The 72,089-nt window shown below is 34.2% G+C and overlaps 1 protein-coding gene and 1 long non-coding RNA gene across 2 annotated transcripts; both read right to left on the reverse strand.

Moving 5' to 3' along the window:
- Positions 1–17,199: 17,199 nt before the first annotated feature.
- On the reverse strand, positions 17,200–26,658 carry LOC120146284. The gene is made up of 3 exons (XR_005518203.1): positions 26,647–26,658; positions 26,223–26,226; positions 17,200–17,308 (listed from the first exon to the last, which is right to left on the reverse strand). It is a non-coding gene; the product is annotated as an uncharacterized LOC120146284 (long non-coding RNA).
- Positions 26,659–38,942: 12,284 nt separating this feature from the next.
- On the reverse strand, positions 38,943–40,344 carry LOC120146277. The gene is made up of 4 exons (XM_039159887.1): positions 40,208–40,344; positions 39,896–40,093; positions 39,441–39,656; positions 38,943–39,183 (listed from the first exon to the last, which is right to left on the reverse strand). Exons 1-4 carry the CDS (start codon positions 40,208–40,210, stop codon positions 38,956–38,958), a joined length of 645 nt encoding a protein of 214 aa, XP_039015818.1. The 5' UTR covers positions 40,211–40,344; the 3' UTR covers positions 38,943–38,955.
- Positions 40,345–72,089: the final 31,745 nt, after the last annotated feature.

The following is a 72,089-nucleotide window of genomic DNA, read 5'->3' on the forward strand; positions in this document are numbered from 1 at the left end:
TAAAAACCACTAAAGTTATGAGTCTTTAACGGTGTTTGTATACAAACGCCACTAAAGTACGATTCTATAGCGGCGTTTGTTCAAAAAAAACGCCACTAAAGTACTAGTCTATAGCGGCGTTTGTATAAAAAAACGCCACTAAAGTACTAGTCTATAGCGGCATTTTTATAAACACGCCACTAAAGTACAGTCTTTGGCTGCGTTTGTATAAAACTGCCACTAACGTACTAGTCTATAGCAGCGTTTAATATAAAAACGCCACTAAAGTACAAGTCTATAGCGGCGTTTGTATAAAAATGCCACAAAAGTACTAGTCTTTAGCGGCGTTTTTTCTAAAAACATCACTTAAGTACATTCTTTAGCGGATTTTGTATAAAAACACCACTAAAGTATAGTCTTTAGCGGCGTTTGTCCAAAAACGCCACTAAAGTTCAAGTGTTTTGCGGCGTTTGTTCTAAAAACGCCGCTAAAAATGTCGATATAAACCCATTTTGTTGTAGTGTAATGCAGCAACTCTTGCTCCACCACTCGTAGGTCTACGTCTCCTTTAGCCATATTCCTTCTCTTTTATAGTCCCTGTATAGAAGTACAAATATGAGAACCACAACCGATATCTAATACCCAAGAAATAGATGTTGACAAATTAACATCAATAACATAAATACCTGAAACAAATGTTTCGTTTGCTTTTGCCTTCTTGACCTCTTCAAGGTAAACAGGGTAGTTTCTCTTCCAGTGTCTGGTCTTATCGCAATGGAAACGTTTATTTCCTTGCTAACTCCCCCTTTGGGTTTCAATGCATTTTTTCCTTTCAGTTTGTTATCATTGCCCTTATACTTTGTCGCTACCTTTTTCTTTCCTTTCCTTTATCCTTGTGGACCATCAGAATGGGCTTAGGTCTAACCTTTTTCATGTTACTTTCAGTAGTTCATAACATGGCAAGTAACTGTGGAAGTCTTGTTAATTTCATTCATGTTGAAAATAAGGACACATTGGCTAAAGCTATCTGAAAATGGTTGCAGGATAACATCGGTAGTCAATTCATTTTTGAGAGGAAATCCTAACTTTTCCAACGTTTGGATGTAGCCCATCATCTTGATGACATAAGCTCTTATAGGAGATCCATCTACCATTTTGTATTGAAATAGAGCTTTAGAGGTCTCATACCTCTCTTGACGTGCTTGCCCTTCATATATCTCCTTGAGATTTTGAATCATCTCATATGCAACCATTCTTATGTTTCTTCTGAAGCTCAGGAGTATGGTGGCAAGCATTAGACATCAAACGTCTAACATATCATCCAAATATTTATTGAATTTATCTTTGTCAGCTCTTGAAGCATTAGCTTCCGATTCATCAGGAACATGTTCTTCAATGACATATTCCTTCCTTTCCTGTTTGATAACAATTCTCAAATTATGAAACCAGTCAAGGAAGTTTATGCCATTAGGCTTCTCCTTCTCAAGGAGTGATTGCAGTGATAAAGTGTTGTTTGCCATTAAATCTAAAACAATGGAAATGTTAATGTAAGTAAATTTACCAAATTAAAAAGTTATAAATAGGTCATTATTTAAAAATTACTCCCACTATTTTATTCAAAATTAAAAACCCTCTGTTTTAATTTCAGAAAAATTCAACGAAAATTTTTCTAGTGGGTAGGATCCATATTCATCAATTTCCTAAATCAACTTTGGCTTTTCTTTTAGGATAGTGATTATTTAGGTAAGTAACACTTTACTAGTTACATCTCATGTAACTCCTCCTTTTGGTGAACAACTCTTGTTCAAATCATCTCATGACTTATCCAAATACTTAACTTTTATGTTTCTAATCCTATTAGAATAACCTAGCTAAGTTATTACCAATATCTCAACCGGTGAATATCACTTGCTTATTCTTCACGTTTATCCAAGATAGATTTATGTGCCAATGCTTTGGAAAATCCAACACAATATCGATCAATGTCTTAACGAGGGAAAATATTGGACGGTTAAGTTAACTTAGATTATAAAGAGGGATTTGAATTAATATCTCATCATTGTTCGTTTTAATATTGGGCCCTTATTGATCTCATCAATATTCATTCTTATTTTAGCATTTGTTGCATTACACACATAATATATAAAAGCAATAAATAATATGCAGTGGTTATAGCCCAAAAACAATAACTAAGGTGGCTCATTCCGAGCTAATGGGAGAACCAAAACCCTAAAACCTAAGAATGCTTTCTAGGTATATTCTCGCCTTTAGCTCAGTTCGTTCTTCTGCTCATTTTTTGAATCTTCATAGGATTACAATTTAAAAGAAAATCATTTTACATATGAGGTAATAAGATGAGAAGAGAAATACAATTGAAATATAGAAAGGCACGACACGTAGGCCGTATTTTAAAATTCAACCATTGTAAATTGAAAAAGGGCTATAACCATGCATGTCAAACATGACACAAAACAAACATATCATATGTATACACGTTGTTAAGCCTTTGTTAAAAATACTAATATGAGCCTACTTTCTATATAGCATTTATCGTGGTACGGTCGGTGGGATTTTAAAAAAAAACAGCACTTCCGTTTCTATAGAAAAACCTCATGATTTGATAACACTTATCAACATAATCGTGTTTTTGGGATTTTCAATCCCGAAGGTTTTTTTCTGCATCGGAACAACCATTGATCCACTGCTAAACATGATCTGTTATCGTATACCCACCAATCATCATGTCAATGATTGACATATGGATTTCGTAAATCCTTACAGCAACACACAGATTGTAAAAACATATTAACATATTAATTGAAACATTAATCAACCAGTGATTTTGCACAAAATCACATAATCGTCGAAAATAGTAAAACCAAAACATGCATCTCAAACATATCACATCAACCTAGAATTTAACCTAAATTCGGATCGTATAAGTGGCTCTGACACCACAGTTGGGACCATCAACACACCCCATGGCGTAGCGGAAACAAAAACTCGACGGTCTCACCAGCGATCTAAGTACGCAAAACTGAAATAGAGAGGAAAGGATGTGAATACTTACAATAGGTTTCTTGAAAAACAGCAAAGACAACAACGCTAATGGTGATCATGAACTGTTCGAATCTTAAGCCTCCACGAAAACACGTCTCGGCGTCTACTCAATTCACCTAATTGAGAGAAAATTTACTTTTCCCAAAAACAATTTTGAGAAAAAACGGTTGAAAAAGAAACGGCTGCTAAACCTTACCTCACTTTAAATATCCTAGTTACCCTAACATGTTAGGGATTTTAAGTTATTTCAAATTAATTAAAATATTATTTAATTAATTCAAATTAAATATCCATTAAAGACTTATAATCTAAATTACAATCTTTAACAGTTTATTTAAATTCTTATTTAATTATTTCGAATTAAATATCTATTTAAAGAGTTGTAATCAAAATTACATTCTTTTAATGTTTACTTTCTATATTCGGGATAATTAAAATCATATGTATATCAAATATACATATATTAACTCTAGATATATTTTAGTAACGTACAACAAATTGTACATCTTTGTTCATTTCAATCCTACGGCATGACCCTGTAGGTTCTTGTAACATTAGTAGTAATTATTAGAACAATTCTAATATTACATAAATGAGTGACATCATCATTGTCACCTAAGTTACAAGAAATTATGATTCGAGATATCATCTTCGTGATTAACTCTTTTATATATTACATCCTTTTGTCTTTTTATATCTAGAATAGGCACAAGTCTTGTAATAGTCACACTTGTATAGCCCATCTATTGTTTCTTGATATACAGAGTAGATTATATTAATGAATAATTTGTGATATCTCATATCAACTTATTCAAGCATGTCCATGCATTTCTAGTCTCACTCAATCAAGTAGCATGTGATATATTTCCTATTATATAGGAAGGACAAATCCTATATTAATCAGTCACACCCACTACATATATCGAGATATATTCAATAACATTCTTTATAGTGTAACCAATTACGGAGCATGTTTAACTGTATTAAAACATACAACAATATATGTTGGTATAGCATTGATCTCAAGTCTGAGGATCATACATATAGTCATCACCATGAGCAATATTATAATCGTCACATAATAATTCAAGACATATGCTCATGGTGGGTCAATCCAATACATTGTTCTCTAACAATATAATCATGTATCAATTTGACATCTCTATGTCAATGACAACTCGTTGTCATCAATCAATAACATGTTAGTCTTAAGCATATTATTATTGTCCATGCTCATAATAATACTTGACTATGGATCTTTTAATAATAATGTTATTATATGGACTTTATTATCTTTTAGTTTATGTTAAACACAAACATATAACTGAAAATAATAGTGGCAATGCCTTTATTCAATAAAATCGGTAAATAAATGTATTATAGCAATCGTCATAGGATTGGTCTTTGGGCAAACTCTAACAGGTAATGCTTCAGTTGAGTGGGAATTGTACCGATTCTGTTGGCTATGTGAGACTAGATACTAGTAGTTTTATATTCAAATAATGCATAGAAGAGTCAGTGTCACATTTGAATAATGCAATGTAGTTACAGTCAGTGTGGGTAGAGACCCAATAGAGGTGTACTAATAGTAGACCATTAGCAGAGCATTAAAAGAAGCACGAAACTCATACTTTAGCGATAGAATAGTAAAACATAAGTAGATAGCACTTGATTAAGATCATACATATACCTACTACTTAGTACCACGTCTTTAGCCTACTTGTGTTTATGAGACTCATAATGTTGCTCTAGATTAGTGATTATACTACTAGGCTTTGTAAGCTCAGTGTTCGGATATTTCTGTTCAGATGTTTTTAGCTTAGGTTGTTTGTGATGCACTGTCACAGCAAGACTTCCAGCATCTCTGTTAGAGTAATGTACTATATCTTTAGTGGGCATATGTATTCATAGTGTAACACCCTAAACCCAATTAGGTCTAAAGTGCCACATTGGTCTACCATGGTAACCCCTAATTTCAAAAACATTCGTTTTCATTTTAAAACATATTATGTGGTACCAAAATAAATATATACTACTTTTATGAAATACTTTTATAAAACTGGAGCTCCATGACACATAATTTAAATCAAATAATACAACTCAAAGTTTACAAATCCCAATACACAAGTAATGGTCCTATGAATACACATTTCCACTACAAGTAACCAACCAGTACTCTATGAGAATTACTGGAAATCTGTAGAGACAGTGCTCCTCAAACAACTCAATATACTAACATGTGAATAAAACATCGTAACGCTAATCTTATAAAGCCCTGTAGTATAATCACTAATCTAGATCAGTATAAGAATCTATATCATTAGCATGCTAGAATATAAGGTATTAAGAAATAGGTACATGCATGATCATAATCAAATGCTACCTACTTAGGTTTAATAGTTCTACATCTCTAATGTAAGTCTCACGCTTCCCTTAATCTCTACTAAGGGTCTCCCATGAGTAAATGTTACTAGGTCTCTACCCTCAGTATCATCCTATAATGCATCATCATGTAGCACAAAATCATATTACTCGATATCACAAAGACGTATGGTGCCATCACACAAACAAACGTATGTATCATGGTGTAGTCAAAGGGTCACTTAGTATCTTAGGACTCTCACCCGTTTATCCTACCAAAGGTACACCAGATAAGAACCAAGTCAGTTAGCATCGAAATCTTTATCTAGAAAGGCCCTCATAGCCCGGTACTTAGGACACCTCTGGGTTATATAGAATTGGAGCCTATGTCCTACCAGTCTACTCCTCAGAGTACTTGGGATGCCTCTGATCACACAGCATCAGAGTTTATGTCAATTAGTGATTAAAGTTCTCTCACATTGAGCTGGATATATCCAGATATTTCTCAAAAAATTGGACGATCTTCACTTACGCAGACAAATAACTCGGGTGTCCTTATCGTTTCCCGAGCGATAAACAAAGGCACAATTCTTATGGAACCTTAACTCGTAAGGTTCTTATTATTAGCACACAATTATATATTATTTTATTATTTTAAGGCTCTTCTCTAGAGCTAACATCTCAACACACACCGACGAATGCTACTAAGGCAATCGAAGTAGCTTGACTACTCGCTACCGAACTTATTAAAGCCAGGTGAGTTCACCTCCTTCATCCGACACTATATCCCACGTCCTCTTATCTAGAATGTTTTGAAAGTTTTATTAGTCTATTATTTTGATAATTTATTAAACGACTATATTCTATTCATTAGCACTTAAAGGTTATTTTAGTCATTTTTGTCTCCATAAATATCTTTAAGCATTTTATGGATTCCTGACGATTATTGTATTTGATATTCACTGGCTATATCAATAGTTAGCCCAATACCTGATTCGGGTTCATTACTAGGTAGCGACTCTTTAATCTCTCTTATCGCACTTTCCTTCCACACCCTTTGAATGGAAGGTACGACTTACATGTCATCGGTTCACAGACATTCTCGAATACCACATTTTTCATCATTACTGAATCTGACCTACTTATTGTATTGCTTGTCGTTACATCCCCTGCAATTATCCTCATTCATAACGCTTCGAATACTTGATCAACTGAAGGTACTTCAACATATTACGCTTAGTATGGTTACATCAGTTGTAACCCACTTCTACGAGTGTTTCTAGTTATGTTTAGTCATTTATGTCCCTCACAGACTAAGTTCTACCATTATATCATCCTTAGCTCTTATGGGTCTTAAACCAGTTAATTCTAACCATCCAAAGTGAGTAGCATCGATACTCTACTTATAGTATCGATGCCCTAAGGTCAAGTATTGATACCCCTATGAGTATCGGTTCCAAAAATGTATCATGTTGTTGAAAAATAAACCCAATATTGATGTTGTTACCCTAAATATTGATATTGTATGGGAAATATTGATACTATCCCCAATAATATCGATGCTCCCAGCCATTTTCGTTATCCTGATTTAGCCAGTATCGATACTCGAACCTAGAAAAATCTTATTTAGGCTTAGGAAAAACCCAAAAATCACCCCAAAGTTCTTAACTTGGTTCCAATTCATGTGCTAAAGTTTTAGGGAGTTATTTAGGGTCTTAAAGTGGTATAAAAACACCTTCTTTATATTAATTTCAGCATCTATTCATGAAATAAACTCTATAATGCTTAAAACTCAAACATCAACAAAACTTCATGATTATAAAAGCCTTAACACTACAAAGGATTAGAAATACACTACCTTGATGTGGGAATCATGAAATGAAGTTCTTTTAAGTACCAAAAACTTTCCTCTAGGGTTTGGATGATGAAACCCTTACTTTATCTTGAAAAATAAGAAACTCAAGCTTTAAATCTTAAAATAATGTATTAAAGAGGGATTAAGGACGAATTTGAAACATGAAAGAGGCTAAAGAACTTACCTTGAGCAATGGAGCTTGGAGAGAAAGAATGAGAAAATAATAATGAAGAGAAATGAATGGAAGAAGAAGATGAAATGAGATAAAAGACCTCATCTTGCAACATGAGAAAATTATGCTTTTGGTCATTCCTCATCTTTCCACTATTCAAAACCCTTATTTTTATGGCTAATTGGGCCCAAGCCCAACCCAATAAAGCCCAAATCGACCCAATGATTTAACTTATAAACCCGAGATCCACATGCCTCTCAGATAAACCCGAAACCACTAGCCCAGAATTTGGGATGTTACACATATAACCTTACTCATGTATTTGGTTTATTAACTCTGAGTTTGTATTTTGGATTTTAAACAATGTGTTATAGAGATCTAATTTTATAAAATTATTTTTATAACGGTTGTATATATCTATTTTGGTACCATGTGGTACGTTTTTAAATGAGAATGAATAGGTTTTGAAAATTAAAGGTTACCATGGTACCCCAATATGGCAACTAGGCCAATCGGGTTTAGGGTATTACAGGTTCTTTCTATGATCAAATTATTATTGTTTTGCGGGTTAAACTTCTAATATAGATGAGTTTTGAGTGGGGATTGAAGTCATAAATGAGTGTTTACTTTTGAGGATTCATCATGCCTGATATATAAAGATCAGAAGTAGTTTATATTCACTACACCAATTGTTGACGAAAACAAATTTATCTCGTCGGTAGGTATTTTCTGGAGGGAGAGAAGGTAACTTCGAGGAAAGATAGAGAGTGTACCATTAATATAGAGAGAAGAGGTCCCATTCTTCAATCTTTTTTTGGGTATACATACATTGATTATATGAGGGTTGGAATCATACCTATAATGACGATATATATCAAATTTATCTTTATTGAATTATTATGCAAATTTGTCAAAGATTCAATCATAGGACTATTGTCATCTAGGGAGTAAGAGATTCTGAATGGATGATAAAATGAAGTGTGGTTTTCAAGATGATCTTTGGGAGACGTCTTTGAAAGTATAAGAATATCCTTAGGACGTGTAGGATCTATAAATTTATAATATTTTAAGATTAAATAAAACATATTTTAATTTAAAATAGTTATTTTAATAGTGATATTTAGGGGTGAGCAAAACTCGACTCGAAAAATTAATTTTTTCGATGGATTAACTTGAATTAACTTCGAGTTGTAATTTCATACACTCGACACGAAAAAAATTCAAGTTCAAATTGAGTTGTAAAATACAACTCGAATAACTCAAAAATATTTAGAAATTAGTGTAACGCCCCAAATTTTGGGCTAATAGTTTCAGGTTTACCAGATATGCATGAGGATCCCGTGAATTTCATAAGTTAAGTTGTTGGGCCGAGTTGGACTTAATTAGGTTAGACTTGGGCCCAATTAGCCATAAAAAAGGGTTTTTAAATAAAGAAAGATGAGAAATGACCAAAGGCATAATTTTTCCATTTTGCAAAGATGAGGGCTTTTATCTCATTTCATCTTCTTCTTCCCTTCATTTCTCTTCATTCTTATTTTCTCATTCTTCCTCTCCAACCTCCATAGCTCGAAAGAAAGTTGATATTTTATCAACCAAGCCCTAGAAGAAAGTGTTTGATGTTTAAATGAGCTTTATTTGGGATTCCCACATCAAGGTACTGTAGTTCTAATCCTTTGGAATGTTAAGACTTTCATATGTATAAATAATTGCTAAGATTTGGTGGTTTCAGCATTGTAGGATTTTACACTTGAGTTTATAATTAAATGACATTTTAGAAGTAAAGAATGTGTTTTTATGCCACTTTATTACCCTAAGTAACTTCCTAAAGCTTTAACACATGATTAGGAACCAAACTAAGACCTTTAGGATGAATTTTAGGTGTTTTCAAGCCTAAACAAGTCATTTTTGGGTTTGAGTATCGATATTGGATGAATAATATTGATATTGGATGAACTGGGATGAAATCTGGGCATTTCTAGCTAAGCGTATTTATACTTTCCCAAAGAGTATCGATACTTTACCAAGAGTATCGATAGTTTACCAATAGTATCAATACTTTCCCAAATAGTATCGATACTTTCCCCAAGAGTATGGATACTTTCCAAGAGTATCAATAATTTACCTAGAGTATCGATACTGAGAGTACTTGTTATTGATACTAGGTACCTTTTAGCAAACAAAAGCCATTTTTGGTACCAATTGTAATGCCACATATTCCAGGTTAGGCCCAATAGTTTGTAAAAAGGGTAATTTCAATTTGCAATTAAAACCAGAATGACTAAAGAGGTATTTGACCTTGGTTCAAAATTAAAGTTGATTTCCATTAAAATTGGGTGATATCACGTCTGAGCAAGCTCCCTCTTTTCCTTCTCATACTTTATATTCTTCCAAGTTTTCATCTTTTTTTATTTCTTCTTCTTTTTCAAGTTGCTTAGTTAAAGGAGATAACTCGATAGCCTACAACCCTAGTTCAACAACATAAAGGTAAGAAATAATTTCAGCACCTCTAGAGCTTTCATTTGAGCCCTCAACTTCATCATTTCACCACGGGAGCCAAGAACGAATTTTTGTGGGGGTTAAGAGTTTTAAAGATTTCAACCCATTTTCAGTAATCTATAAGCTTAGGAAGTGTTCTTATTACCTTTTTAATCATTTTATTTAGCTTGTAATACATCCTTTGATGTTTGTTAGTGCGAGAGGTTGGAGAGAGCTTCAAAGCTAGGGAAAGGAGAACTCGTCCTTGGTTGAGTTCGTGAAAGATTCTAACAATTTAAAACATCATGTAATTCATTTTTAACTCACATATACCATGTGTAACTTGTTTAGATGAAAATTTATAGGTTGCATAAGCTTGAAGCATTTCCATGGTATATTCATATTTTTGTTGTCTCAGCATGTGTTAGACTTGTTTATGACCCCTAATGTCAATAAAATACTTAAACATCAGTTGAGACCTCAATGGGGTATTTGGGTATGGAAAGATAGGATTTTTAATGCCAAAGCATAGTACCTATTAGCAACAGTATCGATAATGTATGAATAGTATCGATATTGTTCTTTATATAGCCATAAATTGGGTTGTTTTATAAGGTTAGTATCGATACTCATTCATTGAGTATCAATACCAGGGCAGGATTATTATACTCCCCATAGGGGTATCGATACCGGGTTATTTTTTTTAAACCATCAAACCAAAATTTGGTATCGATACTCAATCAAGTATCGATACCTCAACATCATAGTATTGATACTCATACTAGAGTATCAATATTACCTTAATTCAAAAGCCACAACAGTTAGGAGGTATAGATACCAGCCGGTGGATATCGAACCCAAAGTTAAGTATCGATACTAAAGGGTCAGTATCGGTGCCCATGGACATTTTTGGATAAATAATCCAATGATTAAGCGCTCAGACTCAAGGTATCCACATGCTCATAACAACACTAAATAAAACTTTAAGCGAGAATAGTAATAGATACCATAACAGTAGAAACAGTAATATATAGGGTTATATAAAACTAGCCTTGTGTGACGCTCGAGAAACAACCAGGACACCGAGTTACTCTTAGAATAAATATGATAGTCAATGGATCCAAATCAGTGCTATGGTACTTCAGTAGACAAATTAGGGCCTAATGCCTCAAGATTCGATAGAGTGATTGGCGGGTGTAAGTTTTCGATGACAGAATTTTGGATTCCCACCCGGTAGGTTAGAGGGGTGTATGCTCTGAGATGATATAATCCCTCTGGCGCACTATGAGGTCTACCACAATTTAGCATATTAGGTTTCAATAATTTATGCCTTCGCATGTTTCAAACTTGTGCCGCTAGTCAGCTCTTTAAATGAATGCATATAGTATAATATAGTTATTACTGATGCATTAAGCTCGTAAGCTCAACGTTCATAATGTGTTTTGTGCAGAGGTTCTTAAGGGAAGATCGTGGGGAGTTATCGTCAGCAAATATTCCAGCGGAGCAGACCAGATCAGCAGTGACTATCAAAGTACATCTTGAGTCTTCTTTAGAGGGCATGTACTATTTATGGACCCTTGTGTGTATTCAATCATATTTATGAATTGTATCTGGTATTGTATTGTTTTTATATATATTTTGGGAGCTCCCTATTGTTTGTAAACCTAAATCTCCACTTTATATTTTAATTGTTATCAATGGATTATTTTCAGTGAATTTAAAAATCATCTTTTTAAAACATATTATGGGCCACTATTTCGGTAGTCCCGTATGACATTGTAATCCATGAATCTTCAGGTAAAATTGGATTAGGATGTTACATTTAGTGGTATCAGAGCATCTAGGTTTAGTATTCCTAGGACCTACAGGTTAGAGTCAGTCAGCGTCCGTATAAGTACATGCCTCTAGGGAGTTTAGAGTACTTTAACAATTGGAATGATGATAATGACCCCTTTTTCTTTCCAATTTCATATATAACTTATGGCAGATGATTCAGCTCATAGCCAGGATGGCAGAAATGACAGTCATGCCTCATCGCCCCAAATATCATTAAGGGATTCGTTCTGGATACCTATGACCGCCAGGCCCCAATAGATGCAGAAGTTGAGGAGGCTACCTTCTTCAGAGACCTCACCTCCATACTTAGGCATATAGCTAGGTCTCTCTCTAGTTCTTCAGCTGCACCACCTCCCCCACCAATACCTCCAGTTCTACCAGTGGTTATTCCTCATGAGTCTCATTTGAGTGACGCTGCAGATATAAGATCATTGGTTCTTCGATTTAGAGGATGACGATTATATAGTAGTGTACTAGTGGCTCAGAGAGATACTCTGTACCCTCTGATAGTTGCATCTCACCCCAGCGGGTAACCTAGAGTGTGTCACCTCCTTGCTTAGGGTGACTTAATAGATTGGTGGGAGACCCTTAAGATGACTCCATGTGAGGCCTTGTATGGGCGTGAGTGTAGGACTCCGCTATGTTGGATAGAGCTTAGTAAGGGTAAAATAGTAGGCACAGACTTAATCATACAAATAAAGGAGAAAGTTCAATTAATTCAGAACCGATTAAAGGAAGCTTCAAACATGCAGAAGTCTTACACAAACTTGAAGCGTAAAGACATTGAATTCATAGTTGGAGATAAGGTGTTCCTCAAGGTTTCCCATGGAAGAAAGTATTCCACTTCGAGCGCAAAAGAAAGTTTACTCCTTGCTTCATATTTCCTTATGAAGTGCTTGAAAGAATCAGACCAGTGGCTTACAGGCTGGCCTTACCACCAGAGTTGGGGTGCATCCACAATGTGTTCAACGTATCTATGCTTAGAAGATACCGCTCAGATATTTCGCACGTCATACCTTTAGAGCAAATTGAGGTCAGCCTAAATATGACCTATTTAGAAGAATCTTTCAAAATTTTAGCAAGGAAAGAGAAGAAGTTAAGGAGCAAGAGGATTCCTTTAGTGAAGGTTTTGTGAAGGAACCATGGTGTTGAGGAGGAAACTTAGGAAATCAAAGTGGAATGCAGCTTCATATCCTCACCTCTTCTACCCATGTAAGTTTTGAGGAAAAAATTTTATTTAGGAAGGGAGAGATGTAACGCCCCGGATTCCAGGTTAAGAGTTTCGGGCTAAATCGAGTTGACCTTGATTTAATTCCTAAGTTCATAAGAAGTTTTGACCCAAGTTGTTTCAGTTTTGGGCTTGGGTTAAACCCAATAATGAGTAAAAATGGTAATTTAGTTTGCAATTAAAACCAAAAGTACCAAGGAGGTAATTTGACCTTGGTTCAAAATTAAAGCTAATTTTCATTAAAATTGGGTGATATCACGTCTGAGTAAGCTTCCTCTTTCTGTCCTCCTCCTTTGTCTTCTTCCAAGTTTTCATATTTTCTCTTCTTCTTCTTGCTTCAAGTTGCTTAGTTAAAGGAGATAACTTGGTAGCCTTACAACCGTAGTTCAACAATATCAAGGTAAGAAACACTTTCAGCACCTCTAGAGCTTTCATTTGAGTTCTCAACTTCATCACTTCACCATGGGAACCAAGAACGGGTCTTTGTGGGGTTTAAGAGTTTTCAAGATTTTATCCCATTTTCATTAATCTATAGACTTAAAAAGTGTTTTTATTACCTTCTTAATCATTTCATTCGGCTAGTAATCCATCCTTTGATGTTTGTTAGAGAGAAGTTGGAGAGAGATCCAAAGCTAGGGAAAAGAGAAGATCACTCTTGGTTGAGTTCTTGAGAGATTCCAACAGTTTAAAACATCAGGTAAATCATTTCTAACTCACATATATCATGTGTAACCACTACTAGAAAAAAACCCCTTTAATGACGCGTATTGTGCGTCATTATGGGTATGACACACAAATGCCTGTCGTTGAAGCCACTTACATGAATTTTTGATGACGCGCAATTGTGTGTCATAAATATATGACACGCATTTATGACGCTCATTGCGCGTCATTGAATCCCCCGTCATAAATGAAGATGACACACATTTGTGTGTCATAAATTTATGACACGCATGTATGACTTACATTGCGTGTCATTGAAGCACACGTCATTAAAAAATATGACACACATTCTTGTGTCGTGATTGTATTTTGTAAATTATATATATATATATATATATACATATTGTAGATTGACAAATAATCAAACTAAATCACATTTAATGCCTCATAATAATATATATATATATATCATATTATATATAAGCAATCCATTTGCATACAATATATTCACATTAAGTTATCAAAAATATTGTAATCATATGTTGATACAAAATATCACGACATAATAAAGTTCTACTAATATGCCCTCGCCATCCGGGCGTGTACACAAGAAATCATCATGAAGTTCTACTAAAGGGGAGTCTTGTGAAAAATCAAAAGTAGCATGGTATTTCAACATATCATCAGTTTCACCATTTGCTCCATACTTGTACATCTTAGTGGTGTGAAGCTGATAACAGACAAATTCACACCTTGTCTACCTAGCAAAAAGAACACAACTTGGAAGATTCATTGCATACTATTAAGTCTGTTAACTAGTTAAGATTCTGCAAACTTTGATAAGTTAGAGAACTACTAAGTGCAATACAATTCTCACAAGTTTCAATTCATACCTTCTACATATCTGATCCAATGGAGTGTGGTAATGATCAAACAGTAGCCAGATACCATATCCAAGCTTCCAGTGCTTCTGCAACTTGTATTTCAGAACCATATTGTGTCATTAAAGCACTAGTGCTTTTTGAACTATATTGTTTAATTGAAGCAGTATTATTCTCACCATTAACTTGATCATTCTCATCCTTGGGAGCAGGAACTCGCTCTCTATAAAGACGATATTCAGGCAAATTGAAATATGACATATGAACTAGACTAAGTTTGGGGGAGAAATTATGAAACTAACATGATTCCTAAAATTTTATGAAGCATACCTAGGCAAAGAAGCATGATGTCTTATAAGTGGAATCGCTCCTCCATAATGCTCCTCCAAATGTGCAAATTGTCATTTGAATCGCTCAACGCCACTATTTGATTGAAAAAGAAAAAGAATACTGTTATTTGCAATGCTAGAAGCAAATGTTATCAACTGGAATTTAGAATTTCCAGACCCCCACCCCCTATATTTCGCTTAAGCACTACATAACTTGAAATGAGGATTCGATCTACAAAACCACTCAAAAAGTATTACTTTACTAACCTGTATCTAAACTGTATAAGGACAATCTTGGACATCATATTAAGAAACAAGAGGATTTTTTAAAGGATATTAAACAACAAAAGTTAAGAGTTTCAAAGGTACATGAAGTTGGTCTGATCCCGACCGCGGAGGTACTCCTGCCATATTTTCTGCAGCCTCTGTCATGAGGTCATTAATGTTTCTACCTTGAAACATGTCTGAATTTGAGGGCTGGAAAAGAGTCATGAGGAATGAAATGAAAAAATGCCCTGAGGAAAATGATGGATGAAGGATGATCCATGACATTGCGGATTAGAGTGACTCTTCTTGAAATAAAGAAGAGGAAGCTCGTCACATGCATGAAACAGAACTCTGAGGAGCTCCTCCATTATATCCCAAGAAAATCCTGTGCTAAAGAAAATGTTGAGTATGAGGGCTTTTTTTTTAAATAGTTTTCCTTAAACATCCTGGAGCCCCAGTAAAACTCAACGAAGGATGATTGATGATGCTGAGTCGTGTACTATGAGATCATACTGATGTGCAGCGATCATGATAGGGACCAACACCTTAATGCTCTGGAAGTAGGATACTTTTATTTCATTACAACAGGAACTTTATCTCACCGTGAAATGTGCATACATATTGCTCTATATTCTAATTTTTACAAGCATTTACAATTAATGCATGTTATCCTTCTGTTAAGCATTCAAATTAAGCTAGTTTTTTAATAGAGTACCAAGATTATACTTGCAATATTCAAGTTCAGCACAAAAAAATAGCTTGGTTTCGTTTACACATTGAAACTAAAAACCATGTGAAATAGATTTTAACTGTGATATAATTAATAAGAAAACAACCTTTTAAGGTCAAAATACTTTCGAGTTCTGACACCTTTATAACCAACGCATCCAGCTAAATAGCACCAATAGCATGAGAAAAATAGTTTAGAAAAAGGAGCAGGAAATGATGCTCATGATTCTCACATGGAACCAATTTCCAATAACGAGAAACAATACTCATTGGACTTCATATCTACTCTTTCAACTCTCCCAAATTTTCTGAATAGACGTTCCAAATCAGACTGGCGTGTATCATACTCAAAGTTTCACAGAAAATGGGTCTCATGTTGCCTGAGCAGAAGAGATGACAATATCCCATCAGTATTTCACACACAAAACACATACATGTGTACAAGCACAAACAAACTTATGAAAGAACAAGTTAAAACTAAAGCGTTAACTATCAAGTAGTAATGCACCAGTGCAACTCCAGAAGAAGAGACTTTCTCTAAATGAATTACATCTCTCATTATTTATATTTTGATCCATCACATAATAAAAAGAAAATTATCAACCACATCTAGTGCACGATGTTTTTGAGGTCTTCGAAAAGAAGGGGAGCTAAAATCAAAATTACAGCTGCTGGATCTACATCAAGAAAAAATAAAACCAAACAGCAACCAAATCACAATAAAAATATACAAATCATAGATTTGTGCTAAAACCTCTTCTTAGATGCTAAGATAACAAATACATGAGATAAATGATGGAACTAAATAATTAAATTACATAAATCATAAATACTAATTTTCCCATCATTTTCATGGAAAATAAATCAGATGACTCTGGAAATTAAAATTAAATAGAATTTGAACACAAAAACAATGGTTAGAGTACGAAATTACCTTCTGGAGCAATGATTCCAGAAAGAAAGAAAAAATCAAGGAAAGTCAGGAACCCTAGTGAAGGAACCTTGCGATTTTTCACGAAATGAGCTCATGAGTCAATAAGTATAAAAATATATATGGATGAAAAGTATAAAAATATGGATTGATTAAATCCATTGCTTGAAACTAGATAAGCAAAAGTACTAGCTTGTAAGCATCGGGAAGCGAAAGCCACTGCTCGAAAAGCTTTTGCGTGAATTCGAGATTGGATTTGAGAACAAAAGGAGACATCTTCAGGAGTTGCAATAGCTCCAGATCCAAACACGCTACGTCTCCAACAACAACTGACTCCATCTTCTTTTCTTCGCTAACCAAACGCATCTTAAACAAAGTCTCCACTCAGATCAAATGTAATGAGCTTTAAAAGAATACAACCAACATATATGAGCTCAGAAACTTACTTATTGTAAGTAATTGAAAATGTGAACAAGGTAATTCGATTTTTAGCTGGGAAACAATTGGAAACCCTAGATCTTCATGGAAGCAGGGAAACCGAGCTTGGCGATTTTTCTTTCTTTTTTCTTTTTCCCCGTTAGCAAGCGAGTGATTTGGGACGAAATAAAGTGGTTTACAATTGAATGGTGGAATAGAGAATGAGGAATACCTGTGGAAACCCTTAAATTTTAACTCCCTTGTCTCTGCATTGTGGTGAAGGCCAAACCAGTGGGAGGTTGAAAAGAGAAAAATGAAGAAGTATGCGGCGTGAACTATCGAGGGAGAAGAAGCGGGAAAGATGAAAATAATGGGGGGGAAATTAAAATATGACTTTTATAGATGACACACAATTAAAATTGTACTACATGTTTTTGTAAATTTTTTGGATTATGACTATTAAATATGACACATTATTGTAAGTCATAAATCGTTCAGATTTTAAAAAACATGACATTTTTTTACACACATTTTTTGCAAGTCATAAATAAGCGTGTGTCATCGTTCGTGTGTCATTAAAGGTATATTTTCTTGTAGTGAACTCGTTTAGATGAGAATTGATAGGTTGCATAAGCTTGAAGTATTTCTCATGGTAATTCATATTTTTGATGTTTCAACATGTGATAAGACCTATTTATGACCCCTAATGTCAATAAAATACTTAAACATCAGTTGGGGACCTCAATGGGGCATTTGGGTACGAAAAGATAGGATTTTTCATACCAAAGCATATCACCCAGTAGTGGCAGTATCGATACTGTTCATATTATTCTTTAGACATGCATAAATCGGTCTGTTTTATAAGGGTAGTATCGATACTCATTCATTGAGTATCGATACCAGGACAGGAGTATCGATACTCCCCATAGGGGAATCGATATTGGGCTATTTTTTCAAAATATCAAACCAAAATTTGTATTGATACTCAATCAAGTATGATACCTCAGTACCATAAAATTTATAATCATACTAGAGTATCGATACTGACTTAATTCAAAAGCACAATGGTCAGGAGATATCGATACTAGTCGGTGTTATCGATGCCCAAAGTTATGTACTGATACTAAAGGGTCAGTACTGGTACCCACAAACATTTTTGAAAAAATAATCTAAAGATTAAGGGTTCAAAATCGAGGTACCCCACATACTTAGAACAACACCAAATAAGACTTCAAGAAGAACAATAATAAATATCATAATAGTAGAAATAATAATAATTAGGGTCACATAAAACTAGCCTTGTGTGACGCTCGATACATAGTTAGGACACCCGAGTTATGGATCCAAGTCAGTGCTATGGTACTTCAGTTCCCAGGGCGTCAAATGCCTCAAGACTCAATGGAGTTGTTGGCGGGTGTAAGTGTAACACCCTCAACCCGTACCCGACCCAGATACGAGTGAGGTGTCACATTGACTTTCAAACTTTGACTCTTGACGAAAAAAGTCAAGGAAATTTAAAACTTTCATTAAAATAACATTGTTACTTTACAAAAGTTAACCAAAACAAGACAAAACTGATCAGAGCATTTGTAACAGACATTTTTCTTACATACCAACACAATACATAACAAAAGACATACTTTATCGTTACTTCTGATCTGATCTTCTAGCAGTGCTGCTGTTCTTGCCACTCTATTTCAGCTCTTCCTGATTCTTGGTACCTACATGTAAGTCACTTACACGCTAAGTCATAGACTTAGTGAGACATATAAATATAATAATAATGCATTCCGTATGAATATGAACACGCAATCTATCCATTCAATCATGTCATATACAATTCAATGTAAACAATAATAATATGGTAATATATAACTATAACAATGCAATTACCTTTGATAACCTTTTATAGTCCCATGTACATTTTTGAGAACTCAAGGTATTCGAGTACATTGAGATTGTGCATTATGCTGTCACCATAACTCGTATGGGTCCCACTAGGGCTATGAATTTTTCCCGAAGGACCTATGTACTGTATTTGTCCCGAAGGACCACTCCTTAAGAACCATATACATATTCCAATGGATCAAATCTGTCTCAAAAGACACTGTAAATGTTCCAAAGGATACATATATGTCCCGAAGGACCACGTAGAACCCTCGACTTTGGCATGACAACTATACCTATAGCTCTCATATCGTATACCATGGGCATTATTCTTATATTTCATATGTTCATGTATTCATGTCATTTCTCTTGTGATCATATAACTCATATATCTTACCATTTCACATGCGCATTTAAATCTATTCACATATATCATTTATCAAATCATATGAACATATATACTTTATGCATGTATCATAATAATTATCATGTATGCATGTTCATAACTATTGTGATATGAAAATCATCATAGAAATTAGACTTATCACAAGTCTTATTCCATTGTACCATACTTCTAATATGTACTCACTTAGCCTTGCTTTGACTCGATTCTAATCCTTCAATTATTCCGGAACGAGATTACGTTCTAAATCTACATATTAATACATTGATACATATCAGTATACTAATTGATATATTCTAAACTATCACTCCTTAGGCTAATAAGAAAGCTATTTTTATCTTTTAATGAAGGTATACATCGATGCACTACACCATGTATCAATGCATCCCTTGACGGGTGCATCGATGCACTGTCTATGCATCGGTGCATAAATCCTATTCGATGTTTATATTTTAAGCGGGTGCATCGATGCACTCCTTATGCATCGATGCACTAATGGCATTTGATGTTTCCATTTTTAATAGGTGCATCGATGCACTTCATGTGCATCGATACACACTGAACAATTTCTAGAAATACCTTTGATGCATCGGTACACATTGAATGTGTATCGATGCACATAGAGTAGAAATGTCATTTTAAGCTCGAAACCCATCAACTCTTCACTCAATTATTCTATTTTAAGCCCCTATCATGACATTAAACTCAACTACCATTACTTAAACCAACTTATATCCATATAAATCATCTTTATCTTCGATATCTCATCATGATTATTAAATTTTAAGAATCTTACCAAACTTTCAACTTTGTTATTAATCCTTTCCAACTTCACAAATCTCTTATTCTTATTGATGGCAAGTCAAATTTAACTTTCAATTCTTATTATAAACTCTATTTCAAGATTTCACTCAAGAACTCCAACCCTTTAATCTTCCCTAACTCCTTTATCTTTTGATTTTAAGATAACTTTAAGCTTAGTTATACTCTAATAATCATAACCCAACCTTAATTTAACCAGAAATTATCTAAATAGAAAACTCACTTTTGCTTGGCTTCACACGTGAAGAAGAAGAAAAAGGAAGAGAACTCTGGAAACCTCTAAACTTTTTTTCCTTCCTTCCACGTGTATCTATATATACCATTATTAAATATTTTTTCTTTGCAATTGACCATACTACCTTTCATTCCTCATTCTTTTCAATTTAATTCTCCACCACATTTCTCATATAAGTCTTTAAACCATTCAATTATTCTAATTAAATCTCTAGATTTTGAAATCTTACAATTTAGTCACTAACCCGATATTTAGGATGTTACAAATCTCCCCTCCATTTAAGAAAATTTGTCCTCGAATTTTCATTACACATAACGATAAGAACATATCTTTTAATGTTCTCTTGCTCCTTTCTCTACTTTATCTCCTTACAATTTATAATTAATGATTTGCTTTCACTTCCCCAAAGACCCAATCCATTTCTAATTACCTTATAACCATAACCAATCTCTCAATCCATCATTCTTTAACTCAGAACACAACCTTAAATCTCTTCAAATGTTATTAAACGTATACTTTACGAAATCAAACAATCTTTTCATAACACTATCTACCATTTCCCTATCTATTTACTCCTTTATAAATCACTATCTCCTTGTCTCATAGATCATATTTTTCTTTATTCCAGTCACAAATTACTTATCCCTTTTTATTACCTTTAAATTTTCAGTTAATTCTTACTTCCGCCAAACATACAAATCATTTATCTTTATTACACTCACTATCATACTACTTTATTATTCAACTCATTTCTTCCAATAAAACATACCCCACCATCAAACCATTCATATACTATACATTCTTACCAATCAAAAATAGTTCGTCCTTCATTTCTTTAACTTATCAAACCTTCATTCTCACTTATCCATAATACAATTTCCTTGGTTTGGATTCAAACATTCCATTTACCTTTGTCTTATAAACTGATTATTGATGTAAATATTTTCCAATTCCCCCAAAATAATAGTATCCATCACTTGTTCTTTTAATATTCCCCTAATAACACCTATTCCTTCTACCTTATCTTGTCACTGAAGTAAAGAAACTACTTTATTTAAGAACGATAAAGATCCTCTAATTCTATAGTTTCCAATCTTACTTCAAATCATTTGAATAGCAATTCCATCAATTTAACAGGAAATTCAATTCTCTAAATTCTAATGGAACATTCTCAACATATCTTATTTATCCCAACACTGTACCCTAATAAATTTGTCACTTCACATCGCTATAAATAACTTCTAATTGAATTATCAATTCTCACATCAATTTACTACTAATATATAAATATGCAAGTCCAGATCAATCAATATCATAACATATCTATTACATAATAAAAGGTACCTATTATCATCTCTGGATCATCAAAATCTTCATTAGTATTCATATTATATACTCAAGCAGTGGAACATATTTCCTGTTGAGTAGAGGATTCATGTTGACTTCTACCTCTTCCTCTACTTCTTCCTCTTTGAGAAATCGAAGCAGATCGCTCCGACTGTACTGGTTCTCCTGTCCCCAATGGACAATCTCTAATGAAATGTCCCACTTTACCACATAGAAAACATGCTCCCGTAACTACCCTACACGTTCTGCTATGGCTTCTTCCACAAATTTCACATTGTCTAATTTGACTCTGTTGTGCTCGTCCATCACCAGACCCTACAGATTGAGTTTGTCTAGCTCTCATCTAATTTGATTCTCTCGCAACGGATGCCATCGACTCTGATTGTGCTGGAGATCGGAAACCAAAATCTATACTTCTCTTAGGTGGTGCAAAACTTGATGAAGCCTAGTTCTTTTAGATGATCGGGTTCTTTGATTCCCAAACCTTTCATTTTGAGCTCTCTCTAAGGCTTTAGCACAATTTACTACCTCTTGAAATGAGGATAAGTTCAACACTATCAGCATCTCTTTTAAACTTGTGCGTAAACCCTCAACAAACCACACGCATTTTTCTCTATAGGCACTAACTTTGCTGCAAAGTGACTTAATTTATTAAATTCGTACTCATACTCATATATAGTGCGGTCCAATTGCTTCAGGTTCAAGAATTCTTGCTTCTTTTTCCTGATAAACTGGTCTCTTATATATTTGTGTTTGAACTCATTTAAGAACAAGGACCAGGTCACTTCATCACTTGTCATTCTCAGAGTGACGTTTGTCCACCAGATTCTCTCTTGCCCACGAAGCAAGGAGACCACTCCATCTAACTTCTCTACATTAGAACAGTGGAGACCATCTAACATAATTTTTACATCACTAAGCCAAAGGTCCACAACAACAGACCTTCTTCGGCTTCACCTTTAAACTCCGGAGCTCCTAAACCCTTCAACTCGTTTACAACATTCATTCTCGGAGTTGAAGTAGCAGGAGGTTGGAAACACGTCAATCCCGCATCTAATGTTCTGAAGAACATATTTTGATCAGTTACAGGCACTTTAGAAGGTGCATGTTCTTCACCTTGCCTGGCCAGGGCAGGTGAATTACTACTTTCAGCGGGCCTATCATCTCCCGCTTCACTTCTAGAGCTACCATGTTGGACATCTATAAGAACATAAATATATCGTTCTATTAGCAAAACAACATACTTACTATTATATCAGATCATAATTTTCATTATTTTGTTGGCATGAATACTTTATAGGACACTCTAGACTACGGTTTATGCCGAGAATTGACTAAACGTAGCTCTGATACCATTAAATGTAACACCCTCAACCCGTACCCGACCCAGATACGAGTCCCAGGTGTCACATTGACTTTCAAACTTTGACTCTTGACGAAAAAAATCAAGGAAATTTAAAACTTTCATTAAAATAACATTGTTACTTTACAAAAGTTAACCAAAACAAGACAAAACTGATCAGAGCATTTGTAACAGACATTTTTCTTACATGCCAACACTATACACAACAAAAGACATACTTTATCTGTTACTTCTGATCTGATCTTCTAGTAGTGCTGCTGTTCTTGCCACTCTATTTCAGCTCTTCCTGATTCTTGGTACCTACGTGTAAGTCACTTACACGCTAAGTCATAGACTTAGTGAGACATATAAATATAATAATAATGCATTCCGTATGAATATGAACATGTAATCTATCCATTCAATCATGTCATATACAATTCAATGTCAATAATAATGATATGGTAATATATAACTATAACAATGCAATTACCTTTGATAACCTTTTATAGTCCCATGTACATTTTTGAGAACTCAAGGTATTCGAGTACATTTAGGTTGTGCACTATGCTGTCACCACAGCTCGTATGAGTCCCACTAGCGGCTATGAAATTTTGTCCCGAAGGACCTATGTACTGTATTTGTCCCGAATGACCACTCCTTAAGAACCATATACATATTCCAGTGGATCAAAACTGTCTCAAAAGACACTGTAAATGTTCCAATGGATACATATATGTCACGAAGGACCACGTAGAACCCTCGACTCTTACCATGCCAACTATACCTATAGCTCTCATATCGTATACCATGGGCATTATTCTTATATTTCATATGTTCATGTATTCATGTCATTTCTCTTGTGATCATATAAATCATATCACTTACCATTTCACGTGTGCATTTAAATCTATTCACATATATCATTTATCAAATCATATGAACATATATACTTTATGCATGTATCATAATAATTATCATGTATGCATGTTCATAACTATTGTGATATGAAAATCATCATAGAAATTAGACTTATCACAAGTCTTATTCCATTGTACCATACTTCTAATATGTACTCACCTTAGCCTTGCTTTGACTCGATTCTAATCCTTCAATTGTTCCGGAACGAGATTACATTCTAAATCTATATATTAATACATTGATACATATCAGTATACTAATTGATATATTCTAAACTATCATTCCTTAGGCTAATAAGAAAGCTATTTTTATCTTTTAATAAAGGTATGCATCGATGCACTACACCATGTATCAATACATCCCTTGACGGGTGCATCGATGCACTGTCTATGCATTGGTGCATAAATCCTATTCGATGTTTGTATTTTAAGCGGGTGCATCGATGCACTCCTTATGCATCAATGCACTAATGGCATTCGATGTTTCCATTTTTAATGGGTGCATCGATGCACTTCCTGTGCATCGATACACACTGAACAATTTCTGAAAATACCCTTGATGCATTGGTACACATTGAATGTGCATCGATGCACATAGCCCAGAAATGTCATTTTAAGCTCGAAACCCATCAACTCTTCACTCAATTCTTCTATTTTAAGCCCCTATCATGACATTAAACTCAACTATCATTACTTAAACCAACTTATATCCATATAAACCCTCTTTATCTTCCATATCTCATCATGGTTCTTAAATTTTAAGAATCTTACCAAACTTTCAACTTTGTTATTAATCCTTTCCAACTTCACAAATCTCTTATTCTTATTGATGGCAATTCAAATTCAACTTTAAAGTCTTATTATAAACTTTATTCAAGATTTCACTCAAGAACTCCAACCCTTTAATCTTCCCTAACTCCTTTATCTTTTGATTTTAAGATAACTTAAGCTTTCCTTAAGCTTAGTTATACTCTAATGATCATAACTCAACCTTAATTTAATCATAATTTATCTAAATAGAAAACTCACATTTCCTTGGCTTCACACGTGAAGAAGAAGAGAAAGGAAGAGAACTCTGGAAACCTCTAAACTTTGTTTCCTTCCTTCCACGTATATATATATACCATTATTAAATATTTTTTCTTTGCAATTGACCATACTATCCTTTCATTCCTCATTCTTTTCAATTTAATCCTCCACCACATTTCTCATACAAGTCTTTAAACCATTCAATTATTCTAATTAAATCTCCAGATTTTGAAATTTTACAATTTAGTCACTAACTCGGTATTGAGGATGTTACAGTAAGTTTATGATGACAGAATTCTAGATTCCCACCTAGTAGACTAGAGGGGTGTGAGCTTCGAGATGACAGAATCCCTTTGTCTCACCATGAGGCATGCCACAATTTAGCAAATTAGGTTTCAGTATTTTATTCCTTCGCGTGTTTCAAACATGTACTGCTAGTCAGCTCTTTAAATAAATGCATAGTATAGTACAATTATTAGTGAGGCACTGAGTTTGTAAGCTCAGCGTTCAAAATGTGTTTCCGAGCATAGGTTCTTAGGGACGGATCGTGGGGAATTATCGTCAGCAGATATTCCAGTACAGCAGACCATATTAGGAGTGACTATCAGAGTATGTCTTGAGTCTTCTTTATAAGCATTGTACTATTTATGGACCCTTGTGTGTATTCAGTCGTATTTTTTAATTGTATTATTTTGAGATATATTTTTTGGAGTTCCCCATTGTTTGTGAACCCAAATCTCCACGTAATGTTTTAATTGTTATTAATGGATTATTTTTAGCGAATTTAAAAAACATCTTTTAAAAAAAATTGGGTCACTATTTTGGTAGTCCTGTGTGACATTGTAATCCATAGATCTTCAGGTCAAATTGGATTAGGGTGTTACACCGATATTCATAAGGGTATTGATACTTGACCCTAGGGTATTGATACGACAAGTAAATTATCTATACTACCCACTTTGTATGGTTAGATTTGACTTGTTTAAGGCTCGTAAGAGCTAAGGATGATTCGTAATAGTAGAACTTAGTCCGTGAGGGACATAAATGACCCAACATACCTACAAACACTCATAGGGGTGTGTTACAACTGATGTAACCATACCAAGCACAATACGTGGAAGTACCTTTAGTTGAGCACATATTCGAATGGTTAAGAATGAGGATCATTATAGGGGATGTATCGACAAGCGATACGGTGAGTATGTCAAATTTAGTAATGGCGAAAAGATTGAGCTTCGAGAGTATCAATGAAATGAGGACGTGTAAGCCTAGTTACTTCGATTGTCTTAGTGTGACATCAATTAACGTATGTTGAGACCTTATCTCTAGAGAAGAGTCTTACAATAATAATGAGATAGAAATAATGTTAATTGTGCGCCAATCATAGGAATTTTATAAGGTAAGATTCTATAAGACTTATGCCTATGGTTGTCGTTAGAGAAATGATGACGACACCAGAGCACTTGTATAAGAATGACAATTTTCCATTTGTTTGAGAAATATCTAGATATATCCAAGTTAGTTCCAAAGCACTTTAGTCACTGGTTGTACATAGGCTCCGATATTATGTGACCCAGACGCATCCCAAGTACATTTAGTAGTAGACTAGCATGACATAAGCTTCGATGCTATGTAACCTGGAGACGTCCTATGTATTTGGAAATGGGGGCCTTTCTAGATGAATATTTCGATGCTAAGTGGCTCGAGTCTTATCTAGGTTACCTTTTCTAGGATACAGGGGCATGAGTCATGAGATACTGAGTGACCTTCTGACTATACCGTGATATCTACATTTGTTAGGGTGATGGTACCATACGTCTTTGTGATACTTAGTATTATCATTGTGTGTTGCATGATGATGCATTATAGGATGATACTGAGGTTAGAGACCTAGTATATGTTTACACATGACGAGACCCTTACCAGAGACTAAGGGAAGCGTGAGACTTATATTAGAGATATAAAACTGTCAAACCCTAAGTAGGTAGCACTTGATTATGATCATGCATATACCTATTGTTTAATACCTTATCTTCTAGCATGATTATGATATAAGATTCTTATATTGCTCTAGGTTAGCGATTATACTACTAGACTTTGTAAGCTTAACTTTTGGATGTTTTTGTTTGTAAGTTATTACCTTAGGTCGTTCGTGGAACACCGTCGCAACAGGACTTCTAGCATATCTAAAAGAGTAGTGTACCATAACTTTAGTGGACATATGTATTCATAGAACCTTGCTTATCTATTTGGTTTATTGAACTCAGAGTTGTACCATATTGATTTTAAATTATGTGTCATGGAGCTATGATTTTATAAATGTATTTTTATAATTATTGTATTTATTTATTTTGGTACCACATAATATGTTTTTAAATGAGAATGAACATGTTTTGAAAATTAGAGGTCATTATAGTAGCCAAATGTGGCATTTTAGGCTCGACCATGTTTATGGTTTTACTTTTAATGGTATCATAGTGTCAGGTTGAGTCGGTCCTAGAACCCAGAGGTTATTTATTGTAAAGTGTCAGTAAATACATGCCCCTGGGTACTAAAAGTACTCGTATAAGTCTGAAATCCGAATGGTTCCTCTCTTTCTTAATTTGTATTATAGAAATTTGAAATGGTTAATGATTTGAAATGGTTCCTCTCATCCTAATAGCGTCATCAAAGAGTTATTGGCTAGGGTTTGGGATTATAGGGTTTCATTAGGCGTAGGAGCCGTAGAGGCAACCTTCTTCAGAGGTTTTACTTCCACTCTCATAGAGATAATGGACGTTATTCCTAGAGAACAAACCGTTTAGCCAACCTTCTAGAATATATTGGTGCAGATAGAGTCCTCAGTAAAGAGATTAAGGAGGTGTAAGATAGTCGACTTCTATGGCTCAAGTGATGATGATTCGATTTCAACAGATTAATGTTTGAGAGAGGCCATGAGGACTTTGAGGCAACTTCACCTTACCCCAAAGGGTAAGTTAGAGTATGCCACCTCCTTGCTCAAGGGTGATGTTATCGATTAGTGGAGACTGTAGAGATGGCTCTATAGCCAGAGATGTCTTCATGGGACCATTTCCTAAATGAGTTTAAAGGTAAGTATATCAATAAGACACATATGGATGATTTAAGAATATAGTTATCTCAGCTAGTATAGGGAGATCGCTCGGTGTACGATTACGAGAGAGAACTTCTTCAGAGTCACTATGCTTTGGAGTTAGTTATGAAAGAGTCCTTGAGGTGTAAGAGATTTCTAGAGGGGCTTCACATCGATATCCTTGTGCAGTTGGTGGTAGACCCTCTTAGAGTGTTTTTAGAACTGAAATACAATATAAGGTCGAGGATAGGGTGTAGAGTGTGAGAAAAAGCTTATTGGGTGAGTCAGGTATCCAAGTATGAGAACTTGTATATCAGTAGATATGTCTTAGTTGGTGGCCAAGAGGGCCAAAGATTTATATGAGCATAGGAGAGTGATATCAGCTTTGTCACTCTACCAAGTCAAAGTTTAGAAGAAAAGTCTCATAGAAACCATCAACTTTGTAGTTAATGCTAGGTGTTGGTAACTCCAATAGATTCTTGGATTATTCAGAGTGCGATCATTGTGGCAAGAAGCATTAAGAAATGTGCTTTAGACTCTCTAGGAAGTGTTATAGATATGGATCCTTAGAGCATGTACTAAAGGATTACCCTAGTTCAGATGACGATGTTTTTAGCTCGATCGAGGGAAATGATCCTAGTAGCTCAATATGATAAGGAGCCTACCCATAGAGGTGTTAATCATATGCTCTAAGAATGAAAGTAGATTAGCTAATCGACCTATTCTCGATTTGACGGTGCGTGATCCTATTCGTCAGATCACAGAGAGGTAGGGTCAGAATGTTAACACCACAGATGAGATGTCAATGAACTATGTATGAAAAGTATTCGTGTATAGGATCCGAGCGTGAGTATACAAGTGCCTAGTTGGTGGGCCTTAACAGAATAGTCGAGGTTACCTTAGCTATTATTAGAGGGCTTGAATCAGACAGATATTCGATCTGAAGGAAGTTATTAGCACGAGTGATACTTAGACTTGGGGTGGTTGTGTAACCGATATGATACTTTAAGGATGTTTTTGTTTTATCTGGTAGAGAATCGTATGACCCGTAGAGATTTTTGAAGTTTAACCTTGGAGAAAGGATCTTCATTAGAGTGTTAAGAATACCCAAGTTACTCCAGATTGTAGGATGATCATCTTAGCTGTCAGACTCATCAGGATATATCATATCTGGTGCTAAAGCACTTCAATTCCTAACTAGGCGCAGATGCCCCAAGTACTCTCGAGAAGTAAGTTGGTAGGATGTACGTTCCGATGCACCAATTCTGGAATTTCACCCTAAGTACTAAGGCCACTATAGGTTAGATAGCGAGTTAATAGTCTCAAGGTGTAGAGAACCCTCCAATTTTGTCTTGATGCATTAATTCATAAAAAATAAATGATTTAGCTAGGTAAGCCAAGTTTTATATGTCGTCGTGTTGGTATATGAGCGTGAGATAGATATGACACTTAACAGTATGTAGCACTATGTAATATCATGGATATCAGTGCTTAAGAGTAAAAGAAATCAAGTATGTTAAGCATTGTTTGATTAGCGTTAGTCGTCATCAAATATTTCAATGGTGGTAAATGATAGTGAGTATAAGACGTATAGTTTTAGAATCCTTAAGTTAGAGTGTAGTTACGTGATGTGTACTCTCCAAGAAAGCCAGATGTTTCTAGTTTTGCTAGGCAAATGGCCAATTTTTAGTTGAATACCTTATATGTACAATCTATAAACCGTAGGGTAAATGAGAAACAATCAGGTAGCATAAACAAGTATTGAGTCAGAGTTACGGAGTAGAAGCGTAATCAATATGGAGAAAACCAGGATTTGTTAACAAACCTTCAGTAGTTGATATCGAGACTGTGTTGACAAGTATCGTAAGATATCAACGTGTAGCATAACGAGTTACCTAAGTTCAGTAAGTAAAGGAGATCTATAAGAAGGTGCAGTATGTTAACTTAATTGAGTAAAACTAACCAATGAAGGATTTAGCAATGGCAGTTGAATCGTGGAGTAGCATTTTCCTTGTGCATTTTATGCTTTCAATGTTAGACAACAAGAATGCAATTCCTTGGCTTCATGCCTCTCGAAGGTTTTTGTTTGAGGTTGACATAAGTAGCACCTAATCAGAAAAGGGCGATATAAATCTGTTTGTAAGTTTTCTAGTTGCAAGTCATGTTGTGGATAATTTCGAGGATGAAATTTCTTTCAAGGAAGGGAAAGTTATAACACCCTAAATTTCAGGCTAGTAGTTTTAGGTTTACCCGAGAGGCATGTGGATCTCATGAATTTCATATGTTAAGTCATTGGGCCGAGTTGGACATGGGCTCAATTAGCCATAAAAATAGGGTTTTTGAATAGTGAAAATATGAGAAAAGACCAAGGCGTAATTTTCCCATTTTATAAAGATGAGGGATTTTATCTCATTTCATCTTCTTCTTCCTTTCATATTTCTTCATTCTTATTTACTCCTTTATCCTCTCCAAGCTCCACATCTCAAGAGAAAATAGGGGTTTTATCATCGAAGCCTAGAGAAAAGTGTTTGATGTTTAAATGAGCTTTATTTCAGGATTCCCACACCAAGGTAGATTATTTATAATCCTTTGGAGTGTTAAGGTTTTCATAAAAATAAAGAATTGCTAAGATTTGGGTGTTTGAGAATTTTAGGGTTTTACACTTGAGTTCATAATTAAATGATGTTTTAGAAGTTACAAATATGTTTTTATTCCACTTTATCACCCTAAGTAACTTCCTAAAAATTTAGCACATGATTATGAATCAAACTAAGACCTTTGGGATGAATTTTGGGTGTTTTCCAAGCCTAAACAAGTTATTTTTTGGTTCAAGTATCGATACTGGATGAATAATATTGATACTATATGAACTGGGTCAAAATTTGGGCATTTCTAGCTAAGTGTATCGTTACTTTCCCAAGAGTATTGATACTTTCCCCAAGAGTATTGATACTTTCCCAAGAGTATCAATACTTTCCCCAAGAGTATGGATACTTTCCAAGAGTATCGATACATTCCATAGAGTATCTATACTGAGGGTACATGGTATCGATATTAGGCCACATTTTAGCAAACAAAAGTCATTTTTGGTATCAATACTCATAGGGGTATCGATACTTGACCCTAGGGTATCGATACGGCATGTAGAATATCGATACTTCCCACATTAGATGGTTATATTTGTCCTGTTGGCCCGTAAGAGCTAAGGATGATTTGTAATGGTAGAACTTAGTCTATGGGGGACATAAATGACCAAACATACCTAGAAACACTCGTAGGAATGGGTTACAACCAATATAACCATACCAAGTGCAATACGTAGAAATACCTTTAGTTGAGCATGTATTCAAATGGTTGAGAACGAGAACCATTGCAGGGTATGTATCAACAAGTGATATGATGAGTAGGTTAAATTCAGTAATGATGGAAAGCGTGGTCTTTGAGAACGTCAGTGAACCAAAGAAGTGTAAGGTATACTTCAATTCAAGGGTTGTTAAAGAAAAATACGATAATAGCAATCTGAGAGTTTCTACCCATTAATAAATTCGGGTCAGTATCGGGCTAACTAGTGATACAACCAGTGAACAACAAGTACAGTAATAGTCAGGAAACCATGAAACACTTAGTGATCTCCTTGGAGACAGAAATGACTAAAATAATATTTAAGTGCTAATGACTAGATAGAGTCATTTAATAAATTATCAGTAATAATAGACTAATAAACCTTTCCACAACATTCTAGATAAGAGAATGAGTGAGATATTGTCAAGTGAATGGGAATGACCTCACTTAACTTCAATAAGTTTATTAGAGAGTAGCCGAGTTACTTCGATTGCCTTAGAGTGGTATCAGTTGATGTGTGTTGAGACATTAGCTCTAGAGAATAGCCTTACAATAATAACGAGATAATAATAATATTAACTGTGTGTTAATCATAAGAACCTTTTGAGGTAAGATTCCATAAGACTTATGCTTTTGTTTCCAGCTCGAAAAATTATGAGGACACACAAGTTACTTGTGTACGTAAGTGACGATCATCCAATTGTCTAAGAAATATTCAGATATATCCAAGTCAGTGCGAGGAACTTTAGTAGCTGGTTGGACGTAGGCTCCGATGCTATGTGACCCGAAGGAGTCATAAGTACTATGAGGAGTAGACTAGCAGGACGTAGGCTCCGATGCTATATGACCGGAGGTATTCTAGGTAGTGGGTAATGAGGGTCTTTATAGATGAAGATTTCGATGCTAAGTGACATATAATACACCAAAATTTTGGTTAGTGACTAAAATGTAAATTTTGAAAGTTTGGCAGCCAAAGTAAAAATTGGGAAAAGTTTATGGACCTAAGTGGTAATTTTCCTAAAAAGAATTTTTATTCCATAAATACATAGTTTACTCTGAGAGTGTGGTTTTATTGAAATCAGATTCTTGATCTGAAAATTGTGTTAAAAACTTGAAAGTGTAAAGTGTTGTGAAAATTTGATAAATCAGATCGAATAGAAATTTCAAGAAAATTTGAAGGATGATAAATTAAGCTTATAAATATTATTTCTGAATTTTAAAATGATGGAAAATATAATGGAGCATTGGATTTGAGAATTTATTTCCATGTTCAATTTGGACCGTTGGATTTAAATGGCAATATTGCAATTTTTGGGAAGTTGTTTGGTAAAACTGGAAAAGGGTAAAATATTTTGTTCATCTTTGACTTTGGAAAGATGATAAGGTTATGTGGATTGGTATTATTGTAATTATCAATTTTCATTAATGGCAAAATGGACATTTCTCATTAAATGAATATTTTATTCATTTAAGCTTAAAAAAGGTTAAATTAACATGAAATTCACTAGCAATTTCATGCTCCCAATGAACAAGGTAAGAAATTTTTATTTTTCAGTTTTTGAGCAATTTCCTTTGGATTTTGGATCATGCCATGAAATAGAAAATTGTTCTATTCGAAAAATGCTATCATTTGGCACCATTATTTTTTGCTAATTTGGTTTGTGTTCAAATATCCCAAACTATAGGGTTTATGTTCACATTAGGTTTTATGGAATTGATGAAGGATTTTGATGTTATTGAGGTTGTAGAATCGTTTCCAAGCATGATTGATGTTTAAAATCACTTGTACAGGATCATATGAACATATGAAGTTTCGACCTAACCTAATCTTGGGAGAAAGATTTGTTTTGATGAAACTAAGTTAGTGTTTTGATTGTATAGATTTTATAAGGTTGAATCAAAGTTGAGTAAAATCACGAAAACCCTAATCTTGAACATACAAAGCATTCAACCTTGACTATAGAGGATGATAAAAATTATGGAAAAACTAGGTAGGGGCTGGAAATGATGTAGAAAGTATTCTACAAGCTTTATAAAATTTAGGGATCGTTCTATAATTTTATGAAAGTTGGGGGACCTAATCAATAATTTTGGAAAAGTTTTCAGTTGTTGTGTAATTGTTAAATAGTTCATGTACTATGCTGGAAACTAATGTTTGAGTGTAAAAATTGAATTATTTTGGAAAGCTTGTAAAATTTGAGGTTTAAATCGTAAATATGGAAAGGTTAGGAGCTTAAGTGAAAATATTTTGTGAAGTTGGGATAAAAAGGATCTTGAGTGGTCAATTAGAATTATTAAGGTCAACATTTATATTGTGACAAGGAAATTATATCGAATAAGCATAGGAAAAATTGTTAGGAATTTATTTTCCAAAGTATTCCTATGTTAGTAAGATTCTGACATTGGGTTTGAATTTGTATATGTTATGTAATTATGCTTATTTAGATTGTGTGCTTGAAATCAAGATCAAGCAATATCAAAGCTAAGGAATAGCTTAAGGATGGAATATAAAATTCTAAGCGAAGTTTGCAAGCTAAGGACACCAAGTGAGGGCAAATTTTATTTGTACTTATATTATCGAACAAACATTGGCTTGCGATGAGCCAATGACATAGTTACTATTGTAAGGAGTGACTCCTAAAATGTTATGTTATCTTTGATGCATGTATATATGTGTATTTGGTGAGCTAATAGAATTATTGAACAAGTTGAAAATGCAAATTGGTGAAACCTGCTTAGAATTTATGTTCTGGACAGTAAGTTTATAAAATCACCATAAATTCTACAAAAATTATTAGAGGATAATTTTTTATTGTTGGACTAGCTTACCAGTATAGTTTTTTTTAGAAAAAACGAAAACTGATTTCGAGTTGTATACCAAAATATATGAATTTTTAATCGAGGATAGGTCAAAAAACAAGGCAACAGATTCTGCTCAAAACAGATTATGTCGGTCGACTTGAAAATTCACCATAAATTGTAAAAATTGAAATAGAAGTAGTTCCTTATATGGATAGATTCGTATTTGAGTATAGTTTCCAGTGGTATAAATGGAATAATTTTTAAAGGTTTAGATTAATACAGAATAAAATTTCTTTAAAGGTAGTGCAAACTGTGAGGATATGAAATTATGACCAATTTTAGGATTTAACCAAACTAGAAGCAAATGATCAGGTCAAAGTTTAGTGAGGCTTACATTTTGACCTGTATATAATGTCAAAGTGAGTGCAATGTATATATAACATTATACATGGATGTTTTATACATCATTGGGTAGAACTTGCGATAAGTCTACATTATATATATTGGCATGATATTTATGTCATATATCATATATTTGACATATTCTAAATATGTCAAAAGTTGAATATAAAATGCATTGATCATTGATCGTTATATATGATGTTTAACGTGAACATATATGATATTAACATGAATGATATTTCAAGTATGAACTGCCCAATGTTAAATGATGTTAATATATTTTGCCATGGATGGATCAAATGAAATAGACTGTATGCCCAAGTAAGTCATTGAATGTCAGGGTATAATTGGCATGTCATAGAGTCTAGCAGCTGCATAATCGGATTAGCACTAATGTGTAAGGACATTTAGTGCATCACTATAGTGTGTAAGGGCACTAAGTGCATATGGTGGGCACGACCTTATGTGTATTATAGTGGGTACGACCGTATGTGTATTAACACTTTGGTGCATATTTGACTCGAATACCCATGATCTTCATAGGTTTACATTTGGACTATGGTTTATTGATTAATAAATGATAAACAGACAAATAAGCTTAGGGGCTTATGGGATAAATGGAAAGTGTATTGGTAAGAAACTTTATATCCAGTTATATCATGTTAAATTATGGTAACATGGTTGGAATGCAGGTAAACTGATCACATTGCATTGAATATTATTACTCATTTATATATTATATGTTGCATTGCTTTGAATATTTATATGATTGTCTCACTAAGTGTATACTTAGTGTGTGATGATTTTCACGCGTAGGAAAACGGAAGAAAATGAGTAAGGAGCTGAGTTTGGCATCAATCACCAAGAAATATTTACATTTAACAATGATGACATCGTATTGTGTTCTAAAAGTCTTAGCTGGCATGTATACGAGAATGAAATGTTTACAATTTCTTAATATAGTTAGTATTAAATATAATTAATAGTATGGATAAATATTATGATATTAAACTATGCTTTGCAAAAATTAATTTGGGTTTTAAATCAAACGTGTTAGACATTCTTATTTATTTTATGAAAATATAACAGAATTGTCTATCACTGCTTGAAACTGGTTTTGAATTGGTAACCAACAATATTATATTATATGAATAATTATTTTATATAATTGTTCAAGTTATGAAACTTGAGATGTTTGAATGAAACAAAATTTTACTCAGTTCAATTAAAGAAATATTTTGAATTTCTGATGCGACATCTATAACTCATATTGGTTCGCGTATAAGGGTTATGGGTGTTACATGACCCGAGTCTTATCTATGGTGCCTTTGGTAAGATATAGGGGTATGAGTCCTAGGATGCTAAGTGACCCTCCAACTACGCCGTGATACCTACCTTTGTTTGTGAGATAATACCAGACGTCTTTGTGATACTAAGTACTATAGTTGTGTGTTGCATAATGATGCATTATAGAATGATACTGAGGTTAGAGACCTAGTATATGTTTACTCATGGCAAGACCCTTAACAGAGAGTAAAGGAAGCATAAAACTTACATTAGAGATGTAGAACTGTCGAACCTTAGGTAGGTAGCACTTGATTATAACTATGCATGTATTTGTTTCTTAATAACTTATCTTCTAGCATGCTTATGATATGAGATTCTTATATCGTTCTAGATTAGCGATTATATTATTGGGCTTTGTAAGCTCAATGTTCGAATGTTTCCGTTCGCATATTATTAGTTTGGATCGTTAGTGGAGCACGGTCGTAGCAGGACTTTCAGCATCTCCGACGGAGTATTATACCATAGCTTTAGTGGGCATATATGTTCATAGAACCTTACTTATGTATTTGGTTTATCGAACTCTAAGTTATACCATTTTTATTTTAAATCATGTGTCATAGAGCTCCAGTTTTATAAAAGTATTTTTATAAATGTTGCATTTATTTATTTGGTACCACATAGTATGTTTTTAAATGATAATGAATAGGTTTTGAAATCAGGGGTTATTACGGTAGCCCAATGTGATATTTTAAGTCTGATCGGGTTTAGGGTGTTACAATTAGTGGACTGATTTTTAAGTTTGAGGCGAGTCTTTCAATTTTGTATAATATATGTATATCATATATGAAAAATATAGAGGAATATATATATATATATATGTGTGTGTGTGTGTGTGTATTATTTATATGGTTATAGAAAGTCATTTAAATTGAAATAAAAAAATTATAATATTATAAATATTTACAATTAAATATAAATAAAAACTAAAAAAATTGACTCGACTTAAAAAAATTAACTCCAAATTATAAAATAAAACTCATTAACTCAAATAACTAAATTTTTTAATTATACTAGATCGAACACTCACCCGTAGTGAGATTTTGTTTAAGAAAAACATGTAACCGTAGCCTCCTACTAAAAGCACGCAGCATCTGCTGACTTAAATCATAAAAAAGCAACAAATTGTTTGGAGGTCCCACTCAATTTACTAAATTGTAGTGTGTTGGAGTTAATTTTGAGAGCCCACATATCAATCATCAAAACCATGCTCCAAGCCACCAGTTACGATATCCAAGGATCAGAATTGGTATGACAGTTCGAGGGGCCCACTCAAAAGAAAATACCCACTTGTCAGGCATTCAGACAGCCTTTCTCACCAAAAACAAAATAATCCACCTTCAATTCCCCAAGAGGCGGCTCACCCATTTATCCTTCCAACATCAAAAATATTTTTTAATATATATCAATTAATTAATCAAATATTAATAGAAAAATAATTTAAGTTATCGAAAATATCTTATAATATATGATTTTAATTAATTATTTTTAGATTTATAAAAATATAATATTAACATTTATGTGTTGATTTTTTTAAAAATACAATAAGTCTTTCATATATTTATGGTTCATGTTTAAGTTTGAAACTTCAATCTAGTTAAGTTTAAGATATTTTTTATTTCGAGTCTTTTCGAGCTGCTCACGAGATTCAGTTCAGGATTTCGAGTTCGAGTCGAGCTTAAAAATTTTAAACTCGCGAGTTTTCGAGTCTAGTAAACTCAATAATACTCGAAGTCGACTCGACTCGTTTACACCACTGTCCATACCAAAAAACATTGCACGTCGGACACGTGCGAAACTAAATATCCCCAAAAATAAACTCATATCTCACACGTGCCACACCACAATCGCATATATGGGGGCCACCGGGTTGATCAAATGGATCAAAATCGATTTCATTTTTATCTCGCACGAGCTGCCACCTTATTTTATTTACATTTCAACTACACCCATCTTTTTGGTTAGTTCTATTGTACCATATGCTAATTTAAGATTGAAAATATAAATATAATAAAAAATATGATAAAAAGAATAATATTTTAGATTGGATACACCTAAGATATTATATTCTTCATAATATTTTAGATTGTCAACTTAAAATATTACGAAAAATATAATATTTTTAATTCAATAAAAAATGTTAAAAAAATTAATATTTTAAGTTAAATTCAATCTAAAATATTATAATTTTTATCAATTTTTTTTTGCCTAATTTCACCATTTTTTAACTTTAAATTAAGTCATTGTTCCATAGACTTCCCCATCTTTTTAATTATTTTTCATCACAAAGCAAAACAAATTTAATAAACATTCGAACAAATAAAGAGACTTTAGTAGTTAAATGGAGTCCTGTTATCCCTTAAGATTTTGACTTCGAATAATTATATTTGTAATATAGAGACTAAATCATTAAAAAAAATATTATCTGCATATAAAAAAATGAAAAGTTTAATAGGATTCACGTAGAAAAGGTAAAAATGTAAAAAAAAAATCCTACAACAAAGTACAATCATTTTATTTTTAAAACGTATCCTAAATAACAAAGAGACATTTACATATTTTATCCATTTCCCTATCCCCAGCCAAGAAAAAGCAAACAAACAAACAAAAAATACCCTACTTTTATCTTACAAAAAACCTATAGTGTTTAAAAAAAATTATACTGCTTCTATTTACACGATACCAGAGAATGGGAGGGGAGTGGGGACTGTGACAATGCCCATTTTTTCGTGAAAGAGTTGGGGTAGCATTGTGACCATCACTTTGTGTGTATACATATTTGTGTGTGTGTCCCTATAATTTAAGGCTAATATTGTATGATTAGTCCTCCCATTGGGGCTCGGTGGGGTGTACCCTTTCTACGCTTGGCACTTCTGTAATTAACCGAAGTCGGAGGGGGTGTTGAAGGACTAAAGCTTCTCACTTGGTTCTTGTTAGATTTTCCATGGCTACTGCTGCTGTATGAATCCTTAGAGTCAAATTCCATTGCCATTTGCCTCTTCTTCTTCTGGAAATTCTTTGATGTCCCAACTATCTGCATTTCAGTTTTACATACTTCAGCAATGCACAAAAATGGTCAAATCATTATTTTAGACCCTCTGTTATAATCAGAGGATCAAGTTAGATGTATAGGGACTAAAATCTAAAATTTGATATTTGTTGAAAGAACAAGATCATAATTTGACCCTTTGAACTTTGAAGATCCTACAGTTTTTCGGCTACCGAACAACACCATTTGGCGACCAAGAAAATGAACGAAGAAAAGTTATTTATTTATTTATTATTTTTTACCTTGCAACCGAGAGAGCAGAAGCGGAAGGAATCCACAAGGTTTCGATCACAGACCTCACAAGTGTTGATGACACCTTTTCCAGGCCTTGGCTGAGGCCTTTCATTGAGGAAGACAACCTTAGCACTGTTTATTACATACGTTTGAACTCCAGATATGTCCAGGTACTTTTGTATCTCCGATACTCTTATTACATCATGGTAAGATGATCTCCTTATCTGTTAAACCAGGGTAAATTGCATTAGCAAATCAGAAAGTGGCTTTGAAGATTGAGTCAATGTCGGCTTGGATGCCCAGAAAATGTGTAGGAAAAGAAAATTGAACAGAAGCCCGGAAATGGAAGCAAAAACCCAGAAATGGAATGAAATAACGAGATTCCCTTCGTTCCATGAAAGGAAATTTAAACAAATTTCAAATGGGAAAAAAAGGGGGGTAAATTTAAACAATGGTTGATCACCTGAATATAACGATGATCCCTGTGATAAGCCAGACAGCAAGAACAGAGGGAGCCATTCATACAATCCAAGCAATACATATTACATTCACTCTTGTGAGAATCAATATGAAGCTTGCATTGAACGAAGAATTGCTCTCTCAACAAAGGTTTCAGCCATGGCGGCCACGTGTTGTCTTCTTCATCAGGTCCAACAGCTCCCTATCAAGAAAACCAAAACACATTAAACATCATCAACACGCATTTCCAATGAATGCCCATATCAAAAAAAGGAAATAGGGATGTATCTTTCTGGAGGAGGTTGTTGAATAATACCATGATTCTTCTGTTCTTAGGCTTGATTTCACGGACAGTGGATTCTTGATTTTCGATCGCCAGCTTGAAACTCAAAGAATACTCTGCTATTTCTTTTCAAGTGAGATTCTAGAGAGAGAAACAAAAACAGATGTTGTGTGAGAGAGAGAGAGAGATTAAAATTGAAAATGAAGAAGGGAAGAGAGGTCGTTCTTATCTATATAAAGTCAACACCCGAACCTGAGTCCGAAGCTGAGGTTCGTCGTTGAGAGATGCATTGAAGGGCAAGGAACTGAGCTTCGTCAAAATTCCTCATCCTTTCATTTTCATTCACTCTTGGGTATTATCATTTTATATAATATTATATAAAGTATATGATTATTTTATGTGTTAATAGACAACCATTATTGACGGACAACATTTTTAAATAGAGTCAATTCATTTCAATGCTGATTTTTTTTTTATCATATTAGGCTATGTTTTTGTGGTTCGTTCTCTTCTCTTCTTTTCTTTTTCATGCGACGAGAGAGGAAAATTTTACGGGCCATGTCACATATTACAACCAAAAAAATTATAGAGCATGTCACATATTATAATGTATCACTAGCGGTGAAATATAAGAACTAGTGGGGGATATGACCCCTAAAAATTAAAAAATATAATTTAAACTCTTAATTTTTTTAAAAAACTCAATTTGCCCCTAAATTTTTAGAAATTCATGTTAAACTTTAATTTTTTTATTAATATGGGTAACTACAAGGTAGTATCTGTTCAAATATAACTTTCAATATTTGATATTGAACGATCATACCCTTGGCATCTACGGTGTTTGAACTCAAGTTCTCAAAAAATAACAACAATTCATTTACCATGGAGGAGGCTTAGTTCGTACTAAACTTTAAGATTTTAAAAATATTCTTAAATAAACCCTCTCATAATATTTAAAAAATCTCATTAAGCGTTTCAAATTTAAAAAATATTAGTCAACCCTAATTTTTTAGAAAAAAAAACTAAACCCTTCACATTTTTTTAAAAATTTAAATTTAAACCTTTAAATTTTTTAAAGTTTTAAGTTGACCTCTCAAATTTTTCGTCAAGTTCCGCCGCTACGTACTACAAAAGCAACATACTGAAACACACCACAAGTAAAATTGTCATTATTATATAAATATTAAAAAATATATAAGGATTTTTATAAAATTAATCAATAATTAAAATTTGGTTTTACTTTTTAAAGAATATAATTAAATTATGATTTTTAATTAAAAATAATAATTAATTTAAGTAAATTAATTTGGTTAGAATTAGAATTTGTAAATTATTTAAGTTAAGAATGACCATCAACAACAGTAGTCATCGTTGAAGACCTTAACTCGTCGAAAAACACGACGAAAAATTAATTGGACGTTAAGTTTTTCGGCGGTGACTATTATTAATAGTCATTTTTAACTTAAATAATTTACAAATTCTAATCCTAAACAAATTAATTTACTTGAATTAATAATTATTTTAATTAAAAATCATAATTTAATTATAATTATATTAAATCTAAAACTAAATTTTAATTAATAATTAATTTTTAAAAAAATCTTATACTTTTAATATTTACATAATAAGGATAAATTTATTTGTTGTGTGTTTCGGTATGTTGTTTTAGTGATACATTATGGTATACGACGTGCACTGTAGACTCTTCATATATATATATATATATATATATTATGAGTCTACAATTTACAAATTCTAATCCTAAACAAATTAATTTACTTGAATTAATAATTATTTTAATTAAAAAGCATAATTTAATTATAATTATATTAAATCTAAAACTAAATTTTAATTAATGATTAATTTTTAAAAAAATCTTATACTTTTAATATTTACATAATAAGGACAAATTTATTTGTCGTGTGTCTCGGTATGTTGCTTTAGTGATACATTATGGTATACGACGTGCACTGTAGACTCTTTATATATATATATATATATATGAGTCTACAGCGCACGACACACACTGATATACACTGATATAAATTTATAAATAGTCATTAAACTATTATAAAAATGATCTTTTTGGTCATTCAGCTTTTAAAAAAGTTATAAAATGAGTATTAAATTTTGGGTTCCATAAAAAAAGAAGTATTGACATTTAACTATCGTTAAGGGCTAACGTAGCCTGTTAAATTAATAAAAAAAATATCTCATTTGCTACATCAATTGTGTCTAAAATTTTGTTTTTGTATTTTCCAATAATTTTGAGTAATAATTCCACAAAATTTAGAAAATATTTTTTAAAATATATGGATTTTCATATTGTTAATAAAAAATGATTTATTTTTATAACTAAAATTGTTGGATCTCGTAAAATTATAAATTGTAAATTTTTAAATATAATCACAATTAAATAAAAAATAACTATAAAGGTGCAGGGATCGCGCCTTGCATAATTTACCCGAACTTCTCGGCTTTAAAGCATCCTCTCTCGGCTATAAATAGCCCTTCCCCGTAAACTCTCTCACAATTCCCTCTCAACCGAGAAATTAATACAACAATCCTTTCAACCAGTAAATAACACCCGACAATCCTCTTATATTTGATTAAGAAGTTCGTTCGATATTTCGTTATAAGGTAATTTTGTTATAATATTTTTTTATTATACTTATTGTTTATTATGATTATTTGAAAAAATATTATACTAATTGTTTTCAATTAATTTATGTGCTAGTTCAAGGGGAAAGCGAGAGCATACGTCGAAATATTTTTGTGGTACAGGTAATAATATAAAATTATATTATTTAAATTATTTACGTTTATGTGTAAAAATTTTATTGTGTTATATTTTCGTTCATATATTATTTATTTAAGCAGGTTTGTTTTAGTTTTTTTTGCAGATATAATATTGTCGCACTTTTAAACTCTAAGAATGACGCGACTTTCAGCTATTGTTTATTATGATGGAGAAATTCAAGAAGATGAAACCGGCATTGTTTTCGTATCAAATGAGCGTGTTAAAATATCATTAAAGAGAAACATAACTCTTGAGGAGCTGATAACGAAGATTTCGAGGAAGGTTCATGTTGGAAGTAGTAGAAGAATGTCGTCGTTGCAGTACATATTTCCAACATCATTATTTCCATTAACTTATACAGCGTTCGAACTATCAAACAATGATGATGTTGAAATGATGGTTGATTCTCAAAGTAATTATTTAGACGCCGATATTGAGATGTATGCAAAGTTTGTTCAAGTGCGTGTTGTTCGGGGTCAGTCATTAAGCTCCCACTATGGGAAATCCGCATCATGGTGTCGTCACATCAACTTCAATGGGGAGACATTCATCCGCAACTCCTTACGATATGTACCGAGGTGGGTCCACGAATAATTCGTATGGCAACATCGCGTCCAATTCAAGGGGAAGGCATTCATCTGCAAATTTCTTTGACCTTAATATAGAGATGCCATCGACGCAATAATCTGTGCAGTTTCCATTTGACACGATGGCTTCAAGCTTCAGGGGGAGACATTCAACTGCGAGTTTTTTCGATATCAATGTCGATATGTCTTCTAGTTCAAGGGGAAGACGTCCACGTAGTAGGTTCTTTGTCCTAAATATGGAGAGCATGGAGGAACCATCAACTCCACCAAAAGAACCGCTTCGTGAGCCTAGTGCGGATGGTGCTAAGACTGGACTATTCATTCACCTAGAATCATCGTAATTCAACTCCGATGATGATGTAGATGAAGTTCCCTCAAATGTGGCACAAGTTGACCCTCCAGCACATATATGAAGCTGATTATGGTGCAATGTACGGGCTAGAATTTACGGATATGCCTAATCTCGGTAACTATGGATATTACTCATCAATAAATAATGGTGAGTTATCTTTAGGCATGGAGTTTCCAAGCAAAGAAGAAGCGATGATGGTTATAAAAAATTACAATATCCGTAATTCTATTCAATCGAGAGTCGATCAGTCTACGATAGAAAAATATGTATGCTACTGTGCCGACGCGAAAACGGATGCAATTGGATGGTTCATGTATCAAAGAGGAAGATGAAAAACAACAGATGAGAACTAACAGTATACAACGGTCCTCACACATGTTGTGCTGGAGGGGTCAACCAAGATCATCTCAACTTGGACTCTGAAGTGATATGACAAGCCATCATGCCCATGGTAAAAGCAAGCTCTCATAGAGTTATTGGTGTGTTTATTTCAGCTATACAATCGCAGTATGGGTATACTGTCTCCTATAAAAAATATTGGTTGACAAAACAAAATGCCATTGTCAAACTTCATGGCGAATGAGATGCATCTTACAACGAACTTCCAGGTTGGTTTAGGCTAGTGCGGAGGTTGAATCCTGTGATAATTGTGGACTTCAAAACCTCCTATGCATACCATAATGATCGAGTTCTTCACGATCGATGCCAATTCTATCGGGTTTTTTGGACTTACCCACAGTGCATTAATGCTGTCAAATATTGCAAGCCTGTGGTTCAGATCGATGGGACTTTCTTGTATGAAAAATACAAGCAAGCTTTATTATTGGCAGTTGTCCAAGATGGCAATCGCAACATTCTTCCAGTTGCTTTTTCTCTTGTTGAAGGAGAAGATACAGATTCTTGGGCTTTTTTCCTCCGAAACTTACGTGCGCATGTTTTCACGAGGGAAAAAATCTGTTTCATTTCAGATCGTGGAGCTGGGATCAAAGTAGCAATGGAGTCTTTGGGTCCAATGTGGCAACCACCCTTTGTCCAACATAGGTATTATCTCCGACACATTGCTACAAACTATCATGGAAGGTACAAGAAGAATGATGAGCGTCAATTAATTGTGCGCATGGGTAAGTGAAACTGATGTAGTTTGTTTTCTTTCGATCATTTTAATTTTGCAAAGAAAGCAAGTTAGTAAGTTATACATTTTTTGATCAGGTTATGAACTACTTCCTCAAACGTTTGAATCAATGCTTCAAGATTTGTGGGCGAAAAACGAGGAAGGATACGATTACATCAGCCTCATCGATAAAGAAATGTGGACAAATGAATATAATTATGGATATCGATATGGACACATGATGACCAACTTGGCTGAGGCAATCAATTCAACCTTAAAGGGTGCACATCACTTACCTGTAGCGGCTTTGGTAAAAACTACATATTTTTGTTTGGGGGCGCTTTTTACGAAGCTCGGGGGCAAGCTCAAACCTGGATGCAAGGTGATCATGTTTATTACGCTAGATTAGTTGTAGATCTACAAAAAAAATTGTTGCATCAAATGGAATGTCTGTAACAAGCTTCTCTAGAAGACATGAAATGTTTCGTGTCACAGAGTTGTCGCGACCTCTTCAAGGGATTAAAGTTGTGTCGTTAAGAGTAAATCTACGGGATAGAACGTGCGACTGCGGGTTTTTTCAAGCTCTGAAGTATCTATGCTCTCATGTGATAGCAGTTTGCTCGTATACACATCAAGACTATAACTGTTTTGTGGATCCTGTATACCTACTATTTGAAGTTTTTAAGGTATACGAATTTGATTTCCCCCCATAGGTAATGAAAAGACCCTGATGAGGTTCAGGATTGGCTTCTAATTATACCAAATCCAACTTTATTGAGGGAGCGTGGTCGTTCAAAATCCAATCGAATTCATTGTGATATGGATATTCAAGAAAGATCTAGACAAGACAGAAGATGTGGGCATTGTAGAAACCCAAGACACACTAGAAAAACATGTCCACTTCTGCTGTCATCAAGTAACAATTGATGATGAACTGATGTAGTTGTTTATCAAATAAGAATTCTTGTACTTTAATTTGCATTTACTTCAAGTCAATGTCATTCGATAACCACTGATGAAGATTAAAAAAATGATACATGAATATGAGATTAGACGTTGGCGTTATATGTGATTATAATAAAAGAGATAATAAGTGACAAACTGTAGAAAGTTATCGAACACAATTATTAAATTTTATCAAACTAATAATAATTTGGTGTTTGAATATAATTTTAAATACAACAAACTTACAATAAGTATTAAATGGTAAATGATAAACAAATTACAATAACTAATATTAAATGGTAATAAACAAAATTAATCAAAATACATTAACAAAAAGTCCAACAAAATTAACAAAATAAATTAAAATAAATCCAAGCAAATTAAAGAAATAAAGTAAGTATTAAATGATAAATAATAAAAAAATTACAATAAAAATTCCAATAAACAACTAAATACAAATATAATAATAAAACAAAATCTATCGATGCATACGACGCGAATGTGTTCCGCAGGGCGGTGGCTGTCGATCTCGAGGAGGATTTCTTCGTTCACTAGTTGTGACTCCTCACTGTCATCATCACCATCATCGTTGTCGTCGTCGTCGTCATCGTGAGCAGCTACATTAGGTTGATGAGGAGCTGATGATGATGAAGCACCTCCATAGAATAAGGACCCTGGAGGTGTATGACTGACTATCCCACTAGCCTGCGAAAACTGGGAAAACTCATAAAAACCAGACATCGCTGAGTGTGAAAACTGTAGAGGAGTGTATGTGCTGCGGCCATGGGTGATGAGGTTAAACCCGCCAAAATGTGGGTATTTGGACCCCAAGTCGGATATACAAACATAGACCCATAATATCCTCCAGGATGGGTCATAAAACTCTGTGACGGTGGCGGCAGCAGGGTCATAAAACTAGGTGATGGTGTAGGCGGCGACATCGGGTAAGGGAATGACAGTGGAGACATCACATATGGCTGTGGTATGTAAGTCGCTGTAGATGGTGGCTGATGTGAAGGTCCTGCTGGTGCAGCTGAGGATGAACCAGAAGCACATGCTCTCCGTCCACGAGTCGGGGGATGATAGTACTGTGTCGGTGAATGTCTCTGTCGATGTCGCTAAAAGATCCACCCTCATGCATCCTCGGAAAGAAGAAATGATTTCCCGTTACTGTTGAACCACTCATAATAACCGTCAGCAACCATCAAGACGTCAGTAAAAATGGGCTCTCTACGGGAAAGGCGCCGATGTCGATCCTCCCACAACACGACCCACTCATGATGCCTCACAGCCAATCTGTATCGGTCTTGCCACGTCTATCTGTGCTATACAACTCATCCATATTGTGAGGTTCTTCTGGAATTGGTTGAAAACAACCAAATTGCCGAAGCACGTAATCAGTAGACTGCCACTCGACGATTGCATGACAGATCAAAGAGACCATCGCCATCCAAACATCTGATGGGCCCCTCAACTCAGGTGGGATCACCATCCTCACATCATCATTAGAATATGGCACCCATTCAAACTAAAACAAATATATATAATTTTTATCAAAATAATAATCTAATTATATAACTATACTCTAAAATTGATTTTTAAACATTAAAATGCATACCTGTGTGCCAGCCTTCTGATCGATTAGCACCCTAATTTTTTCTAAATCATCAGGTAGCTCATGATGATTTTTCCTATCAGTAGACCACCTATTCAAGGAAAAAAAATTATTATGCACTGTATAAAATGATTAATATACGAAATTAGTTTTATAATTTCCTCAATAGTTACGGAAATACGAATGAGTTCTTGACAACGGGACATAAAAGGGCATTCGATACCATGCCCAAGATTGCAGCAGCAGGAGACATTCGCCGATAGCATTTTTCCTGTAGTCAGTGGCTCGACACATCTCCCTGTACAGGAAAACCAACACTGAGCCCCAACTGAGTGATCCGACTATATGAAAGTCGCTAAGATGTCGCAACCACATACAGTGAACTTGGTTGCGCGATTTGTCCGACATCAGCAACCCTCCTATTAGCTGCAATATGCATGCCAATGCATACATTTTAACTTCATCATCAGAGGCGTCCTCACTCAACTCCCAAAAATTGGCGTCTAACCAATTTAACGGTATCCAACCATCGTTAAAATATTCCGGGACATGTCTTAGATACTCCCGTCACAAAGCAGTCCATGAATCGTGCACCATCCTCGATATCACATCTCCATCCACCGGAAGCCCCAGGTGCATAAAAACATCCTCAAGTGTAATAGTGCACTCTCCACATGGAAGATGGAATGTGTGGGTCTTCGGCCTCCATCGCTCCACTAAGGCAGCAATAAGGTCTGGTTCTATCTTACAGTGACCTCATATCTACCTATGTGACCGAATTCAACCTCTACTAAATACGGCAAGGCACGACTAGGTATCACTAAGTTAAGGTTCCTAATAAAAGGATCTAATACAAAAGTTAATTAAATAATTAAATAATCATGCAAAAATGTTAAAATGTTACCGTATCAGCAAAATGTCATGATATATGATTTCCATCCAAGCGAAGTAGACCGTCTTCCATTTTATATCTGCAAAAAAATTAATTAAATAAAATATTAAAAATTTTAAATACTTAAATAAATTAAAAAAATATTAAATATAATAAAATATACCTTAAATAGTTATAAGAGAATATAAGAGTATTTGAGAGAAGTTGAGAGGATTTGGTGTGATAAAAGTGATTGAGAATGGGGGTATTTATAGTGAGGGGGTGGGGGTGTGAACGACAAGGGTAGGTGGGTAATTAAACCTAAGGCGCCGCAGGGGCGCACCTTTCTGACGCGTGTCATATTTAAAGGTAAGGCGCGCCGCAGAGGCCGCGCTTTACACACGTATATCCCAACTCAACATAAAGCGCGCTTCAGGGAGCGCGCCTTACCCACGTGGCGCCAGATCAGCGTAAAGCGCGCTGTAGGGGGCGCGCCTTACTGCAAAGGGTGTTAGATCAGTAAAAATAGTCTGAAGGGTGCATGAAGGGAAATATATAGGGTATAGGTGATTTTTCAGGAAAAACGCCATCTATTTAGAGTAAAACTTTCTTAGAAATTCCCTATAAATAATGAGCTAAACTACTAGAACAAATTTGACAATAGTTTTTTTAAGTTTTACAAGTTGAATTCTAAATTAGTTTTGATTTGAGATTTAAAGAACTTCTCTTATCTTGAAAAAGTTTTCTTTTTCCGCTAGTTTTCCGGTGATAGTCGAAGGCAATGATCGTTCGTGATCTTTGCAAAAGTGCTACTGCAACTGATCATCTAGTTGTTATATACTAGAAGACAGTCAACCAACGAACTCGAGCACCAAAAAAGTGGCCGAACATCTATCTTGATGAAACTGTGTAGCAACTGATACACGCATGATTGAAACCAACTTTCTCCGTAACTTGATTATTCCATAGACGTTCTTCATTGTTACTTCTAAGGGAGTTTTTCCTTACCTTATCTTATATTATATCATATATACATTCTATTCTATCATAAGCATGCATTCACATGTTAGTATAAATTATCATATCATTCATACCATCATACACTTAGTTTATCATGTCTTTCATATCATTCAAATATATGCTATGATTACATATCAATTCTTAGGATATTATTACATGTTTCCATTTATCATTTATTATGAATACCATGTTATATGATATTCATGCATATAACATATAGTCCACATATTTATATTATATGCTTAAGTACTTAGATTAATTTTTAATATAAGTTTTTTATGTTTCTTATAGGTTCCAACGTATACAACAACTTGGGAGCTGAATTTAAGCTTAACTAAGGAAAAGGAGCTGGGAAAACTTATATAGGATTACTCAGGAGAATATGAAGAACAAATGGTGAAAAGTTATCTGTTGCCAACAGTTGCCAAGTGAGCTCATAGTTGGATTGAGCTGAAGATTTGAGCTAGAAGAAGACTTTAATTCAGCTTGGAACTTGAATAGACATAATATATGGCCAAAGGACATCGATTTTATGAAAGGTCACTTTTTCTCAAATCGTGCCTTTTCGCAAATAGGTGCCTTTTCATGAGGAGCTGCCAAGTGAATCGACACATCAAGGAGCATCAACGACCAGCTCATCATCAGCTTACTCACCTTGCAACATACCTTTTCATGAAGAGGTGTCATCCAAGCATCATAACCTTTCGTGAAAGGTTCTACCATGAAAGGTCACCATTGAATGGATGTGTGCATTGGTGATGTTATTTCGGCCGAAAGATACCTAAATCATGAAGAGACACGAGACAAACAACCTAACTATTTGTCCACACAAGAGCATGGATGGCACATGCATGGATTTGGCACCAAACATGAGAAGACATCTTTATTCAATTCAATTCATTATGTATTTTCATTTAAAGAGTCATGTATCTTCATAAGGGTGCATGCATTACCCGAATAGACATGTGATGGTTCGACCATGCCTCTTGGTTTCCTATATATAGCCAAGTCATTTGGCATTTATAATGATCTCATTTTCATACATTAATCAAACCTTTGTGAGTTTATCTCTCTTCAAGTTCTTGATTGAACTTTATCGACTTATCAAACTTTTCTTGTGGTGTCACCCTTCTTCTTTCCATAGATAATTGTGCCTCCTAGTTGTTATATAACTGAGCCAAGTCCGATTCCACCATTCCTTAAAGAAGCATATAAAGTCTGGGTCTATTTCATTTAACATAGGTTCTTCTTTGAGCCTTCTTTAAGAGCCATCACCATTTCTTTCTCTCATTCACCACAAAAGTCATCATAAAAAATAGCATCTCCATATTTCCATTCTTTCTTTCTACTTTCATATTTCTAGCCCACCTAATCTCCTTTACATCTACTTACCTTGTAACCCTCTTTTTGAGCATATCTTGCATTACAGGTTCCTTGCTTCCTTCCTAGATCCAACAATCGAGTTATTGCCATCTTCATCATCAACAAGGCGTGCCACAACTTATATCAGCGACAAGCAACTATTTCCGATATGAAGATCAAAATCAAAGAGTATTTTATCTTCATTTTATTTTTCTTTTATTTTAAATAAATTTAATTTCTTTCTTTTGTTTTTCTCAAGTTTGAATTTCATCTCGAATTGTTACTTCAGTTAACAATCTTATGACATATCTTTCATCTTCTACCTTTCTTAATCCAAAATAATTCTGAATTGTGGAAAAATGAGATAGTAAACAAATTTGTTTCGGAATTTATCCTGTCGCCTTAACAAGTCTACTAAAATCTCAAAGTGGATAAATCTGTATAACATAAATTGTCGTGAAAACAAATGTGGTTACTGATTTTGTTTCAGAATATTGATTCTGTACAATAACAAAATCGAAAATAAACAAGATTTAATTTTCTATTTATTGGAATCTTTTATTTCGTATTTGAAATCAATTGAAATTTTAATTCTGTCGAGTAACAGAATTATTTGATTTATATTAATAGAAATAGTGGGAAAGTAACAACTTTGTTACTGATTTGTTTAAGAATTTTAGTTCATGAGTAAATTCTATTAATTAAATCAATTTTTTTGTTTATTGTTGGAATTATTGTTAATTCTAATTTCGTGTGTTAAATGAAATCATGATTATTTGTGTTCATGAGCCACAATGAGAAGCTTGTAAAACTCTAAAGATAGAATTTCAAGATGTGTAACATTAGATGTTATTTTATTTCGTCACGGTGAATTTAACAAAATGTGAGATGAACCTCCTACCATTAGAGAGGATGAGGTAAACATTGTAACCACATTAAAAAAATGTGTAAGCATTAATCATAGCCTTTTAATATAGAATATTGAATATGACATGAATAAATAATATCTTTTGACATTTATAATTATTATAATAATTATGGCTTGTTTGGAAACATTGTACTATTAATTTCTTGTGAGAAATTTTATAGATACAAATAGATTCAGAGTTTAATCAAGGGCTCTTGAATGTTGGGTTGTCAATGTTAAAGGGTTAATTTATGTTATTTCTGGTTGTTAAGTAGAATCGGGTTGCCTTAATATATTTGTTTCAAGTTTTAGTGCTACAAATTCCATCGTTTAACAGAAGATATAACACTAGAAAAAGAGAAATAAATTTTTGAATTTATTTCACCTTACAACTTTTGTTGATTCTGACTTTGAAAAGGAAATAAATCGTTGAATTCATTTTCCTATGAATCTTATATGATTCTGGTTTGTAAAAGAAAATAAAACGTCAAATTTACTTTCTTGGAAATCTTGAACGATTTCATTTTGAGAAGGAAATAAATTGTTAAATTTATTTTCATAGAATATTGTATGATTCTGTTTTGAAAAAGAAATAAATTTTGAATTTATTTCTTGGAAAATTATGGTTTTCTAAGATGTAATCACATTCTCGAAGCCTTATCTGATGCACTTTATAAAGTGTACAATATTTAAAATGGCTAAAGAATATGGATAACATTGGACCATAAATACAAAACAAAATATGTAGGCACTAATGAATTGTTAGCAACCAAGTTCTTAAAATTCGTAATAATGGCACAACAAGGAAGAATAATATTTTATTACCTCCATTGATGATAGCAAAAGTATTGCTATGTGTATTTGCTAAAAAAGAAAAATCGAAGTTATAGAGAAATCGTTTTTTATAAACTAAGAAGGTAAGAAGTGATAATGATGGTGAATATGTTAAGCCATTGTGCACAACATGATAATATTCATGAAGTGAAATCATTATACTCTCCTAAAATAAATTGAGTACCAAAGTGGAATAATTAAACCTTAAAGGAAATAATGAACGTAATGCTAAGAAGTTCTAGGTTGTCACAGAACATGTGGGGATGGAGAAGTTGTTTTGTCAACTAATTACCTTTTAAATAAGGTCCCCAAGAAAGTAAAAGGACAATACACCATTTGAGTTATGAAAAGGTTAAAAACCTGTGTCATACAAACACTTGAAAATGCGGGGGTGTCTTGAGAAGGTAATGGTTATATTACCACAAAAAATGAAAATGGATCCTAAACGATGAATTGTATTTTCTTTGACTATCCTATTGTTTAGAAGGATAAATCGATGTTAGCCGAAATTTGATATTCAAGATATCAACGTCACAAGTGAATATGTTTCACATTTGAATAAAAAAATTGTGTCATGGAAATCCTTAAGAAAACATTTATAACCAGATTTATAATGGAACTTGAGTTTGTATTTAATGTCCTAACCAGTATGATCCGCAGACTGACGGATCAAGGCGTTACACGAACCACTGAAATGGCTGACCCAATAATTTTCTTTTAAAAAGACATGTCATACATTTGAAAATTTATCCATAATAAAAAATAAAAGTTAAATACTTAATATTCAGTTTCAAATACTGGAGCTCCCAAAATAATTAAATTTAAGTTTAAATAATCCCAAAATACATAGTTACAACTTGAACATACAAGGGTCTATATACCATACATGCCCACTAAAATAATTCTGAGATGCACTCAAAAGCTGGCGGCGGTCTGGAAGGCAGTCTAGGCGATGGCTCCAAAAAATCTCCTCCTACGAACCTGTGCACAGAAACAAATTCTGAACGCTGAGCTCACAAGCTCAGTGCCACACTAATAACCAAACTATACTACATGCATCCTCTAATGCACATGCTTACAATATACTAATAGCATATGAGTATGCTAAGTTAAGTCATGCATACAGAGGTAGGCATCACGGTGTGGTTGAGGGGCTACATCTCGGAGCTCACGTATCCCACTATCTTACCTAGGGTGGGATCCGAAATTCTACATCAGAAACTGCACACCCAACTAACTTTCTCCGTCGAGCCTTGGGGAATCTACGCCCAGTTAGCAAAGGAGTGCCTAGTGCACTATCGTAATTTTGACCAAATATCCTAACATAGAATCATTCCTTCTGTTAATAGAGTGATTCTAGTATCCGACTCATTTCTCGAACATTACACAAGGTAAGTCTTATGATTCCCTAAGTTATAGGGTTTCTAGGTGAAATTACATTATTAATATTATTCTCACTTGATATCTTATTGAAGAGTTTAAAGATGTTTGGATCCCCTGAAAATACCACCAAATGGTATGGGAAGGTTAGAAATGTGTTGCATGGGTGTTATAATTGGTAGAACACTCCCAAAATCAATCGAGAGTTAATTTCTCTTTTCCTCTAGCCCCCAAAATTTAGAATCCCTAAATTTGTAGAACACTCCCAAAATCACTAATGCCATATAAAAATATGTTACTAACTTGTTCATGGAACATTTATGAGTCTAAAAATATTTCCTAAATTTCATCTTACCCCCAAAAACAAGTTAGAATCCCTAGGTTCTTAAACCCCACTAAACCTATTTTTGAAACTATAACCAAAACTTGAGATTAGGGGCTTGAAATCAAGCCCTTAAAAAGGAGATTAATATTCTTACCTTATCTAAACCCAACTAAGCTTAAAATCCTTAAATCTTTAACCTTTGATTCACTTGGGAGAGGAAGAAGAATACATGAAAGATGAAGAGTGTTTGGTGAGTTTTTAGGGGGGTAGCTCTAGATTTTAAATATGGGTTAATTACACTTTTGGTCCTCTTTATTTTTATTTCTTAATAAACTCATCCCAAAATTAATAAACTCATCCCAAAATACTATCACTTGGCCCCAATCTAAGCCCAATTATAACTTAACAAGATCCAAATTATTCTAATAAGTCTTTTGGGCTCTATTTATAGGTCTCGGGTTAACCCGAACTACTAACCTGGGATTTGGGGTGTTACATTGTAGCTCTAGATAAGTCTTGAGAATAAGCTGAATGGCTTTGGAATTTCTTGGATGATGGTCTTAAATGGCTGAAACATGTGCCCACAATATGCATATGCTATGACTAGCATAAAATTTTAAGTATAATGGTAAGTCGAGACATATGCGTTGTTGACATAATACCATAGACAACTGATCTCAAATGGAGTTATCTCTGTTTATTTTGTAAGATCAATGGATAATACTACGAATCCGTTAACCAAGTATTAAATCGAGATCAAGTTGAGAAACATCTAAACAAATGTGACTAAAGCCCATGAAATTTAAAATCATTATGTGAAGGAAACCCCACCTTGTTAACTAGAAATCCTAATATCTAGGTTCAAAGAGAGAACCTAATTGCATAACCAGTGTACAGTCATTGTGGGGGTTTCTTATCCCAAGACTATTCCTATGATGTAAACAATGTTCAAAGTGGTATAGGTTAAGCAAATCTCTTAATGACCATTATGTGCTGATGTGAGCTAAGCAACATAAATCACCTATGTGAGAGTGAAGTGCGGTCGTTTCAAGGAGACTATTGGGCATAGTTCTTTCAAACTCTTGTAGATCCATGTTATGTCCATGGCTTTAAGGACATACCTATGAGAACTAAATTCTTGTCAGAGGGGTAGTTGTGTGAAGTATGTCACCGTTTACATAAACGACATAACAATTCAAGGGCATTATGTCTATTATTTAGCCAGTAAAGTAAATATACTATCACAAGGGAAGATTCAAAAAAGGACATCTACCTATCCTATGCAACTATCAATCGTATAGGCTATCTCCACATTGTGTCAAAAGGTTTTTGATTAAATCATCAATTTCATTCATGTGGGGGATAATTGGAAAAAATGTGAATTACATTGATGGATTTAATATTTATATTAAATTAAAAGTCTTTTTAAATTTTAAAATTAAAAAGGTATTTATTATCTATTTAACTTTAAACTTTAAAAGATAATTATATACTTTTGAATATTTTAAATTAAAATAATATTTGTTTAAGTTTGAATGGTAAAAGGATTGTATATCTTGTTAATATTTAAAACCTAAAAGATTTAATTATCTATTTATTTTTGGATATTAAAAGATATCGAGTTGGAGTAAATTTCTCTTTGAAATCCATTATAAAAAGTGAGTTAACTTGCTAGGTTAATCACAAGTTTGACAAGTTTTTCTTAAAAGTTGAATTCTGAATAAGTTTCCATATGAGATTTCAAGAACTTCTCTTATCTTGAAAATTTTTCTCTTCCACTTGTTTTTCGATGATAGTCGAAGGTAAGGATCGTCCGTGATCCCTGTAGATGTGCTATTGTAGTTGATCTTCTAGTTGTTGTATCCTAGGAGACAAACAACCAATGAACTTGAGCACCAAAAGAGTGGTCGAAAAGCTGTCTTAAAGAAAATGTGTAGTGACAAACCTCAACTGTTTTAGATCTGAAGATCAAAATTAAAGAGTATTTTATCTTCCTTTTATTTTTCTTTTATTTTAAAGAAATTTAGTTTCTTTCTTTTATTTTTCTCAGGTTGAATTTGTCTCAGATTGTTACTTTGGTTAACAACAAGAAATACCAAACTATTATAACGATAGGCAAAAACGTGCCACAAAAAATTAAAGAACAAATATGACATAAAAGTAGACAAAAACCAACTATTCAGGCATATGTGAAAAAAAATATCAAAATATGAGGATGCTTATTTAGATTTAAAAAAAAGAATAAGAGAAACGACGACACATAGTCACCACAGAAGGCAACGCTTTTAAAGAAAATTAGGGAAAGACTTTAAATACAAAATTTGGATTTATTTTAGAACGAGACAGTTTTCATGGTTTATTATTACATCTTACGAGCCTAATATCAGTTTAAACATAAAATATCAGTTAGAATTTAATAGCGAGTTTTTGTACTATGTTGATAGAATTATAAATATGATAAACTATACTGGATACCATTGGACTTTGCCTGTTGATTCATTCATTTCAATTTTCAATTATAATATTCGACTTTAGTTTTACATTAAATTAACTCAATTTGTTCTTAAGTCACTAAACATACAATAACACGACTAACGATTGCTAATGAGGCATGTTACACCGAAATGACATCATTTTGGACATTGAATTATAGGGGTAATACACTTTTTGGCACTAAATTTTAAAAAAATTTACTTTTTGGTAATACACTTTCTGGTCAACGTTGACAACCAATCATCACCCGTCACCAATCGTCTTTCACGACAAAATAAATATCAAAACGTTCACATTTCACTCCTCATTCTTCTCATAGGATTAATTTTCCATGAAACCCACTTAAAATCGACAAAATTAAAAAAAAAATGTATGCCCTTTTTTGGATGTTCGGATAGTTTCTTAGATTTACATGATTTAGAATGTTTATTTGGAAATCCAAATGATGATAAGCATTATTTTGAGAAGACAAACAACATACCTCAAAACTAGTTTCATTAGTCATTGAAAGAGATTAGAGTATTAATACACCAAACTTTTAAATGGATTTTCATCAATTTTAAGTGAGTTTCATGAAAAACCAATCATATGAGAAGAAAGAGGAGTGAAATACGAACGTTTTGATACTATCTTGTCGTGAAATATGACTGGTAACGTGCAGTGATTGACTTTTGATGGTAGTAAAAAAAGTGCAATACAAAAAATGTAAATTGTTTAAAAGTTTAGTGAAAATTTGATATACTCATAATGTTTAATGCCTTAAACAACGTCGTTTTTGGGCATCAATAGACGTCAACAAACGATGGTATTTTGGTGTGGCATGTCACATTAATAATTATTAGCCATGTCATCGTCCCGTTACTGATTAACTTAACGATGGAGTGACATAACTGAATGTAAAACTAAAATTCAGTGTTATAATTAACAAAATTAAAAATTTAAATTACAAATGAGTCAACGAGTACTATATGCTATTATTTCATAGTCTCTTAAATATGATATATAGAAAATAGATTTTAGATGATTATTAATTTTTTATTTAATAAGTCATATATAATGTTTGATTCACATGTTTATGAATATATTTATGATTCATTTAATCTGAAGAGAAGGAAATAAAATTACGGATGGAATGACTAAGCTCGTGAACCATCAACATTTAATACGATCGTGTTTGAATCCGTTCCAATGACGGTCAAAAACTTGATTGAAAGGAACATTCATGATTCGTCATACTTAAGACTCTAGATTTAATATGTTAGTTCTCTTCCAATTTAAAAAAAATGAATTGAAATATTAATTTAGAATATTAATCACAATTTGGGCACCTACGGTCCAATTAACCCGTTGCAAAGGGGTAGGCCGTCAGATCACATGAGGGGTTTAGAATAAAGTCCGTTGATTGTAAAGGGTGTACACACTCATTTTCGTCCGGAGCCTTATATATATAATATAGTATAGTTTTTGAAAATATTTTCAAAAAACGTATAACATATAGTTGTTAAAACGGTTTCGAAAATACGATTTAAAAACATATATTATATAATTTGAAAATATTTTTGAAACATATATAATATATAGTTTTTTGCAATCATTTTGAAAAAATATATAATATATAGTTTTGAAAATATTTTTGAAAATACGTATAATATATAGTTTTGAAAATATTTTTGGAAACATATTATATAGTTTTGAAAATAATTTTTGAAAATATATATTATATAATTTTGAACAAACATTTTTGAAAACATTTTGAAAAGGTTTTGAAAAATATATAATATATAATTTAGAAAATATTTTCGAATATATATATATATATATATATATATATATATGACTTTGAAAACACTTATTAAAATATATGTAGTATGTAATTTTCATTACATTTTATTTCTTTTTTCCCTCATTTATTTATTTATTTTTCTCTTTTTTTAGGGTTCACAACAGCCTAATCAGGTTTGGGCCTAAACCAGTCCAACAGAGGTCTAGGCTTTTCACGCTTCAGCCAAGGCGTCGCACAAATGAAGTCCTTTGGATCAGGGCACGAATGGACGACAAGATCATAAGCAGCTAGGGAAATAAAACCGTAAATGTTATATCACTTACGCAACCAGATCTAGACCGTCGGATCTGACCTAATCCAACGGTCACGATCAAATCCAAGAAGGTTCCAGAAACTCGAAAGCCACCAACGGCAGCGCGTGGGCATCACGCACCGACAATATTACCATCCGACCGAAGATTTTGGTGATTTGAAGCAAAAAAGTCGAAGCAACTCGGACTGAACCATCCGAGATAACCGGGAACAACCCCAAGATAATCGATAACAACCCTAAAACAATTGGAAACGGCCCCGATGCGGGCTATAAATACCCTGCAAGAACAACATTGGAGGATGACAAACACGAAAACAGAGCCGAAACAACGACCAACACAAATCGATAGAGAAACCAAGCAGCATAATACCCAAAAACGAAAGCAAAAGTGATGTGATCCAATTCAGCATCATGGATATTCCACCCTTACAAGGGGAGAGACTTTTAACTTTACACATATATATGCTTATTTCAAATATTTTAATATAGTTATTTTCATATACTATATCTATAGTTATTATGATGATAACTTAACCATTAATATGTGAGATATAAGTTATCATAATATACTATAGTTCACATTCTTATATAATACATTATATAAGTTCATTTACTTAGTTTATTTCTTTATGTTATACATGTAGGCACATTCGGCCAGTACTTGGAAGCTACATTTGAGCTAAATAGAGCATGCAAAAGCAATGATACTTACATGGGAACGATTAAGAGAGCATAAGGAGCAAATTGGTGAAAAGTTGTTTTGAGGCCTTGAGCTCATAGCTGGATTGAGCTGAAGATTTGAGCTACAAGATGACCTCATTTCAGCTAGGGAGCTGCACCATCATCATCACCACTTAGGACACTTCAAATATGTCCTAAGTCAAAATTTGTGAAATCATACCTTTTCGCGAATAGTTGCCAAACTCAAGAGGTACCTTTTCATAAGGAGCTTCCATAATGTTCACCATGCTACAAGTCACCTATGGCCAGCTCACCTTAGCTCATTCACACCATAAGTAGCTCAAACATGAAGGTACACCTTTCTCAAACATTGTGACCTTTCATGAATGATGTTGCCCATGAAGATGCCTTTACATCCAAGAGCATGCTGATAAAGATATTGTAATCGTTGGAGGCTTAAATCACCATGGGACATGATATAAAGCTTCATATATATTCGGCCACATCACATGCTATGCACATGAGAGCATTTGGCGCCAACATGAGGAGATACAAACCCCTTCAGCCAAAGAAAAGAAAAATGGCACCAAGTTGAACAAGCATCACCATTCGTCCAAGGGAGATGCCTTCCTATCCTAGCCGAATCATCAAGTCCCTTTATGAAGGGTTAGCCGAACCATCACAAGCCCAAATAACTTAATCTTTCATTTTAAAGCATTATGTATCTTCATAAAGTCATGTATCTAGCTGAAACATCATGTAACCATTCGGCCAAGCCCTCTCATTTCCTATAAATAGAGTGGCTTGCCATCATTTGTAATCATCTCATCTCATATATTAAAAGTACTCTTCTGAGTTAATTTCTCTTCAAAGTTCTTTGTGAACTTTATCGATTAAACAAGTATAGTTCATATACTTGTGGCGTCATTCCTTCCATTTTGATTCCAAAATTCCTAGATTGATATCTAGTGGGTTGAAGACACTATCACCACCCCTCAAGCAAGTTTGTGAAGACCAGGATTGTGCTTAATAGCATAGTTTCCTCTTTGACGTGTTTGAGATACAACATCACCACCATTGCCATTTCATCATCAACCATCATCAAATTCATAATTCCGCAGCCATCTCTATTCTTATTCTTTCATTTCATCATTTATTTTATCATTCCATTTATCAATTCCAATATTAATCTTAATTCTTTCTTATCTTATTTTGCAGCCCAAACTTATAATTCAAGGACATCAATACTTGTCAATCCTAGATCGGGACACAATAAGGCTATCTACACCTCTTCCATCAAAGCGTGTAGATTCGTCTTACATCAAGCGGTAATCAAAGCATAGTTGGATTGATAACAAAAGTTTCATTGGCGTGCAAAACAAAAGAAAAACAGAAGAAAAGACTCATTCATCAAAATTGGAGTGCAAAAAGAAAGAAAAAAGACAAAAGAAGAGAAAAAAATCAGAAAATAAGAAAAGAAAAGAAAAAGAGAAGTTCAAAAAGAGAAAGCAAGCCAAGGAAAGTGTTCTACCATTGCGAAGTACATCAAAGAGGCCATCTACACTAAGAGAAGATAACGTTATTGTTTCTTGAGAAAGGTTGCGGTAAGTGTTGTTTCTTGAATTGTAAGTCACCTTTTCCTTTTCTATCCTTTCATTTTCCTTGTCTTCAACCATTTCTTTCTTTTAATACGTTTAAATCCTTTCTTCTACCTATCCATTTCTTCTATTCTTTCTACCCTAACCTATTTGCAGCTGATGCACACAAGGAAATAATTAACTTGTTATAATCTTGAGTAAGTTCTTCAAAGGACTTAGCAAGAGAAATTTGAGTGGAAAAAGACTATTGAGAGAGTGAGATCAGAAGGGGAATTATTAAAAGCCATAATTATATTCCCGAGAGTAAATACGAGTGTTGAGTGGAGTGATCTTATCTTTTCTTTGGAGTGAACTTGTGAGACTTTGTGAGTGTGCTGGTAAGGTTTATTATTTTTGTTTTATTTACTAACCATGTCTCAAAGTCCTAAAGGAAATACAGGTCAACCCAATTTGCAAATGCAAGCACTGATTGGAGAAATGATGATAATGTTTCGAATAAAATTTGATGCTCTCCATGAGAAACTAGACCAAAGACAAGATCAACCATAAACCAGAAACAATGATACTCCTCGGAGGTAACAACCTCTTCCAGAAGATGATGTCCCAAATCCTTATGATGAAGAAGAACCAGCATTGATACAAGGACCCAGGTGTGCCAATATTGATGATAACATGAGCAACATAAAAATCAAGATTCCTCAATTTCAAGGAAAAAACTGATCCGAAAGCATATCTTGAATGGGAAAGCAAGGTGGAACATGTTTTCAGTTGCCATAACTATTCCAAACTCAAGAAAGTAAGATTGTCAGCCATGGAGTTTGTTGATTATGCTTTGATATGGTGGGATCAACTTACTATTACTCGAAGGAGGAATGGAGAGAGACCAATTTCAACATGGCTCGAAATGAAAGGTATGATGCGTAAACGTTTTATTCCTACTCATTATCATCGGGACATGTTTCATAAATGATAGAACCTAAAGCAAGGCCAAAGGAGTGTAGAGGATTACTATAAGGAAATGGAAGTGGCAATGATCCGAGTCAATATTGAAGATCGTGAAGCAACCATGGCTTGATTTCTTGCCATACTTAATCCCGAGATTGCCAATACACTAGAGTTGTACCATTACATAGAACTTGATGAAATGGCTTTGAAAATAGAGAGGCAACTAAGGAGAAAATCTCGCACTACCATGCCTTCTAGATAGAGTCCTAACAATTTGAAGAAGTCTACTCCTACTCCTATCAATGAAAAGGTCGAATCCTCAAATGCTTCCCAACTTAACAAGGATAATCGAGGAAAAGAGATTCCTGAACGATCAAGAGATATCCGTTGCTTTAAATGTATTGGGAGGGGGCATGTATCCACACAATGTCCCAACCGAAACACTATGCTACTACTTGGAAATGGAGAGTTTAAATCTGACCATGAAGAAGAAGAAGCGCCACCACCACCAACAGAAATTGAGGAAGAAGCCGAAATTGGTGCCGATGGAAGGTGAAGCCCTATGGTCAAAAAAGTCTAAGTGCTTAAGTGGTAAAAGACAATGCAAGGATGATTCCTTTCTCCATTGGTAAGTACAAGAATGAGGTTTTATGCGATGTTGTTCCTATGCATGCTAGCCATTTACTCCTTGGAAGACCATGGCAATATGATAGGAGGGCCATTCATGATTGTTTTACCAATCAGTATTCATTCAACCATGGAGGGAAGAAGATCATCCTAACACCCTTGACGCCTAGACAAGTCCAAATTGATCAAATCAAGATGAAACAAAGTGTTGAGGACTTGAGGAAAGGAAAATCAAAGTTAATAGAGGAGGAAACCATCCAAAAAACAAGTGCTTGTACATCTAAGTGCTTGTCACAAAGATGTCTATTCACAAGACGCAAAGTTGATGCTGATTTTTCTAACCTTAACAAAACAAGAGTTTCCTTTGAATTGTAGGATAAACCAAGAAACACAATCCATCAATTTTGTGAACTAAAGGATATGACTTTTCAAGAGCCAAGAGGTGCAAATATTGAAGAGCAAAGAATGGTAACTCTTCATCCAAAGGACGTGATCCATCAAGAATCAAGAGTCATGCCTATTGGAAACCAAAGGGAAATGATTTTTCATCCAAAGGGCGTGAATTATGAGGACATTACCATTACAAGAGTCATCACCTTTCATGAATCAATGCATCTATTTATGGAAAGGGGCATGATTTTTGGAATACAAAAGGGCACCAACATTCAAAGCCAAATGTCTTCAATAGACATGAACTTTAAACCTACATTTTTCAGGAAGTATTTCTTAACTTTAATTTTGTTTGATCATATTCATACTAATGAAAGTTTTCTTTCTTTTCAGATCAAGAATTTACAAGGCATTCTTTCAAAAGATATGAACCTTTTTATAAAGGTACTTATCGAATGAAGGACTCAAGGAAAAGAAGATCTTTCGATTTGAGGACAAATCGATTAAAAGAAGGGGAGGATGATGTGATCCAATTCAGCATCATGGATATTCCACCCTTACAAGGGGAGAGACTTTCTAACTTTACACATATATATGCTTATTTCAAATATTTTAATATAGGTATTTTCATATACTATATCTATAGTTATTATGATGATAACTTAACCATTAATATGTGAGATATAAGTTATCATAATATACTATAGTTCACATTCTTATATAATACATTATATAAGTTCATTTACTTAGTTTATTTCTTTATGTTATGCATGTAGGCACATTCAGCCAGTACTTGGGAGCTACATTGGAGCTAAATGGAGCATGCAAAAGCAAGGATACTTGCATGGGAACGATTAGAAGAGCATAAGGAGCAAATTGGTGAAATGTTATTCTGAGGCCGTGAGCTCATAGCTGGATTGAGTTGAAGATTTGAGCTACAAGATGACCTCATTTCAGCTGGGGAGCTGCACCATCATCATCACCACTTAGGACACTTCAAATATGTCCTAAGTCAAAATTTGTGAAATCATACCTTTTTGTAAATAGTTGCTAACTCAAGAGGTACCTTTCCACAAGGAGCTGCCATAATGTTCACCATGCTACAAGTCACCTATGGACAGCTCACCTTTAGCTCATTCACACCATAAGTAGCTCAAACATTAAGGGACACATTTCTCAAACATTGTGACCTTTCATGAATGATGCTGCCCATGAAGATGCCTTTACATCCAAGAGCATGTTGATGAAGATATTGTAATCGTTGGAGGCTTAAATCACCATGGGACATGATATAAAGCTTCATATATATTCGACCACATCACATGCTATGCATATGAGAGCATTTGGTACCAACTTGAGGAGATACAAACCCCTTCGGCCAAAGAGAAGAAAAATGGCGCCAAGTTGAACAAGCATCACCATTCGTCCAAAGGAGATGCCTTCCCATCCTAACCGAATCATCAAGTCCCTTTATGAAGGGTTAGCCGAACCATCACAAGCCCAAATGACTTAATTTTTCATTTTAAAGCATTATGTATCTTCATAAAGTCATGTATCTAGCCGAAACATCATGTAACCATTCGACCAAGCCCTCTCATTTCCTATAAATAGAGTGGCTTGCCATCATTTGTAATCATCTCATCTCATATATTAAAATTACTCTTGTGAGTTAATTTCTCTTCAAATTTCTTTGTGAACTTTATCGATTAAACAAGTATATTTCATATACTTGTGGCGTCATTCCTTCCATTTTGATTCCAAAATTCCTAGATTGATATCTAGTGGGTTGAAGACACTATCACCACCCCTCAAGCAAGTTTGTGAAGACTGAGATTTTGCTTCATAGAATAGTTTCCTCTTTGGCGTGTTTGAGATACAACATCACCACCATTGCCATTTCATCATCAACCATCATCAACATCCTTCATCAAGACCATCATCAAATTCATAATTCCGCAACCATCTCTATTCTCATTCTTTCATTTCATCATTTATTTTATCATTCCATTTATCCATTCCAATATTAATCTTAATTATTTCTTATCTTATTTTGCAGCCCAAAATTATAATTCAAGGACATCAGTACTTGTCAATCCTAGATCGGGACACAATAAGGCTATCTACATCTCTTCCATCAAAGCGTGTAGATTCTCCTTACATAAAAAAGAATCGAAATACCAAGCAAAATATTGCACAAACCACAAAAATACATATAAAAAAAGAAGAAAGTGCCTCGGTCTTGCCTCAGGAAGGAAGTAGTCGTCGGAAGTCGAAGGGATTCATAAAAAAAGGTGAGAACCGATTGATTCTTTTTTAGATCTACGATTATTGGGGTTTATTTTGGAGATTTGGGGCTTGATTTTGGGTTCACGAGACTGAGGGGGTCATTTTGGGTGTTACTTGTTTTTTCGACCACCGGCGGTAGTGGCCAGAGCGGGGGCGGAGCAGCGGTCGGTGGCCACCGGGCGGTGGCCGGCCATGGGGACCGGTTGAGGGGGAAGAGAGAGTGGTTATGAGAGTTTTTTGGTTTTTTTCCCTAAGTTTGGTTAAAATGAGTTTTTTTTCGGTTTAGGGCTATAGCCGACAGACTTGTATGTAATTAGCTAATACTTAAATTATTTTCGCAGTCCTTGTACTTTTAAAGTGTAATTCATTTTAATCACAAGTTTCAATTTTGCTTCTGAATTTTCGATTTATTAAATTTAATCCCTGTTTACATTTTTTATATTTTGCAAATTGGTCCCCTAACTTTTTATTTTTTCTCTTGCAGCTCATTTTTTAGCATCAATTTGATCCATGGATTTAATTTATTGATTTAGTCCTTTAAGTTTTTATTTCATTCATTTTCTTTTTTTATTATGTAATTTAAATTTTTTTTTTAAAATTAATATTTTTTTCTCTTTTTATTATTTATTTATATATTTGTTTATTTCCTTTTAATTTTTTATTATCATTTTTTTCCTCTTTTTATTTAATATTTATTTATTTGTTTCTATTTTTCAATTTAAAATTCTTTTTTTTTTACTTTTTCAGTAGTAATTTTAGTCGATCAAAGGTAAGCAATTCGAATTGAATTTTAAATTTTAATTTTCGCAATTAAGAAAACCGATAAATTAATTGGTACCGAAAGGGCGATACAAGAGTGCTAATCCTTCCTTGACTGTAACCGACTCCCAAACCCGACATATTTCTGGTAAAACACAGATCAGGTAAGATGATGTCTGATCAACCTAAATTTTGTGTTTTTAAATGATCGGTGGCGGCTTTAACACTTTTATTTCAAGTCGAAGCCCAATTCCGGGCCCACCTGAAAGATGGTTGCGATAACTTGGCGACTTTGCTGGGGACAAGTAAGTGAGTCAGGCCGAAATTAATTTACGGTTGTATTTTTGAGGGAAAATTATAAGTTTAAATTTTAACTTATTTATTCAATTCTTATTACTTACCTTTGATTATTTTTCAAGTTTATAGTTGTACTGCCATTTTTTCAATGATTTTAGATTTTTGAAAACGTTTTCATCTCTGGCTCTATACCCGAGCTTCGAACCCTTTTTAAGTGGGGGTGAAAGTGATGCCTTCATGAGAATTTATTCTCCGTGCGGGCCTAGCAAGTAACCTTCGAGATTTATATACCTTATGTCTTCGTATGAATTTATTCTCCGTGCAGACATAAGGGAATGTATCCTCTCGAGTTTAACTTAGTCCATATAAGCTTGCAATGGTCTTAGAACTAAGGGTCTGACAAGCCCAAGGGGGCACGAGCAAGAAGAACTCGGGTACCTTCTTTAGAACCTAAATCGGGAGACTACAAGGAGTTTGAGCCCACCCAAAACTTCACTTCAAAACGTAGGATGTCTTGAGTAATTTCCTGCTTTACTTTCTGTTCAAATCATGCAAACAAGAAAGATATGTGGTTAGGACTTGTTCAAAATTAACATACGGGATAGAGATCATGTCCGAGTAGGAATAATTAGCATGTGGGGTAGATATCATGTGAGGTAGGACTTTTTTTATCGTTATTCTTATTATTATCTTTACCTCACTAATTTTTTCCTTTCATTTTTGTTTTCTTTCATTTTATTTTATTTTTTTATCATTTCATCATTAAAAAAAGGTATTGATCTACAAAAACATGTTCGTTAAATGTAAATAGTTTGCATTAATGGACAAAGGGGTTGTAATACAAGAGGTGAAAAACGCAGAGGTCCGACTATGGTCAAAAAAGACTTAGAAAGAAAAATGAGACACTATGAATGGAAACTATGTGACATATTCAATCCAGAAGACATTGTATCCACAATCGAAGAGTATACCACTCTACTGCATTATGAAGGACTTAGAATGGACCGGGATTTACACCAAGTACATCAAAAGTCAACTTTTCAAAAATGGGTTGGCAAAGGTTGTAGGGGCAGATGAGAGAAAGGTTACTGATTTGGAGAGTCTCTTCAAAGACAACAAGAACAGGATGGCAAAACGATAGCTGAATTGGAGACCATTGTTGACAAATTCAAGAAATAAGTAAATGAACTTAAGATAGTCCCTTTGGTGGAGTATTTCAATGGTATTTTCGTTGGGAACATGCTCAAAAAGGATGAAAGCCAGAGATGCAGTCATTTGAGACTTCTTGGAGCAAGTACAAAAAATAGCTCGTCACTTGCACGGTTTTGCCAGAGAAGCTGGAGTGGTTCGACAAGGTATTCAACCGGTGATAGACAAAGGTAGAAGACAAATCAACCTATTAAAAGCTGTTCGGGGTCTAGAGGATTTAGTCAGAATGTACCTCTAAGATATTTTTGTCTCTTAAAAAATAAAACACTTTTGTCTCAATAAAGATTATTTATAATAACATACACGTTTCTGGATCAGTGCCTCTCATTCTCATACATCATGTATTGCTTTTCATACTTCTCATTTTATTTTTATTTTCCTTCTTTTTATATTCACATTAACTAACAGAAAATGTCTCATCAAAAGAAAGAACAAACACTAAGTTTACCTCCACAAGCTCTGGACATGCATTATCCTCACAACACTCACACAAAGAAAAACAAATGGAAGCCAAAATCGCTCACCTTGAGTAGAACATGTTGAAGTTGCAGAGAGAATTAGAAGAAAAGATAAACCAGAAAAATCAAAGTACTCTGGATACGATCAGTAAGAGCCAAGAGTCCTTGGTCGATCAGATTGTTGCCAAGTTAGCTGGCTAACATCAAGCAAGTGCACCTGGGGCAAGTTCGTCTGATGGGGTAACTATGCCTCCTACCCCGTAGTTGGTTATCTCACCTGGAATTTTACCAGGACTACAAGGGGACTCATCCGCTGCAAAAGCGAGGGCCTCGTCTACTGTTAGGATACAAACTTCTGTATCTAACCCTTAGAATAATTCGAGTGATTATCATATACCAGATTTGGATAAGGAAGACAAGGCAAAGAAGATGGAAGAAAAAACAAGCAATTGGAGGATTAAATGAAGGTGGTCAAATGAGACCATGACTACTATGGAGTCGATGCTACAGAGCTCAATTTAGTCCCAGACTTGGTTCTGCCTCTGAAATTCAAGTCCCCATAATTCGAGAAGTTTGATGGGAACAGTTTCATGTCAGCCTACATTACCATGTTCTGTCAAAAAATGACAGGATATGTAAGGAACGATCAACTCCTGATCCATTGCTTCCAGGAGAGCCTATCAGGCTCAGCCATCCGGTGGTACAATCAGCTAAGCCGATCCCATATCAAGACTTGGAAGGATTTAGCCAAGTCATTTCTGGAACAATACAAACACATCAATGACATGAGGCCAGATCATGTTATGCTACAAGGCATGAGAAGAAATATAATGAAAGTTTCAGATAATACGCACAGAAATAGAGGGATTTAGTTGTGCAAGTTCATCCACATTTGGACGAGAAGGAAACCGGGAAGCTCTTCATGCAAACACTAAAGGCTCCTTATTTTGGGCACCTAGTTACAATCACATCTGGAAATTTTTCTGACTTAGTCACGGTCGGGGAGAAGGTAGAAATGGCCATAAAGCAGGGCAAGATTATATAAGGTGAGACCAGTAAGAAACCTCCTATGAATTAGAGGGATTGAGAGATTAACAACATCAACACCTACCACACTAATAAAGGTGTTACAATCTCCAACCCAAAATCAACTGCAGCTGTACTGTCAGGTACTTCTAGACAAGATTCAAGAGAACTTAGGAAGGAAATGAAACATTTTGACCCTATTTCCATGACCTACAAAGAACTTTACCAATAACTTTTGATACTCAAGTTGTGTCACCATACCCGGTGGAACCCATGAAGCCCCCATACCCCAGGTGGTATGACGAGAATGCTCATTGTGAATATCATGGCGGTGTCCTAGGGCACACTATTGAGAACTATTTCACATTAAAGAGAATCGTGCAGAAAATGCGTAACAAGAATTGGATCAACTTCAACAACTCGGGGGCATCCAAATGAGGAGGAAAATCATTTCATCATTTGCAGCATTATGTTTGAATTTATTTTTCATCTTTTCTCAGTTTTTTTGTAAGGACATCTAAATGAATTTGTGCTACTTTAAAGATGATGAGCAATAAATCAAATTTGCAGACTTTAAATTCTTTGAATATCAACTGAATTAAAAAAACTCTATAAATGATTGGAGTTATAGATCTTTGACAAAGTGACGTGATTAAAATTTGGTAAAATAACAAGGACCCTGGCCTTACCTCTGAAAGATACGCTCGAACACCATACACTTATCTTACAAAAAACCGATATAACCTTCTCATCTCATAATGGAATAAACAAGAGGCTTCGTATTTAGGTATGTATAGGAGCGGACAATATGGGGCATCTCTTGCATATAACATTACAAAACTGAGTAGACCATACTTTTTTTGATAACGTTCAGTGATGATGATGATCTTCACAGATGAAGTAAACGAGTAGGTGAATGTAGTTTAGGCCAATTGCTTGGAAATTGAACTCTAAAGATGAGATTTCTTGACTTTCAACAATACCTAGACTATAACAAGCTCTTCTTGACAATCTTAAAAAATTGAATCTGCTACTTTTAGCTATTCCACTAAGGTAATTGGTATAGAGGAAACTCGAAAGCCCTGGCTTTATGAATAGATTGTATTCAAACCATGACATTGCTCGGACACTTGGCAATCCGGTGTTTACTCCACTGCAATTGTCAGGTCGAATACTTTGTGATGAGATGAACCCTTCAGTTAACCTGATAAAGGTGATTATAATATTGAGTTGTCCCTCTAGAGGAATTGTTTAAACGCCTCGGCTTTATGGATAAGATTCAGCTAGCCAGATAATGGCAAATTAAATCAAATTTATCTAAATAAGGAGTTTCGACAAAGATGACTAAGGGAGTTAAGGAACACCTATTATAGTCAATTTTACACAAGAACTCAGGAATTTCATTTTTAGACCGATATTTCTGCACTGCCTTTGTTAGAGGATCCTGCGAAGCTTAAACAAATGGAAGATTTCAGAGAACCGAAATAGAAGGTCTAGTAATTGATTATGCCAGTTGCATCATTTTGTCCGTATCCGATTAAAATACCAAGTCAAGAAAGAGGGGCATGTTGCAATGTTCAACATGATCGAGGAAAAATAACATTTTGGTGGCCGAAACCTTAGAAAATATGAAGCCAACCTGAAGCCAACTCATCATTTTGGACATTTGTCAAAGAGCTATAACTCTGAAAGTATTAAAGAGATATTGATTCTTTTGATTTTCTGTGAACTCATGTTTATGATTTGATTCGATTATGAGCCTGAATTAAGGGGTAATGTTTTACAAAATTCTTATATTCTTTTTTTCTAAAATAAAATAAATGAGAAAAACATTTTCAAGCAGGACAATTTCAAATGTGAAAGGTCCTTGAAGTTGTTGAGGCTCATTTTGCCTCTATTGAAGAAAGAATAAACAATGCTAAATTTTGAGCATTTTACATTCTTGAAAGCAATCAGTCCAAGTGATCAGATAGAACTTGTAACACTCCCTTGTGACCTTGTCAGCAACCTGAGAAGGAAATGAGGCATGGTCGATTCCAAGGACAAGACCAACAGACAAAAATGAGGCTCCATCCAAGAGATAAAACAAGAGTTAATTCATGTTGCATACATCTTAGGCATACTTAAGAGAATCACACTTATCATTTTTTTAGAATACATAATTTTTTACAGCTTTTAGAGTCAAGTTTCAGCTTCAAGACGAAAGATACTCGATTTAAAAGCACCTTCAAAAAGGTCGGTGGTGGTGGCTTGACTTAACAGCGAGAAGCTACACCTCAATCAATTTGACCAACTGAAAGAGAGACAGATTTTAGAATCAACTCCAGACTGGTTCGAGATCCAATTCAGAATGGATCCAGTTCAACTTAACTCAACGACGAGTGGCTAGCTTTTAGTTAATGCCTTCAAACCAAACTTCAACTCCACGACGGACGATATTCGGCTAACAGAATCTACCATTTGGCTTTCCCGTGAAGGGGAGTCATCTAAAGAATTATGATCGGCTTAGACCCTCGAAGGGGCCATCCTTCATTTAGAGGAAATTTACAGCACAGCTTAAGTCTAGAAAAGTTGTCTGTCAATAAACAACTCTCCAGTTTCATTCAGAGTCAATTTCATCTTCACAGCGAAATATATTGAACTCGAAAGCAATACAATTTTGGATTTCAACTTCGTAACAAAGGACATCCAATTTAAAGCTCAACTTCACAACGAATGAGGCATCCACGATTTCAACTTCACGACGAAGGATATCGTGCCCAAGTTGATTGACTCAGTTTCACAGTAAATGCGTCATCTGCAACAATAGGGGGTTTATCTCCCAGCCTATTACAGTATAACTCAAGGCGAGAAAGGCTATCTGTCAACAAAAACCTTCAAGTTCGATTTCATTCAGCTCAAGGCCATATCAAATTTATAACATAACTCAAGGCAAGAAGAG

The sequence above is a fragment of the Hibiscus syriacus genome, unplaced genomic scaffold (assembly GCF_006381635.1).
Source record: "Hibiscus syriacus cultivar Baekdansim isolate YM2019G1 unplaced genomic scaffold, ASM638163v2 tig00110904_pilon, whole genome shotgun sequence".
Classification (NCBI taxonomy): Eukaryota; Viridiplantae; Streptophyta; class Magnoliopsida; order Malvales; family Malvaceae; genus Hibiscus; species Hibiscus syriacus.

Bases quoted from the DNA above. Each gene is read 5' to 3' on its own strand.
- LOC120146277 (XM_039159887.1), bottom strand. The intron at 39,657-39,895 runs GTGATCAACCAT...CTGGTTTAACAG, and splicing joins GGGATCATCGTTATATTCAG to ATAAGGAGATCATCTTACCA. The intron at 39,184-39,440 runs GTAAAAAATAAT...ACTGAAATGCAG, and splicing joins TCTGCTCTCTCGGTTGCAAG to ATAGTTGGGACATCAAAGAA.